Below are 72,089 nucleotides of genomic sequence, written 5' to 3'. Positions count from 1 at the left end.
TCACGTTGGAAGATAGACAAAGTATCCAAGCTTACTCCAAATCCACCCTCCTTGATTCAGCAAATGTTGGGCTTACACTAGTAGGAGAAATGATAGATTTCCTACTCTCAATTGAATGATCACTCTCTCTTACAATGGCATAGAGTTCCCTTGTTAATCACCCCTAATACAATACATGCATATGCATAACACAATGAGCTTCCACTCAAGAGCTCCTTCTAGAGAGGTTGAGCTTGGATTCTCAAGCTATAGCATAGTGCTCTTGCTTATGGCTTCCCCCTTTTGTGCTAGCTACACCCTCCTTTTATAGCAATTTTGAGGGCTAGGGTTACTCCTCTAACCATGGTTGGGTTAGATTTTCAGCACTTATCTAATTTCTTTTGCTTGGAATTATCTACAAGTTGGTGGGGATAGATGAAGAAGAGAGAGAGGAGAGAAGTGGAGGTGATAGGACTTTTCATAGTAGGTTAGTGTTAGTAAATTAGTAGAGTTAGTATTTTTATTGATTTACAAATGGAATTGGATATTTACAATGGGAGTATCCATGTAGGATACAAATAAGGAAGAAAAAACTCTTAATAGGTAAGAAAACATGGATTTCTTACAGTGTTGATGCTCCAAGTGTCTTGAGTAGGATCAATTTTGACGCTTGTTGACGGTCCACTAGCTTTGACGGTACGTTTTTACTCCACTCTTGACCTTCCTTCGAATCCAAGGTAAGTGAACATGAGTAATCAATCACCATGATGCTGATTTTCAAGAGAAGAGGCTGAATTTTGTGGTTTTTTTGATACATATGGGTAATATGCATGAGGAAAAATGAGACTAGGTGGTCAATATTGGAATGGAAGTGTGTGTAGGAGACATGAGTTCACCATGGTTTCTCTTATTCTTCAAGGTTGAGAAGAAGGTGAGTAGGGTGCAGAGTGGAGTGGTGAGAGAGGTAGGGATGATGAGTGGAGAAGTGTGTGTAAAAGAGGAAAATGATAAAGTGGAAGAGGGAGTGTGGCTGCATAGCATGGGCAAACTGGGGTCCACCAATAAAATCATAGCTCACAGATCATAGCTCAAACACATATGAAAAAATTTGAGGTAAAAGTTCAACTCACGAGCTACAACTTTTGTTTGTATCGCCTTTTCAAATTCGGGGAGCATGTGATCTTTAAAAATTCAACAAAACCGGCTGTGTTTTTCCACTGCACAAAATCCTTGTGAGGTCCTTTTTTGGATGATTCTTTTGAATACCTCCAAGAGTGAGCCCCCCATGGTGCATGCATGCATTCCACATACCCTTGACCTTATTTGGTAGGTCTATAATTGAAGATATTGTTGAGATCATGATATAAGTGAATAGTACAACTAAGAAAATCAAATATTGAGGGGTCTAAAAAAAATATGTACATGTCAAATATAAATAATATAGGTGGAAAAAATATAAAGGGGTCAAAATAAATCTCTCTCATTATAAGTCTACCATAAAAAGATGAATATTTTTGGTGGTCTAATTTATGAGAGTAATAGAGAATAGATGTAGGAAGGAAAAAATCACAATAGTGAAAAAATATACACATAAATAAACTAGTTTTTTTGGATTTTTGTTGGGATGGAGTTACACCAAAAATAAGAGAAGCTTGCATGAAATTATTTTTATATGGAATAAAGAGTACGCAAAATGGTAAGAAAAAATATGGTAATGTTGAGTCAATGTACATAGCATAAATAACACACCATAGGTAGAAATATTTAAATAAATACCAAAATAATTATGAAAAATCCTTTTATTTAGGCCCTATATACAATGAAATATTTACACACAAATGGGCCATAATATACTTATTTTTTTTATTTTTTTGGCTCAACTAGCCCAGTGACTAGCTAATTAAGGGTTTTTAAGAAGATATGGGACAAGTCCCGTAACTCACACACACCTATATACAGTGAAATGGTAGGGATAGCCACAGTGTTTTGATGATTTTGTTAGGGTGGGTTAACTCACTATGGCAATTACAAAGAGCCAAAAAATGGCTATCATTAGCCCTCCCCCAGGATGATGGTATATTCATGTACCATCATAGAGCATCTTTTCCAAAGAGAGTGCTTCAGAGTCCTTGACGAGATCTTCATTGTTTGGCCCCTCAGAATTTTGGCTGGAGTTACACTCATGCTTCATGTAACAATACTTACATGAGACAGTTGCCCTTTGACAGATGTTTGGTAGATCCTTTGGTAGAAGGCGAATCAAATAGGGCTTCAAGTGATAACCATTTACCTTCCTAGAGTGCTCTTTCCCATTCAAGTCCATAAGTTGATAGTAACTGGAATTGAAAGCCTTCTTAACTATGTATGGCCCCTGCCATCTAGTTTCAAATTTGGCATCAAAACGATTATCGAGTCGATTGTCATACCTTAGCACAAGATCTCCTTCATTGATGCCTTTGTCCTTTAGTTTCTTGTCAAGCTTCTCCTTCACCTGCATAGCTTTCCTCTTGTAGCACTCGTATGCTGCTTCTCTTTTCCACTCAAGCTCAGCTAAGGTAAGAAGTCGATCCATCCATGCTTCTTGATCATCTTGTGCTGCTTTGCCATGAAGCCGCATTGTTGGAATGTTGAGCTCAATTGGTTGTAAAGCCTCTTGACCATAGACCAAGTGAAATGGTGTAAACTTCGTGGCTTCCCTATATGTGGTTCGATACGCCCACAAGGCACCATCCAAGAAGTCATCCCACAACTTTGTCTTGTTTCTCACCATCTTTCTAATGATGCCTGCAATGACACCATTAGCTTTTTCTACCAGACCATTTGATTGGGGATAGTAGGGTGTACTATGACGATGTAGAATGTGAAGTTCTTCACAGACTTCTGTGAGCAAGCCCTTTCTAAACCCTGGACCATTATCAGAAACAATCTCCAAAGGTGTGCCAAATCTACAACAAATGTGAGTGTAGACAAATTTGCTCACTGTCCTCTCATTTACCTTTGCCACACTTTGTGCTTCCACCCACCTAGTCATATAGTCTACAGCCACTAGAATGTAGAGTTTACCATTTTTTGTCCTAGGCAGAGGACCCATAGCATCAATGCCCCACTTTTCAAAGGGTCCATTTGCAAGCACGATTTGCCTTGGACCATAAACCAATCTTCTATTCCCATTTACCTGACAATTGTGACAACTTTTACACCAATGTTGAATATCCACATGTAGACTTTGCCAAACATACCCCGCAAGCAAAATCTTCTTCACAGTTAACTCTTGGGCAAAATGACCACCACATGCCTCTTCATGCAAACCTTTTAGAATGGCTGGAATTTCCTTGATAGTTGGTACTCTTTTGCACACTTGATCCTTCCCTCTTTGATAGAGGGATCCTTCTAGAAAGAGATACGCGCTTGCCTTTTTCATGAGTCTCCTCTTCTGAGCCTTCGTGAAGTCTTGTGGAAACTCACCCTCCAAAATGTAGCTAATAATGGGAGTCAATGACTCCAATCCCTCGTATCTCGGTTGCTTGACAGTTGCTGCCACCATGATGACCTACACTTCTTTCTCAACACATGTAACTGCTTGTTGTGCAAGTAAATCGGCATCTTCATTTTGTTTCCTAGGAATATGATATAGTTGCACTTCTTTAAACTGATTAAACATCCTATGAATGGCATGAACTTTTTTCCTTAAGCTTTCATTCTTGCATGCCCAAATGCCTAAAATTTGCTTCACAATGAGAAGTGCATCCCCTTTTACCATGAGACGTTGTATACCTTGGCCAATGCATATCTTTAAACCATGAAGTAGTGTGTCGTATTCTGCTTCATTGTTGCTAGTTGAACCTGGTAGATTGACCTTCTCTTTTATGACCACCTCTCCACTTGGGTTGAGCAATATTAGCCCTCCCCGTGCTTTTCCTGTGACTTGTCGAAAAGCTCCATCAAGGAACAAGGTAAAAGCATTAGGAATACTTTTAGGTGGTGGCAATGGTAGGGTCTTTACTTCAGGCACCTTAATCTCCTTCTCATGTACCATATAAGTAAGGATCCCTGCCAATTGTGCATGCACACTATCTTCTACCTTGAAAGAGTATTGGAACTCTTCCAATTCCATAATCCACTTTGAGATCCTGGTGCTAAGATTCATTTGAGATGATACCCAAGGAAATAAATTTTCTGCAGTGAGAACTACAAAAGGTTTTGGTAGCAAGTAGGATCTAAACTTTCTCACCGCAAACATGAGAGAAAGCATCATGAGTTCTGCATCCGTGTAGCCTCTCTCCAAAACATTCATGACCCTACTAGCAAAGTAGATGGGTCGCATCCGGGTACTATGGGGATCTTGTTGTAGCAAAACCGCTCCAATTTTTTCTTTCCCAACACTAGAGCTAACAAAGAATGTGTACTCCCAACAAGGAGGCATGAGTGTTGGTAGCTCTGACAGGATGACTTTAATGTTACAAAAGTACTCTTCAAGCTCATAAGACCAGGCAAATTCTACTTGTTGTGTCAACTTTTGCAAAGGATGAAGCAACTCCGAAGCTAAGTGAATAAAGCGTGACATATACTTCACCTTTTGAATGAATGAGATGACCTCTTTGAGATTCTTGGGTGATAGGAGCTCAATAAGAGCCTTTGCCTTTGAAGGATCCACCTCAATGCCTTTATAGGAAACCTTGTGACCAAGCAAGATCACTTCATTCTCACCTATGTGACACTTGTCGGGGTTGAGTTGACCTCCCATGTCGTAGAGCTTCTCTAAACCTTCTTCTACCCTTTGTAGATGCAATGATTTTGAGCTATAAATGCAAAAATCATCAATAAAAACCCTAATGGACTTTCCAAAGAATGCTTGAAACACCATGTTCATGAAGCGTTGGAAAGTTGCAGGAGCATTTGTTAGTCCAAATGGCATGACTCTAAAAGCATAACAAACCCAAGGAGTGATGAAGGTTGTTTTTAACTGATCTTCCAATGCGATACCTATTTGAAAGTAACCTGAGTAGCCATCACACACAGTGTACTTCTCATGACTAGCTACCTCATTTAGTATCTCATCTTGAAATGGGAGGGGAAAGTGATCTCTTTTTGTTGCCTCATTGAGTGGACGGTAATCCACACACACCCTCCACTTGCCGTCTTTCTTAGGAGTGACAACAACGGGAGAGACCTACTCTGAATTCTCCACTGGATAAATGAAACCTGCTACTAGAAGCTTTCTTAGCTCCTTGAGTAAATCCTGCTCCTTGATGACTCCTAGCCTTCGTAGCTTCTGAGCCTTAGGTGTGGCCTCTGGCTTCAACTCAATTTTGTGTTGAATAGCATGTATTCCACGCACATCGGTGTAGTCTTTGGCAAAAAGCCTAGGAAATTTCCTTAACACACCTTTGAGCTCCTCTCTTTCATCCTTTGTAAGTGTTGTAGATAACATACCTTCTAGCATTTTTTCATCTTCCACTTTTTGGTTTTCTTGGGAACCTATCTCTTCCAAACCTGGGCAAGAGGTCTCTTGGTTGTTTGGCTTAAACCTTACCCCCATGACTTCGATGGAAGACTCCTCTTCAGTAATGCTGCCGCTACTTTCTCCTTCTGAAGTGCTATCGGTCCAACGTTCCTCCGTCTCACTTTGAGATGATTCTTCATGGAGCTCCTCTTGGCGTTGCTCCTTCATGTCAAAGACAACCTTCTTATGATTGTCATTCCTGCAAATTAGCTTTCCACTCTCCCAATCCTGCAAAGCTCGCATTTTCATTAGCCATGGTCTCCCTAGGATAAATGGGTAACGATTTCCTTTGGTAGACATAACATAAAAATCCACCGCCTTCTTAATGCCAAAGGCCTCTACAAAAACATTTTTACAAATGCCTACACACCTAGCTTTGCTATTGTTTGCCATCTTGACTTTAATTTTAGGTGTCTCATGGATGTGCATGCCTAGTTTTTGCATGAGTCCCTCTGTCATGATGCACATTTGTGCACCCCCATCCACTAGACCTTTCCTAACCAATCTTCCTTTGATGTAACAATCTAGCACAGGTGTAATATTCTCATTCATTTCAGCATGTGCAATTTTTACAACAGGAACACTCTCTTTTACCTTTCTCTTAGTGCTAACTACCTTTGTTAAATCCCTCCTAACTTGTGGGCATAATGCAAGAAACTGAGGCCATGAGATATCACGACCCTTACCTCTCATGTCTTCCAATAGGTTGTATGGAGCCATACCATGTCCAAGAGGGAAGTCTTGGAGATTGATACGACGTCAAGTCCTCTTAGTTTCCTTGGTCTCCTTTTCCTTCTTTCCTCGTCCATGGTTACTCTGTGATGTGACACCTTCTTTCTCTTTACCTTTTCCTCGGCCACGCTTAATGCCATTTGCTTCCATGTCAACCTCATTTGAGTTTTTCACCTCTACCACATGCACATTTGGATCTGGCAAAGGTGGAACTCCTTCTACCCCTTGTGGAGGTGGTCTTGGTCCATTTGGTCTTTGTAGAAGCCTTGGTTGTTGACCAGTTCCTTCACCTACATTCATCACTGGGTAATTCAAGTTAGGTCTCCCTGGCTCCCCACGGGGCCAAGGACAAATATACATCCCATGTCTAGACTCACCGCAATTCCAACATTGGAAGACTCTCCTAGGTCGTGAATCTCACTCTTCAGACTTCTTTGCTTGTCCCTTTGGACCTACAGCTTGTGCAAGGTGAATTGACAAGCTGCTTAAAGATTCATTTAACTTCTCAATCACTTCCACCGTTACCTCAGGAAGCTCCTTAGATGTTGATGCTTGTGACTTACCTTTGGGTCTAAGACCTTCTATTGGAACCTCCCCCTTAAGCACTTGAGTTTCCTATATTTCTCAGCAGCCCTAGTTTCAGCTGCATCAAAGGTAGCAGGTGCACCTGCCTCAACTTTTACCTTAATATCAGGAAAGAGTCCGGCTATGAACCTCTCCTTCTTTAGAAATTCTGCACCATCACCAGGGTTAGCAACATTTCGTATCCATAGAGCCCAAAGACGTAGAAACTCTTGCTTGTACAAGTAGTAGTCATCTAAGTCTTTTTGCTTATGAGAAACAATGTCTTGCCATAATTTGTGAGTGTTTTGGGCATCAAAGAAGTATTTCTTGAAATGATTCAAAACTCTGTGTAATTACCCTTAACTTCCTCAGGCAAAGAGTCAAACCAAGTGCTAGCATCTTTCCTAAGGACTACCTCAAACATTTCTACATGTTCTTGATCAGTTACTATCCTCTTGATACGGCAAGACATTTTGAAATTTGCTAAGAATAATTCTGCATCCTCCCCAGGCTCTCCAAAGAACAAGAGGTAGCCACTCATTTGCCTAGTTGTATCCATGTTGCTGGTTTTACTCAAAAATTTCTTTTTCTTTTTTTATTTTTTGTTTTACAAAATCAAATTTCAAAGTAGAATGAAAATGTAAACGTCAAAGCTTAGATCGTAGCGAATCAATGGCAAAATGAACGGATTGACTGAGGCATTGATAGCTGCTACTTACCTAGGTTCAAACATACGACGGAAAACACGTTGAAATTGTAACTTTGTGCCAACTATTACATGCACGTCTTGTCTAGCCAAAGGAATGAATGTACGATACAAGTACTCTTGATTCATTAACCTAGCTAAAACAAGATAAACACATGTACATCAAAAGAGACATTATAGTCTACAAGTGGGAGTAATAGGATTTGGAGATTGTAGAATATCTCTTAATGCATCAACACCAAAGAGGAATACAATACGTTGTTGAAAAAAGATTTTTCTATCAATGCGAACATTTATCCTAATCCCTTGCACCCAATGAAACTGATGAAATTGAATTGCATGAGCAGGATTAGGAGGTGGTGGATTGTTCATGTAAACACAACTAGTTTTTGAAGACTTACCTTGTGTATGCTAACACAACCGCTCGTCCTCAGTGGGGGCACCAATTTGAGGCAGTCCGGGGCGGGCAACAAGAAGAGTGGCCTCTAAGAACTTTTCTAGGCTCCCGTGCAGCTCAATTGGGTTGGGGTTGGAAAAAACAGCAAACACACACACAAACCCGCAACTTGACCCTACACAAATTTGGGGCACCACCTAGTTTTGGATGCGAACTAGGACGTGTAGAGAGAGAGAGAGAGAGAGAGAGAGAGAGAGAGAGAGAGAGAGATAGTGCTCGGGATGCTTTGAAATGTTCAGCAGTGATCAAGCAAACACAATTATATATGTAAGAAAAAGAGGGAAGGGGGAGGGGGTTCTTGTTGCACTAATACCTTCATACAAATCTGTCATGACCAATGAAAGTGAGATTAGTATTTGTTCAACATAGATTGAGTAAATTACACCACAACACATCACAAGAAAAGCCACCCCAATCACCGTCTTAAAGCCAGGGGAGTCCTCTCCACCCTGTCGCCCTCTTACAGTATGTGGGATTTATGGCTAAACTGATGACAACACCCAGAGACAAGCTATCAAGAACTTTAAAAACAACACCAAGACACTTACACATCATTGTTGTCCATTACTTCACGTTGGAAGAGAGAGAAAGTATCCAAGCTTACTCCAAATCCACCCTCCTTGATTCAGCAAATGTTGGGCTTACACTAGTAGGAGAAATGATAGATTTCCTACTCTCAATTGAATGATCACTCTCTCTTACAATGGCATAGAGTTCCCTTGTTAATCACCCCTAATACAACACATGCATATGCATAAGACAATGAGCTTCCACTCAAGAGCTCCTTCTAGAGAGGTTGAGCTTGAATTCTCAAGCTATAGCATAGTGCTCTTGCTTATGGCTTCCCCCTTTTGTGCTAGCTACACCCTCCTTTTATAGCAATTTTGAGGGCTAGGGTTACTCCTCTAACCATGGTTGGATTAGATTTTCAGCACTTATCTAATTTCTTTTGCTTGGAATTATCAAGAAGTTGGTGGGGATAGATGAAGAAGAGAGAGAGGAGAGAAGTGGAGGTGATAGGACTTTTCATAGTAGGTTAGTGTTAGTAAATTAGTAGAGTTAGTATTTTTATTGATTTACAAATGGAATTGGATATTTACAATGGGAGTATCCATGTAGGATACAAATAAGGAAGAAAAAACTCTTAATAGGTAAGAAAACATGGATTTCTTACAATGTTGATGCTCCAAGTGTCTTGAGTAGGGTCAATTTTGACGCTTGTTGACGGTCCACTAGCTTTGACGGTACTTTTTTACTCCACTCTTGACCTTCCTTGGAAGCCAAGGTAAGTGAACATGAGTAATCAATCACCATGATGCTGATTTTCAAGAGAAGAGGCTGAATTTTGTGGTTTTTTTAATAGATATGGGTAATATGCATGAGGAAAAATGAGACTAGGTGGTCAATTTTGGAATGGAAGTGTGTGTAGGAGACATGAGTTTACCATGGTTTCTCTTATTCTTCAAGGTTGAGAAGAAGGTGAGTAGGGTGCAGAGAGGAGTGGTGAGAGAGGTAGGGATGATGAGTGGAGAAGTGTGTGTGAAAGAGGAAAATGAGAAAGTGGAAGGAGTGTGGCTGCATAGCATGGGCAAACTGGGGTCCACCAATAAAATCATAGCTCACAGATCATAGCTCAAAAACATATGAAAAAATTTGAGGTCAAAGTTCAGCTAACGAGCTACAACTTTTGTTTGTATGACCTTTTCAAATTCGGGGAGCATGTGATCTTTAAAAATTCAACAAAACCGACTGTTTTTTTCCACTGCACAAAATCCTTGTGAGGTCCTTCTTTGGATGATTCTTTTGAATACCTCCAAGAGTGAGCCCCCCATGGTGCATGCATGCATTCCACATACCCTTGACCTTATTTGGTAGGTCTATAATTGAAGATATTGTTGAGATCATAATATAAGTGAATAGTACAACTAAGAAAATCAAATATTGAGGGGTCTAAAAAAAATATGTACATGTCAAATATAAATATAAAGGGGTCAAAATAAATCTCTCTCATTATAAGTCTACCATAAAAAGATGAATATTTTTGGTGGTCTAATTTATGAGAGTAATAGAGAATAGATGTAGGAAGGAAAAAATCACAATAGTGAAAAAATATACACATAAATAAACTAGTTTTTTTGGATTTTTGTTGGGATGGAGTTACACAAAAAATAAGAGAATCTTGCATGAAATTATTTTTATATGGAATAAAGAGTACACAAAATGGTAAGAAAAAATATGGTAATGTTGAGTCAATGTACATAGCATAAATAACACACCATAGGTAGAAATATTTAAATAAATACCAAAATAATTATGAAAAATCCTTTTATTTAGGCCCTATATACAATGAAATATTTACACACAAATGGGCCATAATATACTTATTTTTTTTATTTTTTTGGCTCAACTAGCCCAATGACTAGCTAATTAAGGGTTTTTAAGAAGATATGGGACAAGTCCCCCAACTCACACACACCTATATACACTGAAATGGTAGGGATAGCCATAGGTGTTTTGATGATTTTGGTAGGGTGGGTTAACTCATTATGGCAATTATGGAGAGCCAAAAAACGGCTATCAATAGATAGCATTTGAAGAGTAGATTCTAAATATCCAACCTCCGACAAGTTTGGATCTTATTTGCAAAAAATTTACCGATCCCCACTTTTTGAAAGCTATGCCACATCAACAATTTTTACAAGATCCATTTTTGAGTCCAAACTTTTCCTAATGAAGAGGCCCTCCTACACCCCATCCTCTTCCTAATTAATGCAAGTACAAGAATTGGTAGACAAAGGGATGGTGAGGCCTAGCTCCTCTCCCTTTTGTTCTCCGGTCCTTTTAGTGCAAAAGAAAGATGCTACATACCTCATGTGTGTAGACTATCGAGCGCTGATCCAGATCACTATCAAAAACAGATTTCTTGTACCGTGGATCAAATATCTGTTTGATAAGATACAAGGTTTGACCTACTTCAATAGGATTGACCTTAGAATTGGCTATCATCAAATAAGGATAGTGAATGAAGATATCATAAAGACCGCGTTCCGTATAATGTTTGGTTTTTATGAATATCTTGTCATGCCTTTTGGTTTGACAAATGCTCTAGCCACGTTCAATCGTTTAATGGAGAAAATCGTTAGACACTAGTTTTCCAGCTTTGAGGGAGCACAAACTTTTTATCAATCAAAAGAAGAGTGAATTTTTCCTTCAAGAGATGCAGTACTTAGGTCATATTATCTCTCAGGATGGTATTCGTATGGATCCACCTAAGTTAGAGGTAATAAAGGCATGGCCTAATCCAACAAATCTACATGAGCTACAAAGATTTATTGGTATGTGTGCATACTATAGATGCTTCATAGCAAAATTCTCTCAAATAGCAGGACCATTACATGACTTAACAAAGAAGAGCATTAAGTACTTATGGAGTGCTAAAGAGAAAAATTCTTTCGATAAGATCAAAGAGAAGCTTACCTCCCAACCAGTCCTTATGCTTCCGGATCTCTCAAAGCCATTTGAGGTCCAATGTGATTCTTGTGGTGATTGCCTTGGAGCAGTCTTGCTTCAAGAAGGGCATGCCATAGCATATGAGAGCCGAAGGCTCAATGCCGATGAACGGGCCTTGGGCATATACAAAAAAGAGCTTTTAGCTTATCTACATGCCCTACACACATGGAAGCACTATTTTGCAAACGGACCACCAAAGTCTCAAGTACTTCATGATGCAAACCAAGCTTTTTGACAAACAAATGAGGTGGGCAAGTTTTCTTTCGCAATTTTATTTTCATATTGCTCACATTGCTGGTAAGCACAATAAAGTGGTCGATGCACTTTCACGACGACCAAGAGTCAATGTGGTGTCTATAGCAACTCACAATAATCTATCTTCTATGATAGATGAGTATGCTGTTGACCCTGACTTTAAAGACATAATGTTAGCCCTTGCATTGGGGGAGAAAGAAGAACCATTACCCTTGTAGGATGGTTATCTTCTCCATGGAAACAGGCTATATGTTACCCACTCCCTTCGTGAGAAAGTCATGTATGAATCCCATGCTCCTCCCTATGTGGGGCATAGAGGTATTCAACCTACTCTTCGAGGAATAGAGACGTACTTCTATTGGCCTACCATGAAAGTGGACATACAAGAGTATGTTTCAAAATGTGTGGTATGCCAACCAAAAGACCAAGTATGATAGAGGGAAGCAACCTGGATTACTCCAGCCATTGCCAATCCCTAATTCACCATGGGAGAGTATATCCATGGATTTTATCTTTGGATTACCCAAGTCTATCCATGGGAATACGGGAATATGGAAAATAGTCGACAGGTTTAGCAAGCAAGCACATTGTATTCCTGTCAAGACTATTAAGACACATCAAATGGAAACTTCTTCATATCTCAGATTTTCAAACACCGTGGATTGCCAACATCCATTGTGTCACATAGAGATCATAGAATGACTAGTATTTTTTGGAAAAGTCTCCTTGAAAATCTAGGTACAAGATTGAATTTCTCTTAGGCCTATCACCCACACACGGATGGCCAAACTGAGATAGCCAATCTTATGATACTCGATACTAAAGACTTATGTTACAAAATTAGATCAATGCTCACAATTGAAAAAGTACTTACCCCTTGTAGAGTATACGTACAATAATACTATCCATACTACTACGGGAAAGGCACCTTTTGAGATCATAGAGGGAAGACCTAAAAGTCCTTGCTACTTAAAGTACATGGGAAGATCTTCGCCCTGCTGGTGAGTATAGTTGTGACCTACAAGAATCTCTTCAAAATATTATGGAGGCTATATCTATCTCTCAACAAAGGCAAAAAGCTGCTGCTGATAAGCACAAAAGGTCCTTAACATTCAAAGAAAATGATTTGGTCTTTCTTTAATTTCCCAAGGCTCGATTGACGCAAACGACGGACAAAAATCCTACAGGCCATCAAAAGTATTATGCTAAACCAGCAAAAAGATACTATGGTCCTTTTCAAATCTTGAAGCCAATCAATGACATGGCTTATCAACTCAAGTTGCCCAACCATTGGCTCATACACAATGATTTTCAAGTGAGACTACTTAAGACCTACAAAGGAGAGCCACCAACAAAACCAATTGTTGAAGACCACCAGAAATCGAAGACCAAGAAGAGGTGCTACAACCCAAAGCTATCCTTCGGCATGAGGATAAGGTACTATGACATGGTAAGATTATATGACGATATCTTATTAAGTTTAAAAATTATCCTTTTGAAGATGCTAAATGGATGCAAGGAATACATCGTAAGGATAGTATGAACCTTGTCAATGCTTACAATGCTACATTAGAGTAATCAATGTACATGTTTCTTTTAAATGATCAATGTTCTTGTCTTATAAGACTAATTCTCTTTATCTTGTGCACAAATTTAAGTAGTATGCATGCTTAGAATCATGTTTGTGATGACGACGTCTCTCAAACACCAAGTAGAATTTGTCACTCTACTTTGGGAGAATGAAATGGACTCAAGAGCAAACATGCTTGCGGAAGCTAAGTCTCCCAAGCCCCAAATGGATCAATCATCCATCTTGGAATGATGTCGTAGGGTAAAAAGGGATCCTCTATCCCCTAAGAAACATCAACCAATGACTAAGGATTTATCTCTTTTATCTCATAGTCGAGGATGACTATGATTTCAAGAGAGAGGTAATGTCATAAAATATAATATCTAACTACCCCAAATTATTTTCTCATATTAAGATGATCATTTAATGTGGGAGGATGAACAGGAACAAACTGAGAATATAGACATGTGCTTATGGATCTATCTTGACACGGGGCCAAAGTAAATGGGTCCAAATGAGAGATGGTTTGTCAAAGAGAAATTCTAGCTAATGAAGCTTGCAAGACCTTAGGGTTAACTTCATTAAAGACCTCCAATGGTTAGTGTAAAAGTCCTTAGACCTTAGGCAAGCTAGGGCTGTGCTTGAGTTGGGAACCCAGCCCAAGCTTGAGGTGCTTGTCGTGGTTGTTGCTGACTAAGGTGCTTGAGATGCTTGTTGTGCTTTGCTGATTAAGGTGCTTGAGGTGCTTAATGCCTAAGGTGCTCTATGACTAAGGTTCTTGAGGGGTTTAAGGTGTTTCAAAAGTCAACAAGTATCCCTACTCATGTGGGGACGAGCCCTCCTTGTAGGGGCATGAGAGAGAACACACACGCCCTCACACAAGGCAAGCCTAGTCTAAGTTCCTCTCCATGTTGACCTCATGGTTCACCTAAAGCCTATTGGTTGGCCTCTCAAGGGGTCCAATCATAATTTATTTAGCTAATTAATTGTTTATGCATTTATCAAGTCCTCCCTCTCAAAGGGGAAAGGGGGACACTTGTCTTAAGGATAGCATGGTTGCTTGATATGCACTCTGCATGTGATTGGCTAAGCTTGTAGGGGTCCAATCAATTTGAATCTTGAGCTACAATGAGGGGTCAACCAAGGAAGCTACGGGTTGCTTGCAGGGTACACAGTCTCTCTCTCTCTCTCTCTCTCTCTCTCTCTCTCTCTCTCTCTCTCTCTCTCTCTCTCTCTCTCTCTCTCTCTCTCTCTCTCTCTCTCTCTCACACACACACACACACACACACACACACACACACACACTCACTCACACACTCATTGTGTGAAGTGCAAAGTGCAAGAGCTCCATCTCCTTCGCCAAGCTTGTTGAGAAGTTGAGAGCCTACATCAACACTCTTGGCTAGTATGGAATGAAAATCCAACCAAGAGCAAGGCTTCAATGCTTAATCTTGTCATCTTCTTCATCATCATTATTATGCTATTATGCTATGCTATGCAAGAAGAGTGATGATAAGTGAGGAACTATCTGTTTCTTGTATGTTGATTCTTCTTCCTCTTCTCTACCCTCATTCCCCGCTAGCTCTCTCCACCTTCGAAGGTGTTTGAGGCCTTAGGACTGAGGCCGCGGATGGTTAATGCTTTTACAAAAATTTTATGTTATGATCGTGATGCATGAAGCTTTCCATATTCATTGCATCACCTAGGTCACAAGGAACACAAAGTTTGTATTGTACCAAGTCCTGTTTATGGGAGAATGTATAATACAAAAGCCTATTGGAGGGGGGACCGGCTCCACATAAATACGATCCTCAACAGTTGTCATGTTCTCCAATTCTCTCACTTGCAAAAGTATTGTTCATGTCAAGTTAATTAAGTATAATGGTTGTGTTGCTACCGCTAATTAAGTTCACCCTCTATGTTTTCAAAGTAGTCTCATAAAAATGCTTACTGTAATTATAATATCTATATCGCTATTCTCAATGTTCATAGGCCATTTCCATTGCACATCTACATGGACGTTGATGCCGCCAAAGCTGTTCTGTGCAAGAAAGTGATCTATGCCAAGCAAGGGGTGTCAGAAGGTGCATGATAAAGTGCGGAAGCCAATGTGGAAGACCTGGGCAAGCAGGTGCTAGTGGAGGTGTATGCCTGATGCAACTTTTTAGGCCAAAAAGGCTTCAAAGTGGTTCAAATGGGATGACAGGTAAAGTTTTTCAAAGTACTAAGTCAATAGTTTAGGATGTAGAGTTCAAGGTGATGTGCAAGCTGGTCCAGACGGCTTGTCAAACGGAGTCTCGATGTGCAAGATATTAAACTTCAAAGCTGAAAGGTTTCGCAAATTCGACGGACACAGGGCTACTGGGGACAGGTGGCCCTGATGGATGTTAGTGGACCATGGTGGTCTTTTTGGATTGTGAATCGGAGTTCTGGATTGCAAGTTATGGCCATTAGAAGATTTTTCGGGGGCCAGTTGTGGGCCGATTGATCGCATGGGCAGTCATGCCATTTGGCATCTTTTGGGCGTTGATAGGGTTTTGGACAGTGGTATGCATCTATTAAAGTCACCAAGAATTGACAACTTGACAATCGGAGGTACGATGATGGAGATATCGTGATGGGAAGTTCGACAGTGATTGCCAACATAGCAGTCTCGGATGTTTTTTCCCACTTTTGCGGCCTTGATTTATGGCCTTGGGAAACTCAGAATGCAACAGGGATCAGCAAGTTTGGAGCCGGGGAGGAGCGCTTTCAGATAGTTTTTACGGCTTGGGAGCAGGGTCTGTGAGCAGTATATGGCGATAGTGTGAAGCAAAGGAAAAAAATGACCTTTTGGAGGTTTTTTTTGGAAGAATTTCATAAAGTGTGGGAGCAAGCACTACAGTGCTGCCACATGGTAGTGTAATGAGCCCGTAGGTGAAGCCAAAGCCTCAGATCATGGTGTGTAAGGCCTAGGCAGCAAGGAATTTGGGAAGCATACGAGAGGGAGAGAAATCTACCTCTCTACGTGGCTATGGCCACCTGAGGCGGGCGTTGTGTGTACTGTGTGCGATGGTGCAGTTGGGCGCCTTTTGACAGAGCTCTGGCAGCACAACAGTTGATGGTCAACACGGCGGCTTTGAGCGGGCGACAAATGATGTGGAAGGCCAGTAGGGCTGTTCCTATGCCTGGGCTCGTTTTTGGGAGAAGAAGGTAAAAAGCATTCCGCCCCCCCCCCCCCCCCCCCCCCCCCCCCCCCCTATCTCTAGCGACCTCGCTAGTGTTCGAGAGGAGGGGATGAGTCCCTGAGAGAGAGAGAGAGAGAGAGAGAGAGAGAGAGAGAGAGAGAGAGAGAGAGAGAGAGAGAGAGAGAGAGAGAGAGAGAGAGAGAGAGAGAGAGAGAGAGAGAGAGAGAGAGAGAGAGAGAGAGATCCCAAAGGGCTGCCAAAGAGGACAATTAGAGGGTGGGCCAAAGCAAGCAGAGGGGCAATTCCAAAGGAAGCATGACATGAAGAGAGAGGTTATTGTGTGTGTGAGAGAGAGAGAGAGAGAGATTTCAAGGTGATGGGCAAGAAAAGGCAACCTTGAAGGGTGCAAAAGGCGGTCAAAGAGTTGGTCAAAGGGTCACAAAAAGTGGTCCTCCAAATGAGCAAGGGAGAGAGAGGTCAAATGAGGAGTACGGGTGGACTTAAAGATCCACGTAAAGGCAAGATCAACCAAGGAGGCAGTCAACCTTCCAAAATTGAGAGGAAGGAGGGTAAAAAAAATATCAAAAAATAAGAAAATGCCTAGGGGCACTAGCGATGTCGCTAGTGCACTTCTCTCAAGTGCAAAGAGAACAAAGGAGCAGATACAAGGCGGCTACCCCTCCAAAGTTGCCAAAAAAGGATGCAAGGTGGACGAACTAGAGGCCAATTGACAAAATTGAAGAGGGCGCCCCTATATGCCATTTTTTAATCAAATAAGGGACTTTTTTGTGCCATTTGAAGCCTGCAGAGTGAGAGTGCCTATCAATCCCCTTTGTAAATTTTCTTGAAAATGGCCATTGTGATGGCATTGCAAGCTTTGTACATGCCTCTTGAAGTAGATTATCAAGCCACTTTTGCCCATTTTTACTGTCATTTCTCCTCCCCACCCTTCTCTTTCTCCTCCTCTTGTCTTCCCACACGATGCCGACAGTGTGGATGTGCGTGCCCCCCTCCACCAACAATGTTTTGTTTGAGAGAGTGAGATTGAGCAGTTGTGTGTGTGTGTGTGTGTGTGTGTGTGTGTGTGTGTGTGTGTGCAAGGGTGGAGACAAACAGTGGCAGTAGATGTGTGTTGTGTGGTGGTCTTGTGGAGTCGGTAAGCATTGGAAAATAAGCAGGCGGTGGTCTGCTAGTGTAAAGTGTGTTTTTGAAGGTGTTTTCTGAGAGGATAGTGGTGTTGTGGTGGATACCCTGAGCTATAGAGAGGCCTTTGTTTTTATGCCGCCGGTGTGTTTCCCCATTCCCCCTCTCCATCTTTTGGTGCCCCAACGGAGTAGCATAATGATTGCTCCCCTATGTTGAGTTCATGATTCAAGATGTGGCAGAGTGTTGGTCCCATTTTCCATTGTTATGAAGATGCGGACGAGTGGCTTGCAGATTTTGAGCTATTTATGCTCTCATTGGGGATGCAAAGTGATCAAGAAAAGGTTTAGACAATGCCGTTGATGCTACACGATAAAGCAAAGGCAAGGTTCGATGCTCTAGAATCTGTGGATAAGAAGGATTGGGTTGGTTTTTGAGGACAGTTTCTATGGCGGTTTCATAAAGTTGGGTCGGTTGCTGAAGCGGATGCAAAGATCAAGGGGCCACGGCAAGAAGTAAGTGAAAATTTTGATGCTTTTCTCAATAAGTTTGAAGCAAGCTGGAAGGATTTGGTTGCTATCACCGGGGTGGTCAATGCGGATTGTTTCAATCTGGGCCTGTTTGCATCCTTGTGTTCGAGAAAAGGTTGATTATGAAGAGCCAAGAAGCTATGTGAAGGCTGTGAGAGTTTCCACGGTAAAGAGTAGGAAAATGAAGAGAAGATTGGAGTTAAGCTTGTTGACTTCAGCCGACAGATTATGTGCTTGTGACGATGGCCAGGTGTACTCACTGAGGATAGTGCCAAATGTGCGGAGGGTGGAGCCTGTTGAGGTAAGACCTGTGGTTGATTATACTCCTTGGGACTTACCTATTTGTGAGATGCCTATGCCAATTGTGGAGAAAGTCGTCCATGAGGATGATGAGCCTTTGCTGAAGGAGAACCTGTTCGCGCAAAGAAGTTGGCAAATGCCAAATGCCGAAAGCAACTTGGAGAAATAGGGCCTGTTCTTGTACAAAAGGGTGGTATATTGTGACCAATTTGTGGGTGCCAAGAGCTTGGAATTGGATGAAAAAAGTGGGCAAGATGATGGTCCAGCTCTTATAGAGCAAAGAGATGATGAAGTTGTTGATATCATCTCCACTTAATGTGATGATGGTGAGAGCACCACCTCTAGCTTTTGGGGGACAAGTAAAGAGGGTAGCCTCAATGATGGATCCACATTCTATGGTGAAGAGATAGATTTCAAGGAGCCTGTGCTAGTAAAGGTAAAGTTACCTTGTTATATGCATAAATATGTGGTGGTAGCTGCTACAAATGAAGAGCAGGTAAGGGAATGAAGATATGCAGGTGAGGGTGCTCAACGACACCATGTTGATGATGATGCTCTTCAAGGTAATTGTGGAATATGCTTTGGTTGTACGGAAAGTGCAGGGGTTTCCCAAGAAGGAGAGAGATTTTGTGGCACATGTATGGAATGCAAGGAGGATTGAGTGGAGATGGGTGATGCCTTGGGTATAGGTTATTTTGGACAAGTATGCTTGGATGATGAGGATTATTGGGGGTTTGATGACCCAGCTAGTGAGATGGATGGAGAGGCACATGTACTTGTTGGGAAATTTTTGGCCAAGATATAGGCGATGCAAGGGCTATCCCCTCCATAGGTGGAGGTTCCTTTGGGAGAGAAAGGGTCTATTTTTATGGTTTTGCCGACAAAGACTACTGTGGGGGAGTGTGCGATCAATCGCAGTGCCCTTCATAGGTTGTTCTACATGGTTTGGGGACAGGATTGGATATGTCCGGTGAAAGTGGTGGTATGTATGAGCTTGATGGTATGCTCAATGATGTTTTGCTTGAGGTAGACAGTTGGCTTGTGGATGTGTGGAGCGAGGGAGGTATGCCAAGAGCAGCTTATATGGACAACTGGCTATGTGTGGGAGTGCGGCACTACAGAAACATGCTCTTAGCGGGTGAAGATGATCAATGGCAAGTGTTTGACCCAAGTGGTGACTATACAGTAAAGCAGGGGTTGGGCAACCCGCATGAACAAAGGTGGCAGGTAGCAAATTGAGGTTTTGTACATATGCTTTTTCGTGGTGTACAGAGTGTCTGTTTGGAGTGGCAGTTTTTTAGTTCAATAAGCTTGTGTGTGGTTGAACATAAATGTTCAACTAGGGGGTGGGCAATGATGGTGCAGCCAAAGTTGGTATGTGGAAGAAAGTGATATATGCCAAGAAAGGGGAGGCTAGAACGTGCAGGATAAAGTGTAAAAGCCAATGTGGAAGACTTGGGCAACCAGGTGCTACTGGAGGTGTATTCCTAATTGATGCGGATTTCTAGGCCAAAAAGGCTCCAAAGTCATTCAGATGGGATGACAGGTAAAGTTTCCAAAAATTCTAAGTCAGTGCTCTAGGATGTAGAGTTCAAGGTGATGTGCAAGCTGGTTGAGACGGCTTGTCAAACGGAGCCCTGGTGTGCAAGATATTAAAGTTCAAAGCTAGAAGGTTTTGCAAATTCTCGACGGACAAGGCAATTGGGGAAAGGTGGCCCGGGAAAATGACAGTGGATACATGTGTAGTGCTTGTGTTGTGAACCATGGGGTCTTTTTGGATTGTGAATCGGAGTTCTGGATTGCAAGTTATGGCCATCATAAGATTTTTCGGAGGCCAATTGTGGTCCGGGTTGACTGCATGGGGCCTTGTGCCATCTGACATCTTTTGGGCCTCGACAGGGTTTTGGAGGGTGTTATGCATCAATTGAAGTCAACAAGAATCGACACCTCGACAATCGGAGCAATAATGACGGAGATATCACGGTGGGAAGTTCGATAGTGATTGCCAATAGAGCAATCTCAGATTTTTTTTCCCACTTTCGTGGCCCTGATTTACGGCCTTGGGGTACTTGATATGCGCCAGGGATTGGCAAGTTTGAAGCCGAGGAGGAGTGCTTTCGGACGGTTTTTACGTCTTGGGAGCAGGATCTATGAGCAGTATATGGTGACAATGTGAAGCAAAGGAAAAAAATGACCTTTTGGAGGTTTTTTTCGGAAGAATTTCATGGAGTGTGGGAAGCAAGCACTATAGTGTTGCCATGTGGCAGATTAATGAGCCCGTAAGTGAATTCAAAGCCTCAGATTGTGGTTTATAAGGCCTAGGCTGCAAGGCATTTGGGAAGCATACGAGAGGGAGAGAGAGCTACCTCTCTGCGTGACCATGGCCGCCTCATGCGGGCGATGTGTGTGCTGTGTGCGATGGCGCAGCTGGGCGGAGACGGGTGCCTCTTGGTGGAGCTCTGGTGGAGCAACTATTGGTGGTCAACATGGTGGCTCTCAACGGGTGATAGATGATGTGGCAGGCTGGTAGGGCTGTTCCCTCACCCGTAAGGGCCCCCTTTTGGGAGAAGAAGGTAAACCCCCCCCCCCCCCCAAATTAGCAACCTCGCTAGTGCTCGGGAGGAGGGGATGAGTCCCATAGAGAGAGAGAGAGAGAGAGAGAGAGAGAGAGAGAGAGAGAGAGAGAGAGAGAGAGAGAGAGTTCAAGGTGCCGGGCAAGCAAAAAGATTTTTAGCACAATGTATGAGTAGGTGATCCCTTCCACAAAGATCACAAAATCCCTGGATTTTAGGTTATTTGCATGTGTCAGTTTCTTCACAAGCCCCCATTTTTACCTTTTCTAGCTCATGCCTTACTGGCTCAAGAGTTTTTAAATTTTCCGGTTGTATCAGAGCTCGAGCAACTTCTATGAGTTTTTTGCACATCTCCATCGGTTTAGTTTTGAATTTAGGGTGCGGATAGGTCACAAGTCTTTGTTCCAATGTTTGGTTGTTCTTCAACCTTGCCTCATAGGCTTGCAACATAGCATCTAAATGTTCGTTCACCTTTTCCACTAAGATTGATCCGCCAGAGTCAGTCTTTGACTTTTCAAACCCTTTTGCATTTTTTTTGCTCTCTTGCTCACGTCTAAGCTGTTTTGTTGTTTGGTTCAATTCTATTTCCAAAGTTGTCTTTTCCTTCGGTCTCTTTGCTTTCATATTGTCCCGTTTGGCTTTCCAGGATTTTCTTTGAGTCCTAATTGACCCATTTTCAAATTTGGTTTGTTTGGGAAGTTTCAAACCGTCTGCTACAGGATGATTTTTTGTAGCGTCTTGAGCTTGAGCTCTAGTCACCACGTTGACTAGACTTGTTGGCTCAGACTCGCATTCGCTTGTGCATGTTTAAATTCCAATGACATTGACAATTGGCTTCCCTAGATTGTCAGGATTCTTTGTGCAATTTTGAATCAAGTGTTCTCTCCCACAACCATCACTAAATCCAATTTTTTTGTTCGTTGACATTTTATGTGGACACTCACGTGCCCAATGATTGCCTCCAAATTCATAACATGGGCCCTTGGGCTGGGTTGCTAATGGTTCCCTCATTGGCTGGCCTCCCTTAGATAGATATCCCCCGGGCTTGTAATTCTGGTTTGCTATGAACATGAGCGTCTTTTCATCCATCGTGAATTGATTTCTACCTGTTTGAGAAACATATAAAGGTTCAACAACTTCATCAATGCTAGCCCAAAATACTTTCTTCAGGGGCATAAGCTACACCCTCTGTCTCCCTCACATGGATTTCGACTGGTTCCTCATACTAAACAGTTGGTGGCATCATTGGCTGAGTTATGAGAGACTCTACTAACTCCACATAATGCACAATGGCCTTATTATCATGAGGCAAAGGCAGCTATTGCCCCAGCAATGGTAGCGATTGTCCCCTCCTTGTATTGCATTATTGGGTCCAGTCCGATACCTTGGAGGTGGTGACAATTTTTGTATTGCCAATGGTCCATACGGCCTTTCCCTCACATAGTTCGAGTTAAAGAAGCACTCACTAGTGTCATGGTTCATGTATTTTTTCTCAATAACACACCACTTCACTCTTGGAGCATTGAGAATGCTTGTGGTTGTTGCGGCCTCAAATTGGGGTTTTGTCTGTAGGTTCGATTCATTCTGTGGACCACTTCTTTGACTAATTGGTCTACATTTTGCATGATTGAATCAAGAGCACTACATTTTGCAGTTGACTCACTAGTGGTAGAAGAGGCACTGCTAGTGTTTGTCTCTACGTCTTCAGTTACCTCCTCGTATGTTCTACAATTGTCAACCAGGTACAATGCTTCCCTAGTGACTTGTTCGAATGTTGTGCATGCCTTTAAGTATAAGTCCTTTTTGAGAGTTTTGTTTTTCTTAAAACGAAGTGAAGCTTCTTTCACCTTTTCATTCTCTTTTTGTTTGAAATCATTGATTTAAAAAACCATGTTGTGCTTAATTCCTCTCTTAGACAATTCCTCAACAAACTCTCGTAAGAGTTGATCAATGTTCAATCCCTACTATTAGTGGTTGGAACCAAGTGAACGCCATTCCCTCTAATGTTAAACCAAATATATCCCTCATCTGTTACTTGTTTCGCTCTTAAGACTTACTTAAAAATGGAAAAATTTGCGTATGGATCTCTCGATCCACTGCACTTCTTGACACACACTTAGCCACTTGAGAAGGTTGCATTATTTGAGTTTCTACTACCATCCTCATCATTCTAGGGTCTCCTACCATTATATCTCTCGTCTCGTAACCACTAACGGGTGCTCTGGAACGGGTTTGTCCAGTCACTTTTCCATCGGGTCTTACATCCCGGCTTTCGGTTCTGATATCCGATACCCTAGTCTTGAAAATTGTGTCTGGGATATCACTACCTCAATGTGTAGACATTGGAACCCAAGAATCTAGGGATCCCATTGGTCCTGGCTCAAAAAGATGTGGTCGACTGAATGAATCTCCCACATGAGATTTTAGAGGACTCACTCTCGTAGTTTTTAATTGTGTTGTTTCTGAGACAGTAGGTCTATGCATGCTAGGGGTGACATAGTACTTATGGAGCAACCCCCAAAGTACGTATATCCCTTGAGATCATTACAACTCACTGCCAAACACTTCCGACCATACTTGTCTAACGTGACTATCTATGTATCCCTCTCAACTTTGAATGTAGGCACCGGTCTGGTCGGTTTGGCTGTTTTGGTTCCCAACAAATGTGCATGCCTGTCGTGTAGCTATCTTGTGGTGACATGCATAGCTCCATGATGCATCATGCTAGTGTCATTCATCGCTCAATTGACAACCCCAAGTGCAAATTCTCCCACTACAACTTATATCTTGGGTCTCAACAATAAAGGTTGTACATGAGACTCTGAAAGGCTGACAAAAATTGTGCAAACCTGGCTATCTTAGCCATCTCAACACTATCTATATCAAATATACCATCACCATCAAAACTTATCATGTATGGATGTGTCAACTCCGACTCGAGGACCACCCCCCTCATCTGTAAGAACTGGATCCACATGTCCTGCCATAACCATATCAGCCTCTAGCATGAGCATGTCAAAAAACTCCATATCATCCATCTCCATGCCAGGAGGCATGGAGTTAGAGGCATCTTTGTCCTAACAGGGTAAAGCTATTGTGTCTCGCTAGAGCATGGCCACTCCAACTCTGTAGCAACAGACACATCATGACATCAATTTTGAGATTCACAAAAGAGGTTCGTCTCATCTCTCGCTGACACATTTACAAGCAATCAAATTGGGACTGAAGTGTCTTGTACCTTAGATACATGCATAGCGTAGACCAGGCCACTCTGATGCCGTGCCATTTTGAGGGCATGAGGCAAAATAGTGACATTTGGATTCATTTCATTGTTTTGGTTATTTTATGATTATGTCAAAATGTGAGAGCACGTATGCAAGCCCAAGTGCATGAATTTGATGCTTACAAAAAAGGGTTTGTATGGGTAAATCCTCTTAAAGCATGCAAGGCATGTTGGGTAGCTTGAGGCCATGTGGCCACTGATAGAGAGGAAAGTGGGTGAGAGACTAACTCTACTCCATGAGGGAGGCAATATGTGCTAGTCTATAATTTTTTTGTAAATGGCATTTTCTGTAAAAACGGCCCCTACAAGAGACAAGGAGAAGGGTGTTTTATCTACAAACCCTATAACATCAACCTAGCCTACTACCTACAAATGCCAAAGCAATTGTATATCCCTTTTTTTACGATGTTTGTATAGTTGACTTCAGACACTTCAAAATATATATCTAAGTTTTATATCTACATACCCTATAGCACTAACCTCCCCTCTTATCTACAAATGCTAAAGCGGTCATATATCCCTCTTTCTACAATGTTTGTATAGTTGACTTCACCCACTTTAGAATATATATCCAAGTTTTAAATCTCTTTATGAATAATTATAAATGTTTTGTCTTTTTTATAAATTTCATCCGAGTCTCCTTTATATGATGACACTAATTTCAAAATCTTATCAAATAAGTATGCCTCCTACTTAGTAGAATTCCCACGAGGAATTCAAGGCTTTTAAAACCAAAAAAATCTTAAACCTATACATGGATAAATTGATTTTTTTTTATAACAAATAGATTAAACCACAATGTTTTATGCCAATTGGTTTTGGCCTGCTCAAAGGGCAGGGTCCATAGAGTTGCCTTCCATTTTCTTCAAGCTAAAAATGCAATTTATTTATTCTTGAGTGTCCATGGGTTCTTGAGTGGAAATAGTGGGCTCAAGTTTAGGATCCATACAAAACACTGGAAGCTAGTTTAATGATAACCCAAATAGTGCACCATAGCTCTGGTTTTGTTGGCATTGTGTTTGTTGACCACTGCATGTTGCAAAAGGGGTGTAAGAAAAAGTCTCATCACACTTCAAGATTGGTACCTTGACACCTCTGTTGAACCACCTTGGAGATCCATGCTGGTTTGCAAGTAGTAGAAGAGTAGGGCCAAGGTAGGCTAGGCCTTTGTACGAACCACAAAACATACACACAATAGATCACTTGCAAAACCATCAAATTGCATGTCGACATATCATTATAGCCCTAGCAGCAATAAGAAGCTTCACGACTTGACTCTTGTGCATCCCCCATGCAAACAACAAGGCTCAAATGGGTTCCAAAGAAGCATCAAAGTAAGCCTTCAAAAAATCTCTACGACCTTCCATCAAGCAAACAACAGACGAGCTTCAAAGACAATTACATTGCTTAGAATAGGAAGCCTCACCAATAGATGCCAATAAGCAAATTGCTTATACCCACATCTTGCACATCATAAATTTTTCCATGCATTGACTATGTATGCATAATAGGGCTACATTACACGGCCTCCATAGGCACAAATTTTAATTACCCATGCACAGCACATACCCTTGGCAATACCCTTTTGTCAAGGAGGACTCCAAATAGGAGGGGGGAGGCATTCTAAATGCGGACCTGATACTATGAATATTAGAGCGCAATGTTTTGTGGGTTGCATTTAATTTTTGCGCTTGATTGTGATGATTTTTTGACAAAATTTAGAGTATATGCCCTCATTATAGCGTTACAAGAGAAGTACGGGGACAAAAGCCATATATGAGCCCCTAGGGATATGTGTATAGTGTACATAGTGTTTAGAATTCTATTAGAATGATTTTTCTTTTTGGTTGAGTTGATTTCTAGTTTTATTTAGTTGTTTTTAGAGATTTCTTGAGAAAAACAAGAAAAAATCCACAATCGAGATGAAGAAAAGACTGAAGAGATTTCGATTCGTACAAAGCGAGGAAGGCCCAAGAAAATGATGAAACTTCACGACGCATTTCTCAAAATCCATATGCACAATGGGTAATGTCAGAGGTAAGAAAAGAATGTTGATCCAGCCTTCAACAACAACGTAAGGCCGAAAATGACTGAGAATGGTCATCAAACTCCTGGGTGGCGTACAAGGACAAAGAATGTTGGTGATGCAACTAAACAAAAGCACCCATCCAGTGTAAGGTTGCCATCAGAAATTTCATGTGATTGCCAGGCCGTATACAGGAAGTAGATTTTTATACTATAAATCTTCTATATTGTATGTGACTTAATGAAGCCTAGCAAATAAAGGGACTAACAATATCGACAAGAACAAAAGGGGCAAAAATGATGGTTTAGTCATCTATCGTGATAGACGTCTTGCACAAGCAACCAGGGGTCAAGCCAAATTTTGATCATCATCATTGGTTCTACATGTGTTTGGTAGCAAGAAGATGCCAACGATACCCATCAATCATTTTTTAGATTGAAATCCAAAAAGTTAGCTTGGAAAGCCAAATACAAGTCCAAATCAAGCCAAAATTTGTCAGGAGGTTATGAATAGACAATACAAGCTAAGGGTCTAACCCCTAGCCAAAGATGCATTTTTTTTCAAATATGAAGCCATGATAGCCACTTACATACCCTGTACATCATGTATATGAGTTTTGGGGGCAAATGGAGAATGTTAGATCATAGATGGTCAACTATCGAGAATGATGTTGGATAGGGCCCTTTTGAAGCAAGTGACTAACTTGGGGAATTAACTGGGGTTTGTTGGGCTTTAATTAATACATGTATCAAGTAGAAGTAGTATAATGGTTTACACAACACACAAATGCTAATTGTGGCAAATGTGCAGGGTTACATATCTTGTCCTTGATGAGGCGGATCGAATGTTGGACATGGGTTTTGAACCTCAGATGAGAAAAATTATCTCCCAGATTCATCCTGATATACATACTTTGTATTGAATTGCAAGTTGGCTTAAAGAAGTTGAAGGTCTAGCCAGTCATTTCTACAAAATCCTTACAAAGTTTTCATTGATTCTATAGATTGTAGAAGTTGTTTATGAAAACGAGAGATACTCAAAATTGACAACTTTACTGGAGCGAGTGATAATTGAAGCTTTATCTATCCATGATGATAAGAGTAAAGCTGAACGAGATTGAGTTCTTTTTGTATTTAGATTTGGCACTAGCCCTATAATGACAACAATAGATATTGCATCTCGGGGCTTGAATGTGAAGGACATATATACAATTTGTCATCAATTATGATTTTCATGGATCATAGTTCTTGTTGTGGTTTGACAAAAGTACAAGCATCAGAGAAAACAAAAGCAAAAACAACAACAAAGACCGCACCAACATTGATAACTAGGTCATGTCAAGGACGACATGAATTTTTCGGGGGGAGTGTTGACCTGTGGGTCAACAACACGACATAACTCAACAAAGCTTTATTTTTTGAGAGTTATGAAATGTTGTGGATTATGGTTAAAAACATCATTTGTAATGAGTAGTTGCAGAAGCCAGGGTGCAATGGAACTCTAAGATTGTACATACAAAGCCATTTTACCCCTTGAACTCTATGTTAGGTTTAACCTATGGTAGCTTAGTGTATAAGGTACCTAGGTCATTTTGTAAAGATAACTTTTTCATAATCATAGTTTTAAGTTGCCATCAACTGTGTGTGAAAGAGAAAGAGAGAGAGCTTGAGCGTCATCCTGGTGCTACTCCCCGCTCGTTAACATCACATTGGAGATCCAAGTGCACCATTGTGATAGGCATTGGCAAGAGCTACGCATCAACGCCAAGAATTCCTCGCAGAACAGAGTAAATATACTTGCACATCTACGAGCTATTTGTGGTCGCAAGTATATCAATTAATGTCTGTTTTCTGGGTGCAAGTAGTCATTAGAATCGTGGCAACATAAGATATGCATAGGTGCTCATAGATTTTAATTTCGGGGACTTCCAAATTTTGTTCTATCTTCATACACATTTTTTGCAGATGGGTTTAAAGTGAGCGTTTTTTAGTGTAGAGGCTTTGGGATAGGTGTTGTGATTTGCTCCCGCAACATTGGCAACCACCTATGAGATCTCAAGATAGAGCTTAGATGGCAATATAAATAGCTAGAGCTAGTATCACGAATATGAGGGGCTAGTTATCCTTCAACATAGGATGCAATGGTTCATGAAATGGGCCTCCCTTTATAGTGCTATGATTGCATGGTAGTTATGTGTGTGTGTGTGTGGCATGTGTGGTATTGACTATGACAACCCACCATCTACGCCCCACTTGCCACTCTCTACCAACCATCGACCACCGGCCCATCGAGCCATAGTACTAAGGCATGTACATATGGCCTAGTATTGCAAAGAATATTCTAGGAATATTTCTTCAAAAATTTCCTTAGGAACATCAGTCCCAAACCCCTACCTAGAGAGGGATGGCCCCTATTCAAGACTTCTCGTCATGCCCTAGCCCCCAAGGTTGGGGATCTTGAACTAGCTTCATACCATCTACGATCACAAATAAAGACCTCATCAACTTGCAAGCTAATCCACCAAATATATGTGCACTATTGGCTTCTCCTCATATGGGGGCATTCCAAACTATACAACATACATTATGGTGGGCGAAACTGATAGATGGGCATTGTAGGTATACTAACATGAACATTTTCCATCATGCTTTGCCACCATATTCCATCTCGCATGATCTTCTTATGAGTGATTATAGTGGAGAAATTCCCTCCAAAACTCCCAATACAAGCCTTAATGAGAATCTGCATTTTAGCTTGAATTGATACACATCTCCTTGGAAGTAATGGTACATGAGAAATTACTTCCAAGTTTGGTTGGCAAAGTACTAGTTTTGTGCTAATAGCTCCCTTCAATGACTAAAAGGTTGCTTCACATTTGAGGGACCAAATATGATTAGCAACTTTTTTGGTTAGTTCATATAACAATAAATATTTTTCTACAAAAATATGAATAAATATCTTGTAGAAGTTAGCATATCCTAAAAAAAGCTTAATTCAAAAACATGTGTAGGTGCTCTGGCTTGCTGGACACTCTTGATTTTGTCCAGCCATTTTAATGTCATTTTTGGAAACTATGTGACCCAATAGATTCCCCTTCCATACCATAAATATTGAGTTAAAATGGTTCAAACATATTCTCTTCTCTTTGCACCTCTTAAAAATCATTTTCAAAAATAACAAATGCATGGCTTCAAATAAGAATATTGTAAATTTGTCCACAAATACGACAAAGAACTTATGCAATATTTCATTGAAAATATTCATCATACACCTTTCAATTGTGGCTACGGCATTAGATAATCGAAATGGAATGACTAAGTACATGAATCTACCCATTTAGTGATGGATGTTATCTTGACTTTGTCTTTTGGAGCTATGTTTAACTAATTATAGCCACTCTACCCATCCAAAAAGAAGCCATGTGGCCTAGAAGTTGTCCTTTCCATACCATAAATATAGACTTAAAAGGGTTCATACAGATTCTCATCTCTCTGCACCTCTCAAAACCTTTTCTAGAAATAACAAATACAAATCTTCAAATAAGAATATACTGAACTCATCTACAAATATGGACAGAAAAATTATGTAGAAATTTACTAAATGTCCATCATATAACTTTGAAACATGGATTGGACATTACATAATATAAATAGCATGACTAAGTACATGAAGCTCCCCACTTAGTGATAACAATTGTCTTAGATTTGACTTTTGGAGCTATTTTTAACTAATTATACCCACTACATCCATCTAGAAAGCTATTCATTTCATGCTTGGCTATCTCATCTAACATCATGTCTAGAAATGGTAGAGGAAATGAATATTTAATTGTTTGAGCATTCAAATTCCTATAATCTACACAAACTCTGAGTTTATCATTCTTTTTTGGTACCACCGCAATAGAAAACAACTAGTCATTGCTTACTACTTCTACGATGAATCCGGGTTTTCGAAGGTTGTTGATCTCTTCTTTGAACTTCTTTGCATAATTGGGGTTTATCCTAACTGGTTAAACATTGGATTTCAATGGTATTTGATATTGGAAAACATTTGGATCTATTCCCTTTAGGTGTGTGTGTTCCCATGTGAAGGCATCTCTATACTTGTGAAAAAGCTATCTACTTTTCTAATTGACTGTTGGATTCATATGTTTACCGATCTTGATGATTTTTAAGTCTATTCCTATTCTTAAATTCCATACTTCAACTTCTTGATAATCTCTGGCAATAATCAATTAGAGGTCTACCTTCCTTCCTTCTAGCCAATGACTATGCCTATTTTTTCATCCTTATCCCAACAACATATTTGTTGTGGAAAGTATTTAAACTAGTTGGTACAAGACATATTTCAAATGATGATTGACCACTCCCTTCTAGTGCATACGCATTTTGATTTCTAAATTCCATGTTAGTCTATCTGCACTGGACATTCCTAGTGTCACTGGTCTTTTTTGAAGATGTACCAAAGTCTAAACTGGTTATTCTTGATGCCTGATTCATTTCATCCTTTGAGGCTCTATGATCCATGTAAACCAATCTTTTTTCCCCGATTCAATTTTTTAAAGTTTTGAGGATAATGTTGTTATTGTTCTAGGGCCCTTTTTTGATCTAGAAGGACTACGTGTAGATGAAAGATCCTCAATAGGATGCTTCTCCGAAAGGTGATTCACATTATGTTATTAACGCCTTTTAAATGGACCATCAGGCTTGTTTTGTGTGTGTGTGTGTGTGTGTGTGTGTGTGTGTGTGTGTGTGTGTGTGTGTGTGTGTGTGTGTGTGTGTGTGTGTGTGTGTGTGTGTGTGTGTGTGTGTGTGTGTGTGTGTGTGTGTTGGAGAGAGAGAGAGAGAGATTTGCTCATAATTGACATGACCATTGTCATCATTGGGAAGTTAACCATTGCTACAATCATCATGCTTGTGTGAGAGTCCTTGGATCATCTTTCTTGTGGTTATCATTCCTTTGATATTCATCATTGTTTCATGTTTTCATTTTATTTCAGTACTTTGTTAACATGTACATTAATTATGTCTATCGTGAGCTCCATTATCAATTCTTATGCATCCTATCATCGTGTTGGCCATAGACTATACTTCCGACGTGAATCTCTTTAGACTAAAAAACTTATTTTGACAAAGAGATCAAAGAAAAAACCATCCTTTGATTAGATTCTAGGCTGATTGGTTCTTCTTGCATGTAGGGGGTCACACAAAAATGGATGATGATTGTAAACAATTATTGAAAGATTCATTGTGGGTGTTGTTGGAGAGGACGAGAATCATGTCAAAGTAGCAAGGTCAGAGTAGACAAAGGCAAAGAGAAAATTAATGATGGATGCATTTTGTGGCTTACAAGGGTGTGTGTGTGAGTCTTGAGTAGGCATTGTATGGCTTTTCAAAAAAATGGGTGCACACTCATGTCATGCAAGCTACAACATGCTATAGTCTTTTGGCACCTAGCAAAAACCACTGCATATGAAATGTCTAGGTAGAGGGACTGAGTTGGTTTGTGCACTTGAGTGGTTGTCATGCAAAGGGAGACAATAGCCAAGTGGTGGGAGGCATGTAGTGGGTGGTCCATGGTAAGAAGATGATAGTCAAGAAGGACGATAGTGGTGGAAAATCTACATGGTGGCTGGCATAAAGAGAGGTCAACGTTGCTACCCCTTAACCATCTTAAATGGTTGGTGGGAATCACTGTCAAGAACCTTAGTATCCCCTTGGTTTCCTTCAGACAACACTCTTGTTGGTTTAGTAGATGGTGCACCTACTACATGGTTTGCATTGGCTATTATTTACCATGCACTGCATGGTTGGGAGGTTGTTATGGCATGTGTGCCAGTGTAGTTCACTACTACGAGTCATAACTTTCTCCATAGGTTGCCTTTTGCATGCAAGCTGAAAGTCATTAGACCCGATTGTTTTGATGCCAGTGATTGCTATTGGTGCCCTTGTAGTGTCGGAGCTCTCATTTTTCACTTTGTTGGCATTGTACTGACAAAGCTTGCTTGCATTAACAACATGAGTCACTTGCGTTGATATGTTGTTGTCCAAAGCCTATGCATATATTGAAAAACTTCAACTTGAAAGAAAACCTCATAAAAGAGGGTTTCCCTTCTTGATTGCTCTCTCTATATTGCAACAATGGCAATTATACTCTAGTCAATGATGGCACATCATCTAGCCATTTATTGCCCTTAGTGAGTAGCCCTTCTATTGGGTCTAATTATGCATGCGGGACTGCCACTTACAACTCAGTCATTTTGCGAGAACCATGTTTGATCAAAATTCGGGCAATAAACGTGTGGGCAGACACATTCTTCTACTCACACACCTTTTTGCACTCTTAGAGGGTTGAAGACCTTTGTTGCTTGTTTATTCACTTTTCTTGTAGGATATTTTGAGGCATGAGGTTATCAAGTTTTTTGTGGTTTGGAGCAAGGTTCTATTGGTCGTTAATGAATATTACTTGCCGCATGTGTCCGATGTAAGTCAAGGTGGCCTTAAGGGAAACATGCACCAAGATGTATGCACGATAAGGTGTACCCACTTCCAACAATTTCCCCTAGCATAACTACCAAAATATAGTCTATTTTTGACACTATTATGTATATTTGACTTTCTTGCACGTACTTTGAAGAGGCAAGATTTGGTGGCCACACAAAACACATAGTGTTAAACACTATGGAAAGTTTTGATCTTCTCCAAACCAAAATGGAAATTTTAATGTGCAAGGGCTACTCTGGTTCAGCCTATTATGCCTGTCATAACATTGTGACCTTGAAGAACAAATACCTATATCTTTATATGGACTTCTTTGCATAAATTTCCCTTTTTCACATCAATTAGTCACTTGATAAGCAATTAACTTGATTTTTTGATAATTTTTGGGTCTCTATGTAGTTATTATGTATTTTTCTTCGTTAGAATTACTATTTACAAAAGCAATAATTTTTACATAAGATATATAATGATGTATATATTATTGTTCAAGATCCAACGATCATTTGATAGATTATAACAAGAACATTGTGACTATGCAAAAACATGATTATTTAAGGGTTCATTTGTTTAAGATCTAGCTCAAAAAATAACAAAGACTGCTTAGAGGATCTGACATAGTATTTTTTAAAAATCTAATAAATAATGTACATTGCCACTCATTTTGATTTTCATGCATCTTATGACTCTTACCATAAGGTCCTCATGGGAAAAAAATTTGAGTCAATTTGAGTTCTGTTTTAATTTTTTCACTTGCACAATTTGTCACTGTGCCTCAGTAGTGGGTTCTGGCTTGAAGCTCTCTTCCAACTGTAGTATATCCGTAGGAGGAATTGAAAGAATTCAAGCAATGGTGCAGTAACAATAGTTTTATTGGTTTCCTTTGGGACCCACTTCTTCCAGATTATTGTTTGTTTCGTTGATTCTCCTCGTTTGAGAACCCATACTTGTTCCTGCTTTGTTTGTGTTTGAAGAGACTTCTTTGGATCCACCTTGTCTTTATGTGAGTCTTCAACGGTCTTTGTTTAGACCTTGTACGCTTGGGTGAGGATAAGATTCAGACTTTGGGAGTTGATACTTTAATCATTTTGGAATCCAAATAAACTCATGATCTCTTTGTGCTTGAATCAACTTCTTTGGAACCCAAATCTGAGTTGTAAAAGCTTCCGACTTTGTGATTTTCTTAGCTGTTCTTGCACACTTCAATTGTTCTCCTTTTGGTGTTGGATCTTGTGGTTTTTCATCAGAGATCTTCATCTTCTTTATCCATACCTGTTTTTGGCCGAGCTGGATCTTTGGTATCCATATTTGTCAAACTTTTTGGTTCTTACTTGTTGTTCTTTGCTCTTGGCCTTGCTTGGTTGTTGTGATTGTGATAACCTGAGTTTCTGATAGGGGATGTCATAAGAATCATCACTATTGCTGCTATCCAGCAAGGTTGCATTCTAGCACTTTCCCTTTGTGGTTTGGGTGGTTATGGAAAGTTACTGTTTGTTTGCTCTTGCATTCCTGTTTCTGGGAGGGCTTTTCTAGCCAATTGATTAGCGTGTTGTTACCTTGTTGACATGGTTGTGTTCTTCTTGGTTGGGACTTTTCTTCCTGTATGGGAGCCACATATGAGGATGCTTGTTGTAGTTGCGTTTCACTGGAGATTTTGGAATCCACTTTTGATGCACTTTATTCTCTTAGGGGTGACATCGGTTCTTGGGTCTTTGATCTAGATAATTATAAAACCGTGCATTTGTTAAAGTGCCATTTGTGTTACCTACTGGGTTGTCTAGATTTCCATTGTCAGCATCTTCTTGAAGCTCCAAGTGTTCTACAAAGTCATAGAACTTGTCTTCTTCTTCATCCTCTGATTCACGATATTCCTTTGTTTAATATTCAGCTTGAGAACCTGTTGATGCTTGGTTCTCTTCATTTTCCTAGATCACACTCACTACAAAGTATGAAACAACATCATAGCCATCTTTATCATAGAACTTTGTTGTTGGAACGTCTTCAATACTGCACACATCCAAAGTGGCCAAGATGTGTCCCCATTCAAGTGGCTTTAATGCTTCTTCACAAAATGGTTCTGGGATATAACCTTTATCTTTGGTCGCCCTTTCTAGGATACATTTCTCTCGCTTTAAGTTTCCACATTGCAAAGCTCCACATGTCCATAGTTCTTTATGCTTACCTAACTATGCTAGAAGTGTTAATCCTGCTATAGTAGCGGAATCAAACTCCTTCGCAGGGGTTCTCGTCATGTCCTTGTAACTATGGTCCTTGTAACTATGGTTCTCATCATGTCCTTGTAACTATGGTCCTTCAAGTTTATCTTTGTTGTGGTTTCCATATGTCTCAGGTAGATATGGTCATAACCCCAATCATAGACCATTTTCAGTCGTCGCATGAATGGTCTTCCTAGAACGATATCATAGTTGTTCTTCTTGCCAAAGTCAACAATAGCAAGGGTGTGCTCATACTCAATGCCACAAGAAGTAACAACTAATTTTTCTAACAATCTTATGTGCCTTTTTGTGTGTCCGTCTACAAGCTGCAGTTTCATCCTAGTAGCCCTCACTATTGGTTTTTCACATTTTTTCCAGATCTCTTTGTTGCAATGGCAACACCGACTCCACTGTCAAGGATTGCCATGGTTTTACACCTTGGAATTCCACAGGAAGAGTGGTGTTCCCATCTTCTCCCTCATAGTACTCGTTTACCTTGTATAATGGCACTAGCCTAGTGTTTAATTGAGGCATTTCCAGCTCTTTGATCCCTTCTTCAATTTGAGTCATTAGTTTTTTAACATCAAATTTCTATAGGCATTTTCACACGGTAGTCCACATATTTGGTCTTATTCTAAGAAACTCGGATAACATTATCGTAGGTGACTGGTGTCGACAAAATGTCTATTAGCCCTTTTGAATCGATGACCTTGTTGGAAGACAATCTCTGTGATGGGACTGTAATAACATCTGACTTGGCCTTGTGCTCTCTCGTAGAGGAGGATAGTGTTCTTAGTGAATGGGGTTGATTGTCTATAGAGTGTACAGATCCCTTGTCTCCCCAATATGATTGCACTTTTAGATTCATTTGAGATCCAATCTCAATTTCCTCTATTGGTGAAAGAGAAACTCCTCTTCCATCACCCGTCTGGTTTACTCGTCTTCTTAGCTCACTCGCTTCTTTGGCCTCTCTGACTTGTTTCCACAATTTTTCAAGAACATCTATTTCTTTACAACTCTCAGCTATAGCTATCTGAAATACCTTGGAAGAGTTATCCGTGGTATTCAACACTATCCTTGGCTCTGATGTTGGGTCCTTGAGCTTTGGTCCATGTTTGTGACTGGAATTTAGCTCTTTTTGTTCTTGGTTTGGTGGGATTATTGGCATAGGTGGGACAAGCATCATACCCTCAGGTTTTCCAACTGGTGGTTCTAGTAAAGCTTGGGCTGTTTGAATCATTTTTTAACACTTTTCAAGCCTTTCCTTTTTCAGTTCCACATATAGATATGTCATCCACCCTTGTTCTTGGGTTTTGTTGTTTATGATTTGTGTGAGGAGGGCATCTTATGGATCATTAACCTTCTTGACCAATATTGATCCTCCTGAACTAGCACTTCTTGGTTTTCTTTCCATCGATGGTTCTTCTGGAGGTTGAGACATCTGCTTAAGAGAAGGTGCAACCGCTTCCTCATGTTGTCTTATCTTCTCTTTAGCTTGGGTAAGCTCCTCAACTAGGGATTTATGCTCTTGTTCCCTACATGCTTTCATCCTAGCCTTTCTATTTTTCCAACTATTCTGTTTCCTCTTGGTTTTGTGACTAGGTGCATCGGTCTTTGGTTCATCCATCTCTGGACTTGCGTCAGTTTCTGTTTTCTCTTTTGATGGGTTCTCATCAGCTTCCTTTTGATCTTGTGCTCTCGTGACTACTTGAATTGGTACGACGTTTTTGTTTTGCAAGCTACTTGGTAGCTAAACCATTCTTGAGACATTTGTTGTGATTTTTTTGACTCGGTTAGGGTTTTTTGGACACAGTCGACGATCACGTGAATGACTCCACAATCAAGACAATAGGAATTTACTTATGTGATCTCCGTATGAGATAATAGGGTTTTTTGGACAATCAAGGATCACATGAATGACTCCACAATCAAGACAATAGTCATTTACTTATGTGATCTCCTGTCTGAGGATATTATTTGACCAAGTGGTTGTCACAGCTTTTGTGACAATCTATCTCTAATCGAAGAGCTTCTTCATGCAATTCCTCTTGGCTGTAAAGTGGCTTTAACCTAGCTAAGCCCCTATTAAAAAACAATGAACCTCAATGTCCTTTCATCCATCTCATACCTTCTTTCTTCAAGTCGAAACGCAAGAGGTGGAGGTTGTATCGATGGAAAGGGGGAAGTGGGAAAACCACCAGCACATAAACTCGATGTCTCTATATAGCTCAGTGATCTCACAGCACCCCTATCCCCTAGCAAACACACAACATGATACGCAATCTGCAAACAATTACTGTCCAAGCCTGATCCCGCCCAACCCTGACTAGATAGATCCGATTGCAAAGTAGGTTCAGATAGCCTCCATCTATAACATTGTAGAGCAACATGTGACATATAGGCAGTCCAATAACAATCGACACTCAAATTCCTATCCAATCATTCACATACCCCCGTTTATCTTCAAGCTTGCAGCCTTATACACATCAACATCCATATAGAAAGCACATATACACCATCGCCTTTGGAGATACACATATACTAGACCAATAGATAACAGAAAGAAAGGATTGATAACTTCGTGGATAGATGTAACCAATATCAGGTAGACAAAAACTTCCAAAGAGGGTGTACAATGATGGATCCTCATACAGACCACCATCCTAGTTTGATTGCTTGGCTCACTTTTTGGTGGCTCATAACAATACACCTTAGCTCCCACAGGCTGCTCTCGACCTTCCTTTCTTTTCACATGCCGTCTCAATAGATGGCGCACCCTGTGATATGGCCGCCCCTTCAGGCCCTCTCGCGTTCTCCTCCTCTGCAGCCCACTTCTCAAGGTGGTCCTCTAGCGGCCCTTCTCAGGCCCTCCCCTTGTCCTAGCTCTCGACCATGCCACCTCCACACTGCAGCGCTGCTCTACTCACGCCACCCTTCCTGCCCCGTCGCCTTGGCGATTCCCATGCAACCTCCGGCTCCTCCTTTAATCACGCTGCCCTGCAACACCTTCCTCTACGGAGCTCCTTCACCCCCAGCTGCCTCACTCTTCCCCGCTTCAAGCCATAACTGCAGCCCGCCCTTTGGCAACTCTCACACCTATGGTCGGCCACCCTCTTCACTGGCGGCTCCTCCAGGCTACTGCCTTTGCAGCCATGCCAACACCACACAGGCTCTCGGCCTTGCTGTGCAAGGAGGTCGCCCCCCTTTGGCCAATAGCGACCTCGCTATTGGTCGCCTTCCCTTCTGCAAGAACTGACTTGACTCCCTCCTTCACGTCTGCCTTTGTATCCCCGGCATCCCTTTCTATCCTTCTCGTCCTCATGCATGCCCAAGTGGTGGCTTCTCCTCATGCAACCCATCCAGGTGGCTGCCCTTCCCCTGCATAGCGAGCTCGTCGGCTGCAGTCGACAGAAATATGTTTTTCTTTTATTATTTTAAAGTAAAGCTTTTGGGCTTGACCCCCATGCACACGCCGCAATCGTCGTCTTCGATTGTCGATCAAGAAAACCTCCATCGGGACATCCCTTTGCATAGCCTTGACTTCTCAGGTCCCATTGTCTCATAAAACACCTTAATGTGGCTCACCGCTCCGGGAAGCACACAGCCGTTATGAGGACCAACGAACTGTGCCGCAATCTGATAGAACTCTTTTCGGACAATGTATCCCGGATGAAAAGCATCACACCGAGAATGGCCTGGCTACCATGGCCGTTGACAAACTGGAGCCGAGCTACTAGCCCTCGACTTTTAAGAATTCAAAGAGGTTCGAAACCGTCGGAATGGTGCCCTCATTTTGCAACATTATAGCATGAACGGATAGAGGTACCCATCAATCATCTCAATACCTTTGAGCCTCTTGATCAATGGTGTCGAAAGCCATTTGAGCCCTGCCATATGCCATATCTGACATACACATCCTGGCCAGTAGTGTGTCCTGCAGACATCCCGCACAAAATCCCATATCACAAACTTGATGGTACTTGCATCCAGCATTCCTTGTCCCATTTCCAAGCTTGTGATATCTATACTTGCTCCTGCCTTCTGCAATAGCAAAAACCCTCACAAATCCTGCTAGCAAATGCTCCATCCTGATGTACCTGGCCCCTAGCACCATCAAATACCTGCTCAAGGTCTTTGCCATTTGCCTGCAAACTGGCATGACTCGACTTCCTGTACTTCCATAGATCGACATAGTTTGGCTGTACTATCATTGCCCACCCCCTCGTTGAGCATTCATGCTCAACCATAGTATTATTTAGGTAAAATAAGTCTGTATAGAGAGAATGATATAACATAGAGCTATAGACTGCATAAGAAAAATGATAGTGGCTATATAGATAGGATATATATAGAGAGAAAGGTGTCTACTATTGCATCACCCTCCAAGGTCAAATGGAAAGATCACAGCTTCCCCAATCATAGTGTAGGCTCCACCTGGATAAAAAAACAGAGCACTGGCCGTGGCCATCCACCTGTAAAGCATGTATCTTCAAGTCTTCCTTTGCACCTGTAGGCCAATAGACAGGCCATCCTTCCAGCTCTTCATAGCATCAAGCTTCATCACCCTAAATCCATAATCCTTCATGCCAACCATAAGCATGCTTTTGCTCACTTGAAGAACCTGTACCATAAACTGCTATCATACCATCCGCTATAGAACCATCTATATTATCATTTCCATCACATGAGCATTGAAACTTGCATAGTACTCCTTGCAAAACAAAGTGCAACAACATAGCTATCAAAAGCATAGCATGAAGCAACAATACCCTACCATTTGCCTCCACCTGCTGCATAGCCAAGCAAACCTGATCCCTTTGCATACCTGCATCCAAACCCTCTGTAAATGGCTCTAAGGCTAACTTTTCATACTCGAGAACATGACCTGCTAGAGCGACAACCTGTTCCAATACCTCATCACCTACAAGGCTGGCGGCACCTTCCTCTTTGCATGGAGCCTCGCTCTCATAGGCTGCACCTATACCAGTTTCCATAGAGTCATCTGCCGGAGCTAACTCTCCACGGCTACACACCAACTCCAAAACTTCAAATCACACCTCAACATGCTCACCAAGGCAAGGTTGCCCCACCCCCTGCATAGAAAAATCAACTTGATCTACCACTGTTTCTGCTTCTAGCTCCTGCAAGTCATTCTCAAACAACTGCTCTCCAATCAAACTGGATGCACAATCCAACCATATCGCTTCCTCCAATAGGGACTCACCATCACACGACACAAGAGATGGCTGCTCAGCTGGCAGATTCACACAAGACATTTCCACACTTGCACTATGCTTCTCCTCGACCTTCAAATGGCTGGCAGGCAACTCACATACATCTTTTTCCACTTCATCTACATGAAAAACATTATAAGTTTTGTATCTAGAAGTCATGGACTCCGTCTCCCACATGCTATCTGTGTCCAAACTACTGTTGGAGCTATGAGAACTGTCGGACTCCTCTTTTGCACTTGTCAATTCTTGGACCACTACTGCCTTCCTCATAATTGCCAGCTCTGGAACTGGCATCTCTTCTTGAAAAACCTTTACGGCCTCACTCTCTTGAGGAAGAAAACTAGTTGGCACTCTGAATATACCCCTCTGTATCGTTTGAGACCTGGTTGGCACTTCTTCTACCTCTTCTAGCCTAACATTAGCGTCATGTGCTTTGATCACATTCATATCAAAAAATGAGGAGCTTTTACCTCTTGATGCTCTCTAATCTGTCTAGGCCTGGGTCCACTGGCTGCCATGATGGTAGACTGTAGTAATCCTGTCTCCATCTTCTTCTTCATCTTTCGGCTCTTTGCTCTGGCAACTCGGACAGCCTCATCAAAGGTCCTTGGATCTTCATACTCCACCCTCTCACCAACATAGGGATGTAAGCAAGATAGAAACCTTTCGAGCTTCAAATATCCTGCATTGGTTGCTTGGGTAGCAACCACCAAATCCCCCCAATAAGCTTCAAATTTATCAACAAAAGCATCAAAATTTGCACTTACGTCCTGCTGCAAGCCTTTGATCTTCACATCTGCCTCCGAAGCCGACACCACCTTTCTATACCTTTGTAGAAATTGCTCGCGAAATCCGATCCAGTTCTGCTTGTGCAAATCTTCTAAGCCATCAAACCAAACTTTTGCTTTACCTCGCAACACCAAAGGTAGAGTTTGGAGCTTTGCTTCATCAGCTGGCATCTGCAATACTGTCAGCATAAACAACTCAAAATCGGCAAGCCAATCATCTGCATCCTCATCTCCTTTGAACACTGGCCCAAACTCCTGCTTCATCTTGACTCACGAACACTTGGTCAGGAAGCAATCAGTGGATCCTCAATGGGGGCACCACAAGATGAAAAGGGGGAAGTGGGAAAACCACCAGCACATAAACTCGATGCCTCTATATAGCTCAGTGATCTCACAACACCCCTATCCCCTAGCAAACACACAACATGATACGCAATCTGCAAACAATTACTGTCCAAGCCCGATCCCAACCAACCCTGACTAGATAGATCTGATTGCAAAGTAGGTTCAGATAGCCTCCATCTATAACATTGTAGAGCAACATGTGACATATAGGCAGTCCAATAACAATCGACACTCAAATTCCTATCCAATCCTTCACATAACCCCGTTTATCTTCAAGCTTGCAGACTTATACACATCAACATCCATATAAAAAGCACATATACACCATCGCCTTTGGAGATACACATATACTAGACCAATAGATAACAGAGAAAGAAAAACTTCGTGGATAGATGTAACCAATATCAGGTAGACAAAAACTTCCAAAGAGGGTGTACAATGATGGATCCTCATACAGACCACCATCCTAGTTTGATTGCTTGGCTAGCTTTCTGGTGGCTCATAACAATACACACTAGCTCCCACAGGCTGCTCTCAACCTTCCTTTCTTTTCACATGCCGTCTCAATAGATGGTGCACCCTGTGATATGGCCGCCCCTTCAGGCCCTCTCGTTCTCCTCCTATGCAGCCCACTCCTCAAGGTGGTCCTCTGGCGGCCCTTCTCAGGCCCTCCCCTTGTCCTGGCTCTCGACCATGCCACCTCCACACTGCAGTGCTGCTCTACTCACACCACCCTTCCTGCCCTGTCACCTTGGCGAGTCCCATGCAACCTCCAGCTCCTCCTTTAATCACGCTCCCCTGCAGCACCTTCCTCTGCAGAGCTCCTTCACCCCCAATTGCCTCATGCTTCCCCGATTCAAGCCATAACTGCAGCCCGCCCTTTGGCAACTCTCACACCTATGGTCGGCCACCCTCTTCACTGTCGGCTCCTCCAGGCTACTGCCTTTGTAGTGGCTCACCGCTCCGGGAAGCACACAGCCGTTATGAGGCAATGAACTGTGCCGCAATCTGATAGAACTCTTTTCGGACAACATATCTCGGATGAAAAGCATCACACCGAGAATGGCCTGGCTACCATGGCCGTTCAAACTAGAGCCGACGAGCTACTAGCCTTGACTTTCAAGAATTCAAAGAGGTTCGAAACCGTCAGAATGGTGCCCTCATTTTGCAACATTATAGCATGAACTGACAGAGGTACCCATCAATCTTCTCAATACCTTTGAGCCTCCCGATCAATGGTGTCGAAAGCCATTCGAGCCCTGCCATATGCCAGTAGTGTGTCCTGCAGACCTCCCGCACAAAATCCCATATCGCAAACTTGATGGTACCTGCATCCAGCATTCCTTGTCCCATTTCCAAGCTTGTGATATCTATACTTGCTCCTACCTCCTGCAATAGCAAAAACCCTCACAGCTCTTGCTAGCAAATGCTCCATCCCAATGTATCGGGCCCCTAGCACCATCAAATACCTGCTCAAGGTCTTTGCCATTTGCCTGCAAACTACCATGCCTCGACTTCCTGCACTTCCATAGATCAACACAGTTTGGCTGTACCACCGGCCTCCCCACTCCTCCATGTGTTTCTCTCATCTTTTACTCGCTTCAAAGGGCAGTACCCACTTTGGTTGTTGTAATATATTGTAATTGGTACTAATGCTTGTTTATTAGTTGCTTCCATCATCAATGTGTATCTCATGTCCACATGCATTGTAGTGCCTGGCTGAAGGTTGTTGTCCTAGGGCAGGTTGTGTCCTTGAAACTCCTATTGGACCTGGCGCATTCCGAATAACGTATCTAGGTGGAGTAGGTGCTACTAGAATAGGTTGTACATACCTCTAGACTTTACAAGAGGAGTTAGCCTCTTGACCGTTTTGTTAATAAACTTTTCTTGATCAATAGGTGCCGTTGGTTTTGCAGTGGACTCACTCATCTATGAATCACTGTGCTAAGAGGACAAGTCATCCTCTTGACTGTTACAATCCTTTTCTCTATATTACTAACAATTATCCACCAGATAAAGAGCTTCTCTGATCAATTTGTTTAGCATCAATCTCCTTATCATGTGCAGATACTTTTGAAGACCCGCATGTCCCATTACCTGGATAAAGATCAACATTAATCGTGCATGTGTAGGGAGTTCTGCTCTCAAATAGAACCTGATATATCTCTTGAGCCATAATGCCACTTTGTGTACTGATTCACCCTCTTTCAACTTGAATTTGTGAAATTGTATTGTGAGCTATGCCTTTCTGCAAGAATTCTTTGATAAATTCCTCAAACAACTCATCTTTCTACTAAGTCAAGCCATGTCACCATGTCATCTCCGAGAGTTACTCCCAATTCCACAAACTATGTTACAAAATCCAAAAATTCCTCTGCTCTAATTATTCTTCTGAGAGCTGCTACGTGATCTCTTGGATATTTATCTCCGAAGTATTTCTTGTTTATCCATTTTTGGACTTGGGACAGTCTAACTCACTGATTGTCTACAAGGCTAATCATAGACTCTCCCAATCCTTCTCTCGCTTCAGGCCTTCTACTATGCCTAGGTTCTTCTTCAAAGGGATCGATTGGTCATTCTCTTTGAGATGGGTCCATTAGAGAAATTCACTTGAGGAGGCATGTCTGTCAACTCTGTGATCATTTCATCTCTCATTATCGCTCTAGAAGGGAATCGAGGTGGCTCCCTTTTTGGAATTCTCATAGGAATTCTCGTGTTTGGTGGGGGTATCTGTGGTCCTTCATTGACCAAATATCCACCTATTTCTAATGTACTTCATGGATTTGTTCTTTCTACAGCTTTGTATTCTCATCCATACTTGTCAAAAACTATAGGGTTCCATTGACAATCGACTCCGTATGTATAGACATATAAGAGCTTGTAATTTGTTAGCTCTCCTGGGTATGGCTCTGAGCACCTATAAAGAATGACCTCTCTGTCATCAACATATCTATACAGTCCTTCACTTTTATGACTTGTCATCAAACTCTCTCAACAAAATTGGTCTTTATCAAATGTAAGTTTGGAAGATCCATTGTGGACGGATGCTCTTCCACCGCTGGGATCCCGAAGCTTGTATAAGCTGAGTTTGAGTCTAAAGTAGAAAGATTTCTGGGCTTAACAACTCGAGCTTGATGTAAGAAGGCTTATTTAAAAGTGTTCAAGTGATTTGGTTAGGGAAAAGTCAAAACTAGGTGCAAAATCGTGACCGTTTTCTCACAATTCTCTCAAATTGTCACTTTTAGACACTACTAACTTCCGGATGAATTTTCAGGCCTTAAACGACATTTTTTTGGATGCTCACCAACAATGAATGACCCAAAGGGTCTTTGATTATTGTTCAAGAGTCATAGAGTGAATCTTGTAGAGCTACTCTGGAGCTTTGTTTTGATAAAAAAGTTTCTGAATCCGATATTGGGAGCTCAAGTTATGGCCAAAACAGTCAATTTGTGCCTGGAGACTTCATAAGCGTATGATATTTACTAACTCAAATTTGGTCCAAACTTTATTTTTAAACTCTCCGTGATGTACTTTAACCACTCCAAGTCTCAGTTTGTGATTCTGACACTTTTAGACGAATCTATCGCTCCTTTTTCTGTCTGGTTGCTTGCAACTGCCGTGGGAGGTTAACTAAGCCAAAAGTGATCCAAATTGAATGAAACTTGATTTCTAGCCTTATTTTGTGATGGCAAACACTTTGGTTAGCTAAAATGTGAGTTTTGACCTCTAATCTGGCACTTGAGACATCATACACATATGATGTCTTTTGTGGCAAAATCAAGTGACTTTTATCCCATTGAATCTATATCACTCGAGCAATTCTCATCAACTTTTAGAATTCAATTTGAACAGTTTTTATGCAAGTTATGGTCAATACAAGAATGTATCTTGCTTCATTTTTGTCTTTTGGCATTGTTTAGCCAAAATATGCTCCAAATGCAATGAAATTTTCACTAGGGAGTTCTTTTATGCTCTAGGACACTAGGGTATACTCAGATGTCTGATTTGATCTAGATCTGGCCTCTAAGACATCATACGCGTATGATGTCTTTTGGCTCAGATTTCACTTATATTTCTACCCAAGGTACTCCTTGATACATTCAACAAGAATATGTGATCACAACAAATTTTGGATGTCAAAATCACTATTTTTTCACCTTTAGCTTCTTGTATCAACAAAAATCTCCTTAAATGCAAAAATATGTGTCCAAATGAGATGAAATTTTGTAAGAAATCTTAATTCATCATTCTCAAACGTCCTATGTGGTCAAAAGTGCAACTGGACCTTCAAATCTTGCCTTGAGACATCATACGTGTATGATGTCTATTTGCTCAGAATCATCCCAAAATTTAGAACTTTGGTCCCTAGAAGTGCCCTTTAGACATCATATGCGTATGATGTCTAACTGGTTAGAATGAAGTGAAATTCACTCTAGAGGTTGCTCACTACATTAGCAATTCACAACAACTTTCAGAATTGAAATCCAATACTTTTTGAGCAAGTTATGATCAATTCAAGCATTCACTTTGCCTAGATGCGTCTTGTGGCCTTTGCAAACCCAAAAATGCTTCATATTCAATGAAATTTGGCCTATTTGCTTCCTAAATGCTCTAGATCACAAGGGTGTACTTAGCCTAAAATTCAGCAATATGTTTCTCATTTGGTCCAGTGATCAACAAATCATCTACATAAAGAACCACAATGAGAAGTACATCACCCTCCTGCTTTACATATAATGTGCTTTTTGTTGGACTGTTACAAAAGCCTTTTTTGACCAAATGAGTGTCAGATTTCTCATACCAAGCACAAGGAGATTGCTTCAACCCATATAAAGCCTTCTTACATCTGTATACTTTGTCCTTTTGTCCTTTCTTGACAAAACCGCAAGGCTGCGTTACATAAACTTCCTCAAATATGTCACCATTCAAGAAAACGGTAACAATGTTTGATTGATGTACATCCCAACCAAAATGAGCTTCCAATGCACAAAGAAAACACACAGTAGTCATACGACAAGTGGGAGCAAAAGTCTCTTCATAATCTATGTCTTTTCGCTCTGCATAATCCTTTGCGACAAGTCGAGCCTTATGGCGATCGATCTCACCATTTGGCTTGCGTTTCAACTTGTAAACCCACTTCGTACAAATGGCCTTTTTTCCAGGAGGCAAATCACATAAAGTCCATGTGTCATTTTCTATAAGTGCATCATATTTTGATTGCATGGCAGCCATCCAAGTTTTTGAATTATGTGCTTCATCAAAAGAGAGAGGTTCCTCAACATCGTGTAAGCTAGACACAGCTAAAGCATAACAATCTGATGCATAAGATGCATGGCCATAGTCTGAACGAGTATGACTAGACAAAGGTGCATCCAATTTACTATCACGCAATGTATGCACCAGCCATTTTGGCATACCTCTAGCCCGCTCATTTTCAGTCCTTTCCTCATCAAGTACATCACGCACATCTGCATCAGTAATAGGCTGATCTGTAACATTTTTGGAAACCCCCATAGGCTGTATATTTGCCTCATTGGAATTTACATTCGAACTTCCACCACTGAAAAGAGGCAACAAAGTGTCATAAATGTCCTGTGAGCTTACATTACTGTCTCTAGTACATGACATCAAGGGCTGAACAGAATCTTCCACAAACACTACATCCCGTGAAACCAGTGTCATAATAATCAATATCTAATACTCCTAAATGATTTTCTCATGTTAAACTGATCATTTAATATGGGGAAGTGCTAGGGGAGAAAAAGCTAGAATATTGGTTAAGCTAGCAGACCGGCCGGCCACAATAGGGATCCAAAGGAGGGAAAGTAGGGATCCAAAGGGGGGTCCATCTGCAAAAGAGCCATATGCAACAATGGGCTTAAAAGACCCTAAGGTTCAGCCCATTAAGACTTCCAAAATGCTAAGGTTCCAAAATTCAAAGGTTGTGTCCAAAGGTCAAACTTTGGGAAAATTGGATGCTACACAAAGGGAATGATGGACACATGTCAGCTCCCTAGCCCAGATGCCCACAAGGTGTACCCAATCAATCCAACCCCTTTGGTTAAAATCTACGTAGTCAAATCCCTTGGTAAGACCCTTCGTAGAAACTGCTCAAGTAGCAGTTAACGATTGCGGAATTCTTTCCTTGAAAGTTTAACTGGGAGAGATCAAACTGTGATCCTCAATGCCTATGGGGTGATTGAGCAGTCACCCTCCGTGCCTTACCCCAAACAATATGTCCATAGACACTCCGTAGTGCTATAGAGATAGCAAGAAATCCACACAAGTGAACTGCCTAGCTCTTGTGGTCAGCCATGCTGTCTCAACTGATTGATGCATCTATACTTCCTTGTAAAGATCAGCTGCTGTGAGTTGAAGATTTATCAAAAACTCAACTTGAGTGTCGCACTGAAAACATGTAGTGAAAAAATGACACTATAAACATCCTGAATGACAAGACCCTTGCTTGTCCATTAACGTCGATGTATACTTCCCTGGGTAGATCTGTTCATTCTTGAAAACAATCACCCAAAGAATGCCAATAGTTGGGTCTTACCCTTGGCATGACAATGGCTCTTAGCCTGTGTGGCTCATAGCCTGTGTGCAAATTAGTGTTCAATGGACGAACCGATGAAGACTAATTTGAGTAACATCTTAGCCACGTGATAGCTGAGAGTTAGGGCACCTTGGCTCAGGCTGACTCACGAGCAAAACACGTATCAAAAGCTTCTTAGAAGATTTTCATTATTCCCTTAAAGAGAGAGATAGAGAGAACGAAAAGAAGAGCATGCTGGGCTGAGGAAATTTCCTTAAATTTCTAGTGGGTGTGTGCCCAGAATGTGTGCTCGTAGACATCTTATGTCCGAAATGCAGCTTATCCTATAAGCATTCCACAATTTGTATGTTCGATGCTCTCATCGAGAGAGGCAACAGAAAACACAAGTTAAATCTTGACCATCTACCATGTAGGGTCGTGACTGTATGAGGGTGACTTGAAAGTGGCACCTTGCCGGTGAATCTAGTCAAAATTTTAGGTTCTGTTTAGTATTTTTGAGTGTTGATAACAACCAACAATCCATCCGTACTCTGTCCTTGACAAAGTTGGGAGTGTGTTAGCGGAAGTGTAATGCGTGAAGCGGTAGAATCGAATCTATCTCGCTAGCATACCTTGCCAATAGTGATGGCCTCAAACGTGAAAACCAAAACCATAAGTGCCTTGCACAGTGTAAACTGGTAGGAATTGTGTGAGCTAATATTCCCTATTTTGCCAGTTCCTCAAACTTGTGTGCCAATGCCCTTGACTCGAAGTCAATGGCAGTATCTCGGCACAAGGGAGAAGCCGTGCTTCATGTAAAACTGCCAAAGCACTTTGCTTTGCACAATGACAGTAATTGCCAAGTAAAGTGTAAACGTGGAAAATAAAACAAGAAAACTTAAACTTGGCTAACCTGGTAGTTGTTGCTGCAACCAGTCGTCATGAAATTCCAAAGGAAAATCTCGCGCAAAGGTGGCTCGTAGCCACCGTGCGAGAGAGAGTTGTCGCGTATGCTCGTACGCCCTCTTGTATCATGTACACCATGAAAGATCCTTCAAGCATAGTGTCAAATCCCTCCCAAGTTTGTATGCTCATAGCATATACCAAACGTGGGCAGTTGCGATGCAAGATGCGTAAATTGAAGCCTTGCTTCACATCAATTGAAGCCTTGCTGATAGCCAACTGAAGCAGTTGTTGACATACAGATATCAGGACAAAAAGAGTCGACCTTGTCGAGGGAGTTCAACTGAAATTATCTAGTAATGTGTGGCAAACGTCCTCTGTCTGCTTCTAGACACAGTGACAAGGAGTCGGCCATGCCGAACAACATGCCCCCACAAATTAAATCCTTGCTTCACAGACACGCTAATGTGCTCATAGCCAACGTATGTTCCTGCCATGATATAGCTTATCATGGCAACAATGAATCGACCGTGTCGAAAATTACATCGTATGGAGAATCATAAAAGTACCTGCAATAGATATGTAACTTGATTCCAGTTGCAAAGTGTGGGGGAGAGCACCTCACTCTTACTGCTGCTATTCATCCCGCGTAGGATGGGCAGTTTACAAGAATTCTATTTAGTACTAAAGGATATGCAAAGTGTACCTGGAATTGTGAATACCACTGCGTGGTAAGTATTCTTCGCCGTCTGCTAGAAGCGGCGACAAGGAGCCAGCCCTGCGGAGCACCTTGGCTCCCTTTATGTCAACGAGCAACAGGTTGTGCCAATCTCCTTGATATTCTAGACCTTGGCGTTGCCATAGCAAGCAATCACATCCGAATTAAAAATGTAAAATAATTGCATACTTTATGAATTGCGTGACGACTTGGAGTACCATGGTGTCTATCTCTGACAGCATGCATGAACACGCATACCAAGATATGGCGTGCCTTGACTCCTTGCTTCCATGCCGTCATAACTTACCCGCACAACTGTTTCTGTCATCGGGCATGTTGTGGATTCCCCTTTCAAGCATGAGGAAAGGTATACTTCGATCCCCCTTGTTTAGTGCAGATACGACCTTGTCGTATCCGAATTTGCATGCCAATGGCGAGTCCAAACATGTATGGTGTGCACATCATAATGCTGACTGATGCCGACCCACCTTGCTGGTTTCTTTCACTTTGCATAAGTAGACTTGGCAACTAAGCCACCCTGCTCCACATGCGTAACACGAAGGAAACTTCATACCTCATTAAGTACTTTTGTCGAATGCCTTGCTTTTTGCTTGCATGCGTTTTTGGCACCTCGACGATTGCAAGTCTTTGGGATTGGAGCAAACGACCGTGAATGACCTGCAAGGTACCGCAGTAGAGATCTACAAAAGAAAGTGTTCATCGAGGATTTGCTCACGGACTACTGCGAGGCACCTGCATAAAATGAGGGGCGGGGGGGTGCCCGGGGTGGGTACGCTCCCTTATCCCCTTTTTTTTTTGTTTTGGGCTAAATCCCCATGGGCGGCCGCTTGTGAACAAAGAAATAAGGGATTTTTTTTTTTTAAAATGAGTAGCAGCCATGGCGACTCTGTTGCGCCGACGAACAGGGAGACGCCCTGGCTTCTGCATGCCGGCTCCGGCCTGGCTGGTGTGAGGAGATTTTGTCTAGGGCCTGGGGCGCATCCGACAAGCCCACCCCCGCGGTATTTCACTTTGGTCGGCACCTCGGCTTCCCTCGCCTCAAGAGGCTCTGCACACGGGGTCCACTTCCTCGTCGCCTCGGCTTGGCAGGGGTTCATGCACACACTATGTGCTTCGTCCCCGGATTGTGCAGGCTACCGCTTCCACGGCCCTCCTCTTGCATTCTTCATGCATGGTGCCCATCTCCTTCTTCCTTCCCAGCTTGGGACGGCTGCCCTCCATAATTGTGAGAGAGAGAGATTCCGGGAGAGAGGGAGAGAGAGAGAGTACATGCCTTGAGAAGAGAACCATGCCATCTTTCTCCACCATGGCTCCACCCTCCTTCCTCCTCTCCACCTCGCTCTGATACCAATATAAGACCTAGGAGCTGCGTTATGAGGATTCTCCGCCCAACCCCCCGTTTATATAGCCCTTGGCCACTGTAACAGAATCCCCCTATCCGCCTTTAGCAGCCGGCCGGCCCTTGGCCCTCTGGCCCGAGTCCTACTCGCCTGGGTTTGCCCTTGGCCTGACAAGAACTGACATGCTCATCACCTCCCAGCCATGCCCTATATAGGCCCTTGGCCTTCTAAATATAGGGACCCCCTTGACTGCATGTCCGTCCTGGCCCTTGGCCCTGGCCCTTGGCCTGGACTGGTCCTACCCTTGTCCTGACATTACTCCCCCCTTGGAAAAGCATTTTCTTCCGCGAAAACACAAGTGATGGTATCTTCATAAGAACACTAATGTTTTCTACTGTAACATCCCACATGGATCCAACGGTTCATTTGAACGGAACCCGGTTTAGTAGGAGGTTCAATGAAACCAAGAGTAACATCTTGATTTTCTACATTGTTGTCCATTTGTAACCATCTGATGGTACGAGTTCCTATCCAAACATAGTGTGGAGACTCCATTTAGAACTCTCATGAGCATGGTAAATGAGTTTATCACACATAGGTGTACAAAAAAAAGAACCTCTTGTCACTTTTCATGAAAGTAACTTGCTGACATAACTCATCAGCCAATTTTTAAGTCCTTGACTTGGCCCTCTTTTTCATCATCAGTAAACAACCCCACCCTAACGAGTGTTCAAGGTTGAGAACCTGAGTTATACATGAAGAGACTACCTAGTCGCAACATGCGTAAACTGATAGTAAGTAAACTCCAAAAAGAGCAATAAATGCTTATGAAGCGAATGTACGCACTTTGCATATCCTTTAGCCCAAGATTACACTTTGTAATCTGTCAATCCCCTTGGATACTGACAGTACTGAGTTTCCCCCACGGTTTACAGACAGTCTTTCTAGATGACTGGTAAACGGGAGATCACAATAGCGTATAGCATTGTTGAGGAATCAACAATGTGCGGAATAACCATCGTGGTTAACTTAAAAAATCCACAAACACCCAAACCGAGCCATGACCTCTATTGGTGATTAGTAGACTCAAAGGTAATCTCATAGAGATAGTGCACATAAAGTGCAAAATGCTTCATAAGCAACAACTTGAGGAATATGCATGCCGTTCCAAATCAGCCTTTGCTAAACACTAGGGCCCATAACACCTAGTGTGCATGCATTTAGCAAAAAACAAATCCGAACCTGTATTTCCATGGTATTTCTTGCCAATACTTATGGCAAATGTGATGCGCCTAGCACACATTAACAGGAATGTAAATAGTTCTGAAAAGAAACTAAATACTTTCAGCTGTAATCTTTTGCAAGATGTGCTTAAACGTCTGAAGCATAATAGAAGGTGAAACAGTGATCACTTCTAGATACAAACAATGAAACTTTTTCATTTTCTATATGTATAAACAACCATCTATAATGTTGTTTAGCAATACTTGTACCTTAACAAGTCATTCTAAGTATCCGACAATTTCTGGCCACGAAATTGCTCCTGATACGTCGTGCTAGAAATGGTCTAGAAAACAGATGTGACCAGCACTTAGGGACTTTGTCGTGAAACATATTTGAAATAGGGGGCGCCAGTGTCAATCCCAGAGACTCATATTCGCCACATGTGGAATATGTCTCAACTAAGGATGTCTGAAAAAGAACATCCTACAAGTACAAGATGTACTTGTGTGTGGAGGTAGCTCTAAACACTTTACGACAAGAGTGAGAGGGACCCTCATTCATGGCTCCACACTTGCTAAACCGAACTCCTTGAGTTCCTAGACCATGTTGTATCCCATGTGACAACATGTGCCAAATTGAACCCTACAAGTAGGTTCGTAACAGCATAAGGCAGAAAAATAAATTGGATACTTGGCCCAAAATACTTTGTGCCGACATGCCCTTGGCATGACTCTGTAACATTCAAGCGTACTTATATGTCTTGAAAAACCAAGCAAAGCATACTAAAAATGGAATCACACCAAATCAATAGATGCATACCTGGATATTTGAACGTAATGTTCACTTACCCGTATTCAAATGGAGAGGCGCACGTCCCCTACCTGAAAAAACAAACAGCATTGCACTAGGAAGCCTGGGTGTTGCCTTTGCAATCCAAGCTCTTGGATTAGAATCTACGTAGTCAAACTACGTAGTCAAACCCCTTTGATAAGACTCTTTGTAGAAACTGCTCAACTAGCAGATAACGATAACCAACATAGTCAACCGTGTACAGATTGATTGGAATCAACTTGAAAAGTGTGTTCGTTTTCTACCACGTGATAGATTGCGGAATTCTTTCCTTGAAAGTATAACTAGGAGAGATCAACGGTGATCCTCAATGCAGATCAAACTGTGATCCTTAATGCCTATGGGGTGATGTAGCAATCACCCGCCGGGTCGTAGCCCAAAACAGTATGTCCATAGACACTCTGTAGTGCTATAGAGAGAGCAGGAGATCCACACAAGTGAACTGCCGAGCTCTTATGGACAGCCCTGCTACTGTCACAACTCATTGCTGCATCTATACTTTCTTGTAGAGATCAGCTGTTGTGAGTGTATCTTGAAAACAATCACCCAAAGAATGCCAATAGTTGGGCCTTGCCCCTGGCCTAACAACGGCTCTTAGCCTGTTTGGCTCATAGCCCTTATGCAAATTAGTGTTCAATCAACGAACCGAGGTAGACTAATTTGAGTAGCATCTTAGCCACGTGCTAGCTGTGAGTTAGAGTACCTTGGCTCAAGCTGACTCACGAGCAGAATATGTACCAAAAGTTTATGCTGGGCTAAGGAACTTTCCGTAAATTTCTAGTGTGTGTGTGCCCAGAAGGTGTGCTCTTAGACAGCATATGCCTGACTGGCATCTTATCCTATAGAGCATGCAACAATCTTCCTGTATAATGCTGTCATCGAGAGAGAAAAGAGAAAAAACAAACAGCATCTAGAAATTAGTATGGCTGTGACAGAGTGCTTGGTGTGATAGCAGAAGCATAATCTTTGAAGCGGTGGATTTTATGCCACCTAGTTAGTATGCCATGCATACAGATTGTGAAGCCCTTGGCGAGAGTGATGGCCTCAAACTTGAGAGCCAAAACTATTAGTGCCTTGCACAGTTTAAACTGGTAGGGATTTTGTGAGGTGGTATTCCCTATCTTGTGTGCCACTGCTCGTGATTCTGAGTAATTGTGCAGTACCTTGGCACAAGGGAGAAGCCTTGCTTCATGAAAAATTGTTAAAGAACTTTGCTTTGTACACAAGCATTAGTTTCCAATGTAAATGTATAAACATGGAAAAAATAAACAATACTGAACCTGGTCTAACTTGGTCATTCTGTTGTAACCAGTTGTCTTGAGATGTGGGAAGAAAAACTCGCTCAAATGTAGATCTTCGTCTCCGTTGCACGAGAGAAAGTTGGCCTGAAATATCCTCATTAAGCACTTCTGCCGACCAATCTTGTCCACCCAAAAATTGAATGTGTTACCGAGGGAACTGCAAATAGTATGAAAGCAGTAACCCAACATTGGACTACACCGGCCGTGCTCCTGAGCACCCTTGCACGGAGTCGTGCTAATGGCAATAGCAGTCATAGCTTATTGACCATTACTGCTAGGCAACGTTGCCGCCCTGCATAAACCATGAGGGTAATCAACCAGTTCAAAACAAAATTGAAAGAGGTTACCTTGTTGCTCTTCTTGTATTCAAAGCCGTGTGTCACAATTATGTGATGATGTTGGCCTACTTTGGCCAGTCCTAATTCATACCAAGGTCCAACGTTGTCATACGTGAGACAGGTAAAGAAAAAGTAACCGTGAGTTGCTCCCTGCATTTGGCATGCAGTCATTGCCAATTACTTTAGAAAACGCGTTGGATCACATTAACAGGCCTTGCCTGTACCAACAGTTGACAAGCCTTGCCGGAACCATGTTGTCGAATTCTGCAAGCTGTTGTCATCGCAATCTGTAACCAGTGGTCGGCCATGCCAAGAATCTGTATACTCTTGTTCAAAACGAACAATAGGCCTTGGCGTGCCAACAGTGCGAAGTATATAAGATCGTCCTGGAGGGTATCTATTTCCTGCAAGAGAAAAGCACGCATATAGCTTTAAAAAACGCAAAAAAAAAGACATGGATCTCAAACCTTAAGATCATGTGTTGTCAATGCGTCCTGCTTGATGTCAAGGATGATAGAAGCCGTGATTCTGGTGCATAACCTGTGGATCTATCACCATATTGGCTTATAGCCTTGCCAAACACTAAGATGATGGCAATGTCAATCGTCTCTTCGACAAGGCGTCCTAAGCTTCCTTGCCAAAGTTGTGTTGCATACGGTGCCCTTCGTGCATGCGGACCTTGCTGCCTTGCTTTGCAAACGTCTTTGATGTCCTCTTATTGAAACTAGGCCGGAGTTGACAACCCTTGCGGAATCTGGCGGATCAAGCTGTGCATGCCCCCGATGATATGGAAATCCCCATATAAGGGGTCCCTCCTGCGGTAGATGCAAAACCTGCCAACCATACAGAGCCTGGCCATGGGGCACATCCCTCCGTATCGAAGGTGGGGTCGAAGGGCAATGAATTGCCCGTGGGAACTTGCCCCAAGTTTGTTTTTAAAAAAAAGGAAAATATGTGCCCTACTTGCTGCAGCGATGGCGGCCAAGTGCGCAGAGTCGCCAGTAGACGGGGGAGGAGCTATGGGCGTCCGAGGTTGATCAGACAAAAACGAAAATTGTTCGTCTCTATCCTGCAAACCCAACAACCCCGCTCAGCCTTGATTCCGTGCAGGTCTGCCAGTGGCTCCTTATGCGCAGGCATCCATTCCCATGGCCCTCCTCGTCTTCTCCACTGTCGAATACTTCGTGCTTCAAATCAAGGGACCATGCCCACGCTGCATCGCCTTAGGGTTTCTGCCCATGACTTCAGCTTTTCATGAACGTCTTGCCCGAGAGAGTTGCAATATCATGCACGCCTTTTTACTGAAAACGAGGGAGAGAGAGAAGACTCCCAAGCGAGAGAGAGAGAGAGAGAGAGAGAGAGAGAGAGAGAGGCCATGCCTCATACCGAATTTGAGAGAGAGACCTAAAGAGAGAGAGACCTTCCTCCTCCTCCATAGCTCTCCCCTCCCCTGAGCTCTGATACCAGTGAAAGGACAGGGGAACTGACATGCTCATCACCTCCCAGCCATGCCCTATATAGGCCCTTGGCCTTCTAAATATAGGGACCCCCTTGACTGCATGTCTGTCCTGGCCCTTGGCCCTGGCCCTTGGCCTGGACTGGTCCTACCCTTGTCCTGACACGTACCATATCGGCGGTAATACACCATACTATGGTGGCCTCTCGAATCAATTTTCAAACAGGGGCTAAAAGAAATAATAAGTCCACGGAAAACAAGGGTTCCAACGAGCCTAAGGGGAAGGAAAATGTCCAAAAGTCTCCTAAGGGCAACTCCAACAAAGCTAAAGAGAGGGGAGTTTACAAAGGTAAAAACAAACTCTCTCGTAAAGAGCTTGAGCATTATGGCAAGGATAACCGGTGTTTCAAGTGCGGCGAACAAGGGCATGCATACCACGCTTGTCCCCAAAAGAACAACCGCCAAGATCCTTCTAGAGCTACCTTGGTTGAAATCCAAGAGAGGAGACTCACCAAATTCACCACAAACGATCTCCTCTATGCCATGCTTGGGGAAAGGTAAGAGAACATGATGCTTTTATTCTCTTTGACCCTGGTTCTACTCACAATTTTATATCTATAGAGTTGGCCACCAAGCTAGGCATACAAGCCTATGAGATGGGAGATGTCCTACCCGCAGATAGTGCTTTCAAGGGGCAAGAAGCTTCAGTCACTCACTTAATCGGGAAATTGAGGCTTCATGTCCAAAGCTATGTGGACAAAGAGGACTTCTTTATCTCTCCTCTCAAGCATGAGGATGTAATCCTAGGGGCACCATGGTTTGATCGCCTGGATGCCAATGTTAAATTTCCTGAAATTAAGGAGAATCTCCTTTAAGTTCAGGGAAAAAGACATGTATATAGATGCTAAGGAAATGGGTAACACTATCCCCATTGTACATACACCAGCTTTCAACAAGTCAATAAAGAGCTCTATTTCCGTGTACATGATTTTTGTTAAATATTCTCAAAATGAACCTAATGCTTTAGCAAAAGAAAATAAAAGCAACCAAAAGGAATTAGAGTTATCCAATTTTCTCAAGGGATTTCAAGATGTTTTTATTGATGACATCCCTTGTGAGCTACCTCCTAAACGAGGTAATGATGACCATGCAATTGAACTTCTTCCAGGAAGTTCACCGCCTAACAAACCTCCTTATAGAGTTTCTCAAGCTCAACAAGAGGAGATTATGCGGCAGGTGCATGAGTTAGTTGAGAAGGGCATGTTTAGGCCTAGCTCATCTCTTTCCTCCCTCTTTGAACTTTTTGAGCTTTTGGCACCTTCTTCTGGGAGTCTCATCAAGAGGCCTCCTAAGCTCTCTCTCCTCTTGGAGAGGAAGGGAAATCCCATAAGCACAAATTTGTTGAGTAACTTTGGCTTGTAAAGCAGGGTTTCCCATAGCTTGTTGCAACCTAGTAACAAGATAATTAACAAACTTGGGGGCATCATCATCAGCACTTTCATGTACAAAATCAAAGTTATCAATATTCTTCTACTCTCTTGGTTATTGTCAGCCATGCTAATTAGGCTTATGTATAAATTAATTTGTGCTTAGTCGCTTCTCTTCTTTACCATTAGTTCTCAAGCAGCCACACCCGTAGTTTAGACACTGTTGGACTGCAAAGGATACTGGAGAGGGTCTAACATTGCTCGGTTGATTATGGTTCTTGTTGAGCTTGCTAGTAGCTCAATAATGGTTAAGCCAAAGGCAAGGCCCGAGAGACTCCATTATTAAGACTATAGTTCCCAACGGTGTACCTCAAACTAAGTCCTTTTCAACCAAGATAGTGGATCATTGTCCCACTTACCCTATTACAATGAACAGATCCAACCTTTCATGGACAACTTAAGGACCTCTCTTCTTAAGTAAGAAAATATAAACCAATAGCTTAGATACCAATGTAATGGAAATGGCCTATGAACATTGAGAATAGCGGAATTAAGAGAATTATAGTGAGCATCTTCATGAGACTACTTTGAGAACATAGAGGGTGAACTTAACTATCAGTAGCAACACAACCATTATACTTAATTAACTTAGCATGAACAATACTTTTACAAGAGAGAGAATTGAAGAACATGACAACAGTTGAGGACCAGATTTATGTGGAGCCCGTCTCCACTCCAATAGGCTTTTGTATTATAGATTCTCCCATAAAGAGAGACTTGGTACAATACAAACTTTGTGTTCTTTGTGACCTAGGTGATGCAATGAAGATGGAAGCTTCATGCATCACAAGCATAACGTAAACTTTTTAAAAGCATTAACCATCCCCAGCCTCACTACCAAGGCCTCAAACACCTTCAAAGGTGGAGAGAGCTAGCAAGGAATGAGGGTAGGGAATCGGAAGAAGAAGTAACATACGAGAAAGAGATAGTTCCTCACTTATCATCACTCTTCTTGCATAGAATAGCATAATAGCATAATAATGATGATGAAGAATATGGCTAAGCATTGAATCATGGCTCTTGGTTGGATTTTCATTCCATAATATCCAAGAGTGTTGTTGTAGGCTCTCAACTTCTCAACAAGCTTGGAGAAGGAGATGGAGCTCTTGCACTTTGCACTTCAATGAGAGAGAGAGAGAGAGAGAGAGAGAGAGAGAGAGAGAGAGAGAGAGAGAGAGAGAGAGAGAGAGAGTGGGGGGGGGGGGGGGGGGGGAGTATAGCCTGCAAGCAAGCCACTAGCTTCCTTGGTTGACCCCTCATTGTAGCTCAAGCTTCAAATTGATTGGACCCCTACAAGCTTAGCCAATCACATGCAGAGTGCATATCAAGCAACCATGCTAGCCTTAGGACAAGTGTCCCTCTTTCCCCTTTAAGAGAGAGGACTTGATAAATGCATAAACAATTGATTTAATTAGCTAAATAATCATTGGACCCCTTGAGAGGCCAACCAATAGGCTTTAGGCACACCACGAGGGCAACATGGAGAGGAAATTGACATGTGTCCTTGTTGCTTCTTTAGATTAGGCTTGCCTTGTGTGAGAATGTGTGTGTTCTCTCTCATGCCCCTACCATGAGGGCTCACCCCCCCATGACTAGGGATACTTGTTGACTTTGGAACACCTTAAGCACCTCAAGCACCTTAGTCATGGAGCACCTTAGCACCTTGGTCATTAATCACCTTAAGCACCTTAGTCAACAAGCACCTCAAGCACCTTAGTCAGCAAGCACGACAAGCACCTCAAGCTTGGGCCGGGTTCCCACCTCAAGCACAGTCCTAGCTTGCCTAAGGTCTAAAGACTTTTACACAAACCAATGGAGGTCTTTAATGAAGCTAACCCTAAGGTCTTTCAAAATCCATTAGCTAGCATTGCTCTTGGACATACCATCTCTCATTTGGACCCATTGACTTTGTCCGCGTAACAAGATGGATCATAAGCACATGTCTATATTCTAATTTTTGTTCTCGTTCATTCTCCCACATTAAATGATCAGTTTAATATGAGAAAATCATTTGGGTTAGTTAGATATTATATTTTATGATAAGATACATCGGCTTATGCTATTGGATGTATCTTGGCTCAATCCGGAGAAAACAACATGGAATTTCCAATTTGTTATTCCAGTAGATAGATAGCTAAATAGCACAGGAGGGAATTTTACGACCACAAAAAGGGAGGGCTTGGGAATGATCTATTCTATCAAAAAGTTAGCCATTACCTTTTAGCAAACAAGTTCATATTCTTTCTGGATAATCAGGTGCTATTATACTTAGTGAACAAACCATACAGCACGGGCTGCAGCGTTCGGTGGTTCCTAATATTGTTGGAATTTGAGTTCACTATAGTAGTCAAGAAAGGAGCTACACATGAGAGAGCTGACCATTTATCACGATTACTACACGGGGTGGCCAAAGATCCATTTACAAAATAGGGTTGACTTGTTGCTCTAGAGAGCCCCTTTACATCAATTGAATTATTTTTTATTGGATAAGGGTTAAAGAGTCACTGCTAATCTTTTAGAGAACTTTTTCATTGATTTTGAGCACCCTAGAAAATAATGGGTTATGAACTTTGCACATCATAATTATGTTTTATCATGTTAAGTTCTCTTAAGGCTAGTTTAACATTCCTCTATTGTTTTGTTCCATTTGGAGCTTTTTTTCTCATCAAAATGCCCAATTTAATTAGTAAGCATGTAATCAAGATTTTCTTCATGTTGGTCTTGATCTATTGGCTTTGTTTATTAGCTCGATAGTCATTGTGGATTCCATCCTATAGATTTTTCTCATAATATGCTAATTTCTTAGCTAGTTTTCATGATTGACGATGCAACATAGCTGTATGTGCACCCTCTGCACTCTAACATACCAATGCCAATACACATGGACTTGACCCAATTGAAATATGAAGACACTTCAACTTGTCAGGAACAATGGAATGGAATCCAATGGTGATTCCTACACAAACACTAAACAATTGACTAGATTGGAAATATCAAGAGGACTCCAGTTTATACACTTACAATACCCACATTGCCCCATACTACAAAAATGTGGATGTCTTTATGAGATGAGATCATACTCACCGACACAAGCTTGAGCCTATCCCCTTATCCACAATACACACCATCGCATCTATCCATCTTAGCTTCCATTCCATTCAATGTGACATGGGGCATTGGGGCACTGGGAAAGAGTCCCTTTGTAATTGTACACTATGATTCTTGCAAGTTCACAATTTGGAGCATCATACACTAGTTGAGTGCTCAAATTTTGATCACATTTTGACCACTCCCCACAGAAATGTCTTTCCCATCCACTTCATGGAGTCTCAATTTCCACACCCCAGATATCCATAATTGTCAAAACATTAAGATTCCTAGATTCAATCAACATAGGATGTGCAACATGTTTGATTTGATCTTATAAGTTACATTTGATCTTCAAGAATGATAATACTCTCTCTCTCTCTCTCTCTCTCTCTCTCTCTCTCTCTCTCGTGGGGATAGCTCCTAAGACATTAGAACTTATGTTCTTCTTATTCTTCTTCTTCTCCTAATAAGAATGGGCTTTAGCCTTTGAGCCTACCCCTAGGACATTCACAAGACATGACATTACATGAAATGAAGATTAAGTGCATTTGTTAGCTTCCATTTTTGCCCCTAGAGGGTCATGCTATGTTGGATATATAAGGAGACTATCCCGTGCAAACACTTTCAAGCCCAATAGTAACTAGTGCTATCTCAAGCAAGAGGTCTTTCTCACATAAAGTTCAAGGTTGTCTATGATTAGAGAACTATCTAATACGAAGCAAAGAAAAATTCCAAGAGGTAATTCCTACATTAGGCAAAATTTTCAAAGGGATCATCACAATTCAACCAAGTCCATGATTTTGGTCATTGTGTGTGAAACCTTGGCCCCTCCCTTATGGTAAGTACTGTTGCATGTTCTAACTTGTCAGATATTGTTGTGTCAGCACTAGAGCTATTGATTGTTGGGCATAAAAGTATGTAGAGGTTGAATTGATGGTGCATACCTCGTGCATACATGAGAGTTGGATGTAAGGCTACTTATTGAGTTGGTTGCTTGTTGGCTAGTTGGTACTTGGCACATACCCCTACATTAACACTTGAGGGCTTACCATCCTTTGGCTTTGACCATTGTAAATGTAGGCATGTGTTCCATGAGTGTTGTTATGGTAGATATCACACCATAGTGTCTTGTCTGGGAACTCCGAGACTACATGTCACTCTCTTGCACAATGTCCAACCAATATGCTATCCACAAGCCCGGTAACACAAACCAATCACTTGCACCAAATGGCTACACTACTTGCTCCTCTCTAAACCTTCAGGTCGATCATACTTGAGAAAGGCCAATTTTCTATATATCACTTTCCCTGCATATTTTAGAGCCAAAGCTCCATGATTGATTGTAGAAGGAACACTTCCTTGGAAACTTGGGGCTTTAAGATGTTGAGCCTTCACCTCCTTCTCTATAAAAATATCCAAATACATATTGGTTAGGTCCATGCTTGGGTATGAGTCATTATTATCCAGCCTTGTTTGAGTGTTAAGCCCGTGTTAAGTATGGAGCTTGATTTACCCTTGTATTTTCAATTCTAGAGATACACATTTGTAAGGCCCCCATTAACAGGAGAAGCTATGGTGCATGGGAAAAATCACTTGTTGAAAAACCAAAAATTTTCTTTTCGTCGAAATATGTTGGCGAGATGCTAGCCACAAAGTGACTAAAAAACGATTGTCAGATACATGCATGTGGGCCGGTAGTCAATGGCCAATGGCCAATGCTCAATGAATGGAGGGGGAGAATACTTCTCCATTGAATTCAATGGTTTTCTAAAAAAGCATGGAATTCAGAGGCATTTTTCATGTAGGTATACTCCGCAGCAAAATGGTGTTGCTGAGTGAAAGAAGAGGCGCATTGCAGAAGTGGCTACATTATGAACAAGACCCCTACTGCTGTAATACAGGATATGACACATGAAGAAAAGTTCAGTGGTGAAAAACCAAATGTATCAGATTTTAAAGTGCTCAGATGTATTACTTATGTGCATATGCCGGATGAGCTAAGAAGTAAGTTATTTTTTGTCACTTATGGAGATATCTCAGAGATATGATTACATTGATACACTTTAAATGGAATGAATACACCTCAATAGTATCAATAGCTATATTTGGAGCCATTTTGACCGTCAAAATGAATCACTTTCTTGTACAACCCTTTTTGGCCCATTTTAGCCTGAATACGATGCCCAAGTTTGTGTGGGATCAAGGTTGAGCCATTTATCTAGGAAAGTATTTAGGTTTTTTTTTCATTAGGTAGCCTCTCGTCTTGGTTTGCCAAGTATAAAAACCTTGTTCAATGAACTTATCCATATTTTCCCCCCCACAGTGCCTTTGGAGTGCTCTTAATAACCTTTGGAGGCTTATTGCCAGTATCTTAACTTCTTTACAATGTCAAAATAATCAAATTGTATGAAAAAAAGACAATGACACATATCTAAAAGTTTTAGGGTATTCTTGGATGCACAAATTCTTAGAATGAGAGAGAATGTGGAAGAAACCTTTGATGAAAAATATTTTTACCCTTGAAGAATTGTCTCTATAGTTCAGCCACCATTTTAAGCTCTTGTAACCCAAAACCAACCTAGCACAGGTTGAGGTAGTGGACGGTACGGTAGGGGGCTTAGCAAAGGCTTTGGTTGAGGTCAAGGTAATAGGAATAGCAATGGAAAGTGAATCCAATCTTATTATTATTACAATGATCATAACCATGTGATCAACAAGTGCCCAATGTTGCAAGGGTACAAAGCAACACAATAGGCTTCAATTGCCCAAATTGTGTAGCAACCACCCTCAAATAGCGACTATTCCTTGGTAGGGAGAAATGTAGTTTTCATTGTGGAATTAGATGATTGTAGACCTCCTTTACCATGCTTGGCATTAGCTCGAAATAGACCAGTGAGATAGAAGGAGGACTTGTGCTACATGAGGCTAGCAAGGCTTGTTCACTAGTTATAGCCAAGTGGACTAAGGAGTGAAGACAGTGACATATTTGCTTTGGTTTCTTGGACCAGACCAATGAAGTGACATGACCGAGCTCTTAGGCTTTTTGGTAATATAGTTGCACCCCTAAATCACCAAACTACATTGAAGAATTTGCAATGGGATGGAGTGCGATAAATCTTTCCAACATCTTAAATCTTATTCTTTCAAAAGCACCAATAGTGTAGCCACCACAATAGAGCCTACTCTCAGCCTACTATTTCCAGTAGTGTAGCGACGGACGTCTGTAGTGTAGCTATCCGAAACCAACATAATGTCAATACTCAGGGAAGTGACTCGGATGGGGCACAGAGACTCTTTGAGGTTGTCAATCCTCAAGAAGTGAAACTAACAAGCAAACATCACACCTCAACAAGCAAATCACCACCCAATGATCAAAAAATTTGCCTATGTCTTTTCTCACCATGCTCGATCATCATGCCATTTTGGCACTCAAACGGACTCGAAATGCAACAAAAGTTTAGGAGGTGGTCTACAAGGCCTAGAGGCACTATCCTACCAAGTCTAGTGGTAATCTAGGGAGGTACCAAAATCACAAACCGTCATGATCGAGGTTCTCAAAACTACAATAGAACTATCCAGAATTGTCTCTCTATGGTCTAAGAACACTCTCACATGGTCAAAACTTCAAAAAAGAGTGATTTAAGCACTCAAATCTAAAGATTACGCTCATTAATGCGTAGTTGTGAACCACAACATAACTGACAATGCTTACACTTGATTGAAAGAGCAAAGAAAGAGGAACACAATGCAAGTTTCAGAATTGAAATCATTGAGAAAGTTGATTACAAGTTAGAGCAGCTTAGTCGCTTGAGCGTACGTACAATAGACCTCTCTTCTTTTCAAAAAATAAACCTCATCTCAGCTTCTTTGGGTCGTTGACTTAATGATATATTTTGTGATACCTGTGCAATACTTCACTAGCTTCCAAGCACTATGTAAACTCGCTATGATTGTTGTTGAGAGCTCTCTAGATGAATTTGCCATTGCTTGTCGTTGGATTCCATTATTCAGCTTTCCATTGTTTGATGAAGCTCGTTTGTTGTCCTTGAAGATAAGAGTGTCTCTTGATAAGCATGTAAAGACTAGTAGGTGTTGCTCTAATTCTTTGATGAATGATGGGTGAATGATATGGGTAGCAATTTACTTATTATGATATAGAAGAAATATATACAAGAGGATGATGATGAATGTTTCTATATTAAGCTCTAAAACCTGGATGACCAAAGGGAAAAAACTCGGTGGGAAAAAAGTACCTTTGATATACACTCTTATTGAAGTTGAGTGGTTGAACTTGAAGTACCTATTCATGCAAGAAGGTAAGTGCTTGAGAGAAACAAAGGAAGAGTTTCTAATGCAAGTGTCAATTATTGGACACTATATGCATATGAGAAATTTTTCAAACAAAAGCATGCAGTGTGAAAGATGGAGTTGATGGGTGCTTCTTCAAGAAACAAGTGTAGCACATGTGACATTAGAGGATGTCTCAATAGCTTCCATGTCTCTGGAACCTTTGTTGTTGTTGCAGCTTTTTGTTGTCAAAAGAAGATGTCCATCCAGCTCTTTGTTAGGACCAGACTCTCTTTGGTGTGATGGGAGTCGATTATGTGTAATGTGTTTTTGTATTCCCCATTACTCAACTTAAGCATAGCTTTTGCCACTCCAGAGCTAGGAATCAATGTTTTGAAACTTGTGCACATTGTTTCTTCTAGCTCTATGGTTGGTGGTTGTCCCATCATTATCCACGTGCATAAGTCATTAGATTCCTTGTCGCATAAGGATCGATCACAATTGAACATGTGATTTTAAGTCATGTTACTCCACATATTCTGAATTTGATATCGATTTTCAGCTTTATCCTTGTACCTCTCTTGATCTTGAGTTTTTTGAACACTTGATGTGGACCTTGGTTCTTTATCTGCTTTCAGTTGTGATTTTTTGGGATTCGACTTCTTTGCAACAACTTTTGTCGATTCTTTCTGTATGTTGATGATGACATAGTCTCGTGATCGCTCTTCTTCCTTTGTTTTTTCTTCTTGCACAATAATCCATGACATTGTTAGTCTCATCTATTATGCTTTCATACTCACAAGTTTCATTAGCTTCATTCAATACTTTTATCATAAAACAGGGAGTTATGTCATAGCCATCTGCATCACACAACTTTGTAGGTATTATTTTGTTTACGTACACACCTAGAGTAGCCAGTATTTGATGCCATCCAAAAAGTTCAAACAAATGTTCTAGAAATGGCTCTCAGATGTAGTCCTTGTCCTCTACTGATCTCTCTATGATGCAATCTTCTTTCCTCAGGGTCATAGATCCGGATGAACCACGCATCCAAATATGCTCTTTGTTGTGTGACCAAGCACATATTTTCTCTTCGTGGACCGTAGTTGAGTCAAAGTCTTCCACAGGGGTTTGATTAACATCTCTTAAACTATTATCCTTGATGCTAACCCTCGTGGTAACACCCTTATGCCACAAGTAGAGATGGTCATAGTCCCAATCTTGCACCATCTTAAGTTGTCTCATAAATGGACGTCCTAAAATCTCCCTAACATGACATCAAAGTTGTTTCTCTTTCCAAAATCCATTACTGCAAAGGTATGCTCATATTCAATTTTGTATGAGGCTACTATGATCTGTTCCAACATACCCAAAGGTCTTTCTACAAATCCATCTGCAATTTTCAATTTCATTGGTGTTTTTTTGAGAGATGGTTTTCTCCATTTTTCCCAAATTTATTTTGTGGCAATGGCCACTCTAGCCCCACTATCAAGTATAGCAAGCGTTTTCACTCCTTTGTGTTCTAACGTCAAGGTGGTGTTCCCTTCTTCTCCTTCACAATAATCTCCCACCTTGTTTATAGGTATTGGTTCACTTTTGGTTTCTCTGGTGGTGTTTTATCCAAGTTTTTATCTATAGGAATATCTTGGAGTGGAATTTTCAACCCCCTCTTCTCTAAGTGTTTGCCCACTTGTCTCCATAGTTGTGGTCTAATTTTCAACAACTCTAAGAGAGAAAGTGTGCATTGTATAGAAGAACACATCAATTCATGCAAGATTTTAGTATCCATCATTTTTGGTGTGGATTTCCACTAAGAGTGTACCACTCTAACCTCAGATTTAGCTTCATGTTCTCCTATGAAAGATGTCAAAGTCTATAGGAGTGTGGTTTGCTCTCTTCTAATGCTAAAGACCAAGCATCTTTGTAAAGAGATCATATATCTTTAGGGTAGAACTCATGATCCATATTGATCTCAGTTATAGGTGCAGACTGTAAAGTAGCACTACCATCTTTGCATTTTTTTATTTTTTCCTACAAGGATTGTGGCCACGGCTCTTCCACTTCAGGAATAATCTATATCTCTTGAGAATAACCTCAACAATTGTATTTGCAACTAACCTTGTATCCAGTGGTGTTTCATTTCCAGGTTTCCTTAGTTCACTAGTGTTGTTTTCTTTGTGCGAGCATTCGTCCTCCTTTTCAAGTATCAGCACACTACATGTTTAGGAATATTCAATGTTTTTGGTTGCATTAGAGCTTCGGCTACCTCTATGAGCCATCTACACAACCATTTTGTCTTGACTTTTGGATTTAGATAGGTCAACCATCTTTGCTACAATGATTGGTTGTTTTTCAATCTTGCCTCTATGGGACGCATGTCTAAACTCACCATCCTATCTTATTGCAGTATTAGCGAGAACCACGATTAAATTGTCAATCCATGGGACGAAGCTGACTCGACTAATGCATAGAGGCTACAAGAGGGTGTCAATCTCTCGGAAAACAACTAACAACTCGTGTCTAACTCAAGCTACACTCAAGTGACTGAAATCACAAAAAGCCAATCACTCATCGGTAAACAAATCACATCCGTTACAGCATCAAATGACATCCAAACGTAATGAAACTTCTAGGACATATTGATAATACCTAAGCACACATGCTTATGGTCTCAAATCCCACTTTAGGTCATGTTCCAAAATCGCGATTAATAACAGTAGTGGATTTTTGACCTAGTCGTTTTCAACCCAGAATGCATCTAAATGTTTAGCAATGATGTCCCATTTGTGGCCACGGCTCTTCCACTTCAGGAATAACCGCATTGATCTGATTGGGAGTGAGTTGTGTAACGTTGACGGAGTGAAGAACTCTCAACTCCCAATCCATCATTGTCTTCCACTGCTCATCCACCTCTTGTGTAATTTTTTCTTTCAGCACATCTTCTTCAGCCTTTGAGAGCTAGACCATGGGCACTGTGTCTGCATCTGTAATGTTTACCTGGAATTCTTCCTCACCACTCAGCTCTGCTCAGCTCTGCTATGGACTGCGTCTCCAGTTCAGCAAATGACACTGAGGATATATCAATTTGAGGCTACTCCGAAGTGCCTGCCTCCTCTTGCATTTCCGGCTTTCCGTCTCTCAACAACTAGTAACTCTTTTAAGCTCAGCTATCTACTTCAGCAACTCTTCTTCACTTTGGACCTGCATCAAAGCCAGGTCCCTACGCTAAGATTGCTCCAGCTTTAACTCCGAAGTGCCTGCCTCCTCTTGCATTTCCGGCTTTCCGTCTCTCAACAACTGGTAACTCTTTTAAGCTCAGCTATCTACTTCAGCAACTCTTCTTCTCTTTGGACCCACATCAAAGCCAGGTCCCTGCGCTAAGATTGCTCCAGCTTTAACTCCATCTCGAGGTCTTTGTTCTTTTTCTCTAATGCCTTGTACACTTCATCCATCCCTTTGATCGATGCTACGGCTAGATTCTCTCTAATTTTCCGCAAGAAAATCGCATGATCATTCATTCTTTGTTCTTGGTTTGGAGTATTGTAAAGAAGCGCTGGCGACATCCAACTGCACTTGAATTTTTTGAGCTGACAAGGTTGTCGTTAGAAACTCGTTTGTAACTTCTGTCAGATGTTCGCCTTTCGCTTTGCAAGCATCTGATAACTTTGTAAGAAAGTCACCTAGCTCTTCCATCTCCTTCTGCTGTCTATCTCTGGCTAGCTAATGTTGTTCAGCTTCGGCTTTCATTTCTTGCACTTGCCTCTAAAGATCGGTGATGACGTTCATTCTGTCTTCTAACTCTCCTTGGAGAGCGTCAATCACCATCTCTAACTCCTTGGCCTTTGTGCTACGGCCAAGTGCTGCTGATCGGAGTTGTTCCGTCATATCCTGCATTTGCCTTGCATATTCGTTTACTTGCAGGATTACTTCATCATTAGACTGCTAGTCTTCCTGTCTTGCCAGCTAGGTTGATGTGCCTGCAGCCTCTTGTGTGTCTCTCAGGTGTGTCGTGGCTACTAGTTCTTCTTGCCCTTGAGACTGTGGTTGTTCTTTTTCCGTGGAGGTAGAGGATTGTGTCTCGGACTTCTCTTGCTGTGCTGCGGTAGAGGGTGCTGGCTCAGACTTTGTTGTGTCCTTTTCTGCCTCGGGTTCTTTCTTTGGTTGTTGCTCTTGTGTAGTGGTTGCATGTTGTGCAGATTCACCTACCTTTTGTTGTTCAGGCTCTTGCGTAGCTTCGGTTGCTTTCTCTTTTTGTTGCTCTTGTGTAGTAGTAGCCTCTTGTGCAGATTCTTCTGCTTCTTTTGGTTCATATTCTGTCTCTTTGGTGGTGTCCTTACCTGTTGGTGATGGTGGTGGGCTTGGCATAGGATTGTCTTGTTGTTCCGTAGGCAATGAAGTGGGTGGGGAGACTCGTAACCTTGTTCGTGTTGTGCCTCTTCCCTTGCCGTTTCCTTGGCTTGTCTCTGGTCCTCCACCTTTTTTGCTTTCCTTGCCTCTTCTTGGGCTTCTTTCAACTTCAGGGCTTCTGCTTCTTGATACATTTTTTCCAAGTACTCTGTTGGATCTTCAGCTTCTTTTCTGGTGTGATCCTTTGTCCTTGGGCCCTTAAGTCCACTAGGCACCCATTTTTCTGGGTCCTTTCCTTGTGCTTGTCAGATGCATTGGTAAGCATGTTTTTCTCTTTCAAAGCGGGCTTGCTTTTGCATGGGCTCTTCTTGGTGTGCACCCATTGCTTTCTCTTCATCTCCTCTCTTTGTGCTTTCTTCTCCTCATTCTTTGGGTTGTTGCTACTGTGTCTTTCCGGCGAGCTTTCAACAGACTCTTCATCAGATTTGTAGGATCTCTTGGCTGATCTTGTAGCTCGAGGAGATGGTTGTGCTTCCAGTATCCACGTGTTTTGGTCTGAGGCAGGTGGTAGGTTGTCGGCCATGCCGATGGCATGATACGCAATCCTTGTCAAGACTTCTGGTGCACCCAGGTAAGTGGACAAAAGCTCATAAGCTTTTTGGAAATCCACACCGCATGGCTCCTGTTCATAAAAGTCTCTAAGTCCTAGCCTACGGTTGGCTTCTTTGGTCTCAAGCTTTGCGGCAACATCATATACTTCTTTGGGTAGGAATTGCAACTCTACTTGATGTCCTTCCTCACTCTTGAATCTGCTGACTGTGGTATGATGCTCTTCTAGCTGTTCTTTGGAGAGACAGGCTGCTTTGGCGGCTTTAACTGAATCTGGATCCAGTTGGCATGCGAGCAGTTCCTGCAACTTTTCGTTCTGGTTGAGCTTCTTCTTGGCTCTCTCTGCTGCTTGCATGGCTCCTGTTCAATGAATAGAGTGTCAAAGCTAACAAATTTGTCAGATTTTTCTTTGAAATGTCCTTTAGTATGAAATGCTGACAATTTTGGTCCAATTTGCTTCAAATTTTTGAACAATCATAGATGCATAATAACATGCAAGGAACAAAACTGTAAAGTCCAAAAAAAAAATTGCAACCAAAGTAGATAATCGCGATTATTTATAGCTGAGTTTTTTTTTCAACCTTTTGCAAACTTAGCATCACACGCTTGAAGTATATACCAAATACATGCTCTGAGTGAAACATGGGCTCATTTGGATGCATAGGATGAAAATGGGAGCAGATTTTGACTTTAGGTCTCTGAAACAATAGATATAATGAAAATTTAAGATTTTGAGCTCCAAATTGGTTCAAACTTGGCTAGTGGGCTTTACACATCATGTACTTTGGATGTATGATGGCAAAATATCAAAATTTCCCCATTTTGGCTAGAAAGTAAATAATCGTGATTATTAACTTTTCTACCAAAAACATCATTTTTTTATACAATTTGGTACTAGGCATTGTATAGACCTTGTGTATGTGTTATGAGGTTTTGGATCAAGAAATGTTGTCCATAACCCAAAAATTGGCTTGCAAAGACTTCTTTGCGTTTTCTGGCAATTTTTCAAGTTATAGGTGCTCATTTTTCAAGTTATAGGTGCTCATTTTGGCTCATACTTGATTTTTGGCATGTAATAGGTGTGTACACATGATAGGTGAGGTGATGATACAATTTCCAAGAAAAAATGGTGCAAAAGTAAATAATCGCAACTACTTACAGTATACACCTAAAACAAGTCCTAAATTGAATTTGGTCAAGTTTGGTCATGCCGACATCACTTTGTGCTTTGTCGAATCTGAAATCACCGTTGTCTGTGACTACACTGCCTGTTGAGTTGGTCAATCAATTTTGAGGCTTTGGACTTGTCCGCAACATAGTCATGCAGTAGCTCATCCAATTCTGGCTCATTTGGAGTCAGTTTGACCCCGTATGTCGAATTTGACGCTTTGTAGCCTTCGAGCCGTTTTCTACTTTTTGAGGGCTTAGCTTGATTGATTCCAGTAAACCAATCATATACATTGTATATGAACCTCGTCGGCAAGCTGTCTGTGGCGTCAGATCAGAATTCTGGCATTTGCCAAAAACCTAGCTTTCCTACTGGGTGTTGAAATGTCGAGCTCAACACCTTGAGCTGGCATCCACTACGGGTCTTGGCCGCTTACGGCATTTACTCACTGGCATGTTAGGTGACAGACATGGAGGATCTCTGTCAGTGATTCTACAACTGGACTACACTTATAGTGCCAGCCTAGTACGCTTCTAGCGAGTTCACACTTAATGACCGCATGTACATATGTGCTACTTTTCAGCTTTAGCACTTAGTCATTTTGTACTCTCTTTTCTGTGAAGAAGAAGAAGAAGCTTTCCATCTCTGTGTGCTTTGTTCTTGTCTTGTGTAGCTCTCTTGCATCCTCATTCTTTACATGGTATCAAAGCCTCGTGCAGGCAAGAGAGGCTAAGAGAGCAAGAGCATCACAATCCCTTCGTTCGCAATCCACGACCAGGTCTCCAAAGTTTCTGAATAGGTCTCCAAAGTGCAGTATACAGAGATTTGTTGTACAAGTACAGTGGTTGTATGTACGCTTGATTGTGGACACTCGTTGAGTGTAGAAAGCGTTACAGGTACCACGATAGCAGGCTCAGCAGATTTGCAGGTTTTTGCAGATTGCAGCTATTTTGTCTTAGTGCTTCAAGATGTCTAACGGTTTCAGTCAGATTGTTATTGAGAAGCTTGAGAAAAATAACTACCCTGCATGGAAGTTCA

The 72,089-nt window shown here is 41.6% G+C and overlaps 3 protein-coding genes and 1 pseudogene across 3 annotated transcripts; 2 read left to right on the top strand and 2 right to left on the bottom strand.

Annotated features, from left to right (window-relative positions):
* Window positions 1-37,346: 37,346 nt before the first annotated feature.
* Window positions 37,347-38,295, top strand: LOC147427180 (uncharacterized). The gene has a single exon (XM_086498598.1). It carries the CDS (start codon window positions 37,779-37,781, stop codon window positions 38,265-38,267), a length of 489 nt encoding a protein of 162 aa, XP_086354724.1. The 5' UTR covers window positions 37,347-37,778; the 3' UTR covers window positions 38,268-38,295.
* Window positions 38,296-39,576: 1,281 nt separating this feature from the next.
* LOC147427179 (uncharacterized) lies at window positions 39,577-40,110 on the bottom strand (annotated as a pseudogene).
* Window positions 40,111-40,688: 578 nt separating this feature from the next.
* LOC147427178 (uncharacterized) lies at window positions 40,689-41,297 on the bottom strand. Its single transcript, XM_086498276.1, has one exon. It carries the CDS (start codon window positions 41,295-41,297, stop codon window positions 40,689-40,691), a length of 609 nt encoding a protein of 202 aa, XP_086354402.1.
* Window positions 41,298-41,799: 502 nt separating this feature from the next.
* Window positions 41,800-42,390, top strand: LOC147427177 (uncharacterized). The gene has a single exon (XM_086499217.1). The coding sequence runs from the start codon at window positions 42,001-42,003 to the stop codon at window positions 42,388-42,390; it is 390 nt and encodes a 129-aa protein (XP_086355343.1). The 5' UTR covers window positions 41,800-42,000.
* Window positions 42,391-72,089: the final 29,699 nt, after the last annotated feature.

This window comes from Adiantum capillus-veneris, chromosome 24, assembly GCF_014529385.1.
Source record: "Adiantum capillus-veneris isolate H3 chromosome 24, ASM1452938v2, whole genome shotgun sequence".
Taxonomy (NCBI): domain Eukaryota; kingdom Viridiplantae; phylum Streptophyta; class Polypodiopsida; order Polypodiales; family Pteridaceae; genus Adiantum; species Adiantum capillus-veneris.
This window is presented reverse-complemented; position numbering and strand designations above follow the sequence as displayed.

What these genes read in the sequence shown, in the direction of transcription:
- LOC147427180 (XM_086498598.1), top strand. Translation starts at nt 37,779, where the DNA reads ATGGCGCACCCTGTGATATGGCCGCCCCTTCAGGCCCTCTCGCGTTCT.
- LOC147427178 (XM_086498276.1), bottom strand. Translation starts at nt 41,297, where the DNA reads ATGAAGCAGGAGTTTGGGCCAGTGTTCAAAGGAGATGAGGATGCAGAT.
- LOC147427177 (XM_086499217.1), top strand. Translation starts at nt 42,001, where the DNA reads ATGCAGCCCACTCCTCAAGGTGGTCCTCTGGCGGCCCTTCTCAGGCCC.